At 55.9% G+C, this 67,415-nt stretch overlaps 4 protein-coding genes across 8 annotated transcripts in view; all 4 read right to left on the reverse strand.

Annotated features, from left to right (window-relative positions):
* PFKFB4 (6-phosphofructo-2-kinase/fructose-2,6-biphosphatase 4) overlaps nucleotides 1-22,745 on the reverse strand; it is a 28,858-nt gene extending 6,113 nt beyond the window's left edge. For 2 of the 4 annotated variants that reach the window (XM_077777131.1, XM_077777130.1), the window contains exons 1-10: nucleotides 22,601-22,745; nucleotides 17,106-17,222; nucleotides 16,861-16,957; nucleotides 13,325-13,391; nucleotides 10,728-10,802; nucleotides 10,299-10,355; nucleotides 9,511-9,632; nucleotides 7,174-7,381; nucleotides 6,417-6,563; nucleotides 991-1,095 (exon numbers count right to left, since the gene is read on the reverse strand). In XM_077777131.1, coding sequence (XP_077633257.1) covers nucleotides 991-1,095; nucleotides 6,417-6,563; nucleotides 7,174-7,381; nucleotides 9,511-9,632; nucleotides 10,299-10,355; nucleotides 10,728-10,802; nucleotides 13,325-13,391; nucleotides 16,861-16,957; nucleotides 17,106-17,222; nucleotides 22,601-22,697 — 1,092 coding nt within the window. In that variant the 5' untranslated portion in view covers nucleotides 22,698-22,745. Of the gene's footprint in view, nucleotides 1-990; nucleotides 1,096-6,416; nucleotides 6,564-7,173; nucleotides 7,382-9,510; nucleotides 9,633-10,298; nucleotides 10,356-10,727; nucleotides 10,803-13,324; nucleotides 13,392-16,860; nucleotides 16,958-17,105; nucleotides 17,223-20,550; nucleotides 20,913-22,600 lie in introns of those variants that run through there. The other 2 variants (XM_077777132.1, XM_077777133.1) reach the window with 2 other exon arrangements.
* Nucleotides 22,746-27,967: 5,222 nt separating this feature from the next.
* On the reverse strand, nucleotides 27,968-28,306 carry UCN2 (urocortin 2). Its single transcript, XM_077777192.1, has one exon. It carries the CDS (start codon nucleotides 28,304-28,306, stop codon nucleotides 27,968-27,970), a length of 339 nt encoding a protein of 112 aa, XP_077633318.1.
* A 1,050-nt stretch (nucleotides 28,307-29,356) lies between these two features.
* Nucleotides 29,357-60,237, reverse strand: COL7A1 (collagen type VII alpha 1 chain). The gene is made up of 118 exons (XM_077777099.1): nucleotides 60,153-60,237; nucleotides 59,469-59,649; nucleotides 58,690-58,855; nucleotides 58,521-58,614; nucleotides 58,268-58,429; nucleotides 57,869-58,032; nucleotides 57,654-57,783; nucleotides 57,440-57,556; nucleotides 57,192-57,338; nucleotides 56,990-57,106; nucleotides 56,766-56,915; nucleotides 56,554-56,682; nucleotides 55,827-55,970; nucleotides 55,612-55,737; nucleotides 55,363-55,506; nucleotides 54,649-54,768; nucleotides 54,362-54,505; nucleotides 53,912-54,037; nucleotides 53,666-53,812; nucleotides 53,353-53,475; nucleotides 52,884-53,030; nucleotides 52,493-52,627; nucleotides 52,023-52,169; nucleotides 51,805-51,941; nucleotides 51,388-51,514; nucleotides 51,155-51,301; nucleotides 50,895-51,067; nucleotides 50,758-50,793; nucleotides 50,647-50,673; nucleotides 50,510-50,554; nucleotides 50,373-50,435; nucleotides 49,862-49,933; nucleotides 49,735-49,770; nucleotides 49,567-49,602; nucleotides 49,330-49,401; nucleotides 49,141-49,218; nucleotides 48,872-48,898; nucleotides 48,736-48,789; nucleotides 48,532-48,594; nucleotides 48,388-48,447; nucleotides 48,245-48,280; nucleotides 48,001-48,045; nucleotides 47,886-47,921; nucleotides 47,291-47,335; nucleotides 47,172-47,207; nucleotides 47,007-47,039; nucleotides 46,614-46,646; nucleotides 46,383-46,436; nucleotides 46,248-46,307; nucleotides 46,124-46,159; nucleotides 45,936-46,016; nucleotides 45,798-45,833; nucleotides 45,563-45,607; nucleotides 45,335-45,406; nucleotides 45,077-45,121; nucleotides 44,802-44,828; nucleotides 44,580-44,609; nucleotides 44,381-44,461; nucleotides 44,269-44,304; nucleotides 44,157-44,192; nucleotides 43,988-44,068; nucleotides 43,701-43,736; nucleotides 43,235-43,297; nucleotides 42,962-43,006; nucleotides 41,960-41,995; nucleotides 41,850-41,885; nucleotides 41,645-41,740; nucleotides 41,490-41,525; nucleotides 41,359-41,394; nucleotides 41,203-41,250; nucleotides 40,839-40,874; nucleotides 40,583-40,705; nucleotides 40,300-40,500; nucleotides 40,170-40,205; nucleotides 40,035-40,088; nucleotides 39,783-39,851; nucleotides 39,663-39,707; nucleotides 39,481-39,543; nucleotides 39,288-39,332; nucleotides 38,944-38,979; nucleotides 38,779-38,814; nucleotides 38,595-38,639; nucleotides 38,339-38,371; nucleotides 38,198-38,260; nucleotides 38,072-38,107; nucleotides 37,911-37,991; nucleotides 37,723-37,791; nucleotides 37,568-37,603; nucleotides 37,452-37,493; nucleotides 37,254-37,298; nucleotides 37,121-37,165; nucleotides 36,460-36,495; nucleotides 36,318-36,377; nucleotides 36,073-36,180; nucleotides 35,825-35,896; nucleotides 35,647-35,682; nucleotides 35,433-35,492; nucleotides 35,291-35,335; nucleotides 35,031-35,066; nucleotides 34,884-34,919; nucleotides 34,748-34,804; nucleotides 34,527-34,598; nucleotides 33,982-34,053; nucleotides 33,739-33,774; nucleotides 33,343-33,423; nucleotides 33,064-33,117; nucleotides 32,935-32,988; nucleotides 32,800-32,862; nucleotides 32,283-32,345; nucleotides 32,078-32,194; nucleotides 31,825-31,902; nucleotides 31,674-31,727; nucleotides 31,469-31,517; nucleotides 30,792-30,824; nucleotides 30,558-30,644; nucleotides 30,283-30,372; nucleotides 29,955-30,152; nucleotides 29,357-29,670 (listed from the first exon to the last, which is right to left on the reverse strand). The coding sequence occupies exons 1-118, from the start codon at nucleotides 60,235-60,237 to the stop codon at nucleotides 29,654-29,656; spliced, it is 8,817 nt and encodes a 2,938-aa protein (XP_077633225.1). The 3' UTR covers nucleotides 29,357-29,653.
* Nucleotides 60,238-63,919: 3,682 nt separating this feature from the next.
* The window catches only part of UQCRC1 (ubiquinol-cytochrome c reductase core protein 1), an 8,835-nt gene continuing 5,339 nt past the window's right edge, over nucleotides 63,920-67,415 (reverse strand). For both annotated transcript variants that reach the window (XM_077777108.1, XM_077777107.1), the window contains exons 7-13: nucleotides 66,276-66,391; nucleotides 65,894-66,037; nucleotides 65,602-65,762; nucleotides 65,405-65,490; nucleotides 64,985-65,073; nucleotides 64,565-64,640; nucleotides 63,920-64,115 (exon numbers count right to left, since the gene is read on the reverse strand). In XM_077777108.1, coding sequence (XP_077633234.1) covers nucleotides 64,051-64,115; nucleotides 64,565-64,640; nucleotides 64,985-65,073; nucleotides 65,405-65,490; nucleotides 65,602-65,762; nucleotides 65,894-66,037; nucleotides 66,276-66,391 — 737 coding nt within the window. In that variant the 3' untranslated portion in view covers nucleotides 63,920-64,050. The remainder of the gene's footprint in view (nucleotides 64,116-64,564; nucleotides 64,641-64,984; nucleotides 65,074-65,404; nucleotides 65,491-65,601; nucleotides 65,763-65,893; nucleotides 66,038-66,275; nucleotides 66,392-67,415) is intronic.

A 67,415-nucleotide genomic window follows, 5' to 3' on the forward strand; every position in this document is an offset into this window, starting at 1 on the left:
GGAACAATGACCCTGGCAGTCAGCTGCCCTGTGCCTCCCCTGGGTGCCGGGAGGTAGCTAATGAGGAAAACCTTGGACCAATCCCTTGGCCCTAAGGTTTAGAGATCACCAGGAGACCGAGCCCTCCTGGCACATAACGAGAAAAACAAATGTCTCAAGCTGGGAGCTGAATGTGCCCCCACGCTCTGACTGAGAGCAATGCCCTGTAGTTCTGGAGGAATCCTAGATCAGCCCTTTTGGTAACTGTTGTTTCCCTGTTTTCTCAAGTCTGAACAGTCAGCTGCTTTCCTTCTTTTTACTGTTATCTGGGGTTAGTTTTAAATCTGAGCTCTGCCTTATAGTACGACGGAGGGAAAATAATGCTACCCAGAGCTGTGCTTTTCTTGAAGACAGTATAGCAGAGGGGCCAAGAATCTGGGATCTGGCAGGGGGGGGGGGGGGTTCTTCCACATGTGTACGTGTATGTGTGCATCCACTCGTGTGCCTGTAGTGGTATCTTTATTTGGCCGCTGCCCTGGGTCACCTCCTGGAAGCGGGAGATACTGGAGTATCTGGGAGTATCTATTTCTGACCTGGGGCCTCGGCTGTAGCAGGAGCCAGCCTGAGGGAAGGAGACCAGAGCACATGGCTTCCCGTGGGGAAGGTCTCCCTATGTCTGCAGTCAGGGGTCTGTGTCTGGAGCCACAGGGAGGACACAATCCCTGTGATACCCCGGGGAAGGGGAAAGGCGAAGGTGGAGAACACTGGGGAGTAGGGGTCCAGAGTCTCAGGGGTGGGAGTCCCATGCAGCACGGCCCATCCACCATCTAAGGAGGGCAGGGATTGTGTGGCCTGGGCCCCATGGCTGGGAGGTGATGGCAATGACACACACCCCCAGCCTGGCCAAGCTCTGAGGTCAGACCCCATCTATTGCCCAAGCAGCCTCCACAGAGCACCCCTCAGTGGTCCTGGGGCAGATGGCAGGTGGCTAAGCCCCCAAATCCCACCTACCTCCCCCTTGGGGTACCGGTACCGGTACTTGTCCTGGTCCCGCAGGGCAAACTCCAGTGGATAATGATCCTGAATTTCCTCATAGGTCATTTCCTCACAGACGCCCTAGGGAGACACCGCGGTTGTCACACCTCCCATGCCAGGCCCGGGGATCAGCCCTGTGTCCGGGGGTGGGGAGGGCAGGAAGAGGGGACCAGGTTTACAGGGCATTTCCTGGGTCATAGGGGCCCTCCCAGCCTGGAACTCAGAATCACCTGCAAAGAGCAGGCCCGCGGGAACACGGAGCAAGGGGGCAGCTTCTCCTTTGTAAAGAGCTACCAGAACAGTCTTTTCTATGCATCCATTGTCCATCCAGTTAATGCCATAAAAGTAAACATAGAGGGGCGCCTGGGTGGCTCAGTCGGCTGGACGTCCGACTTCTACTCAGGTCATGATCTCATGGCTAGTGAGCTTGAGCCCCACATCGGGCTCTGTGCTGACGGCCCAGAGCCTGGAGCCTGCTTCAGATTCTGTGTCTCTCTCTCTCTCTCTCTCTGCCCCTCCCCCACTCATGTTCTGTTTCTGTCTCTCTCAAAAATAAACATTAAAAAAATTTAAAATAAAAAAGAAACATTAAAAAAATAATAAACACAGAAGGTTAACTATGTGTCTTTTCTTGTGTCTTTTGTTTTCTATGCTATAGAAATACTCTGGGTATGGATTGTTGTATAAAGCAAGATTTCACTTGTGTTCCTTCAGGATACACACACACTCACACGTAGCATAGATTATCTTATACAAATGCTATTTTTTAAGGTTTATTTTTATTTCTAAGAGAGACAGAAACAGAGTGTGAGTGGGGGAGGGGCAGAGAGTGAAGGAAACAGAAGCAGGCTCCAGACTCCAAGCTATCAGCACAGAGCCTGACATGGGGCTAATCATGAGATCATAACCTGAGCTGAAGTCAGACGCTTAACTAACTGAGCCACCCAGGCGCCCCTACAAATGCAAAATCCAACAAAAAAGAACACTGGTCGAGAACACCAAAGTGTGATTTAAGGGTATTGAGAGAGGAAGAAGTAATAAAATGCTGTAATAAAAAGCTGCTGAGGGGTGCCTGAGTGGCTCAGTCAGTTCAGTGTCCAACTTCAGCTCAGGTCATGATCTCACTGTTTGTGGAATCAAGCCCCATGTTGCGCTCCAAGCTGACAGCACTGAGCCTGCTCAGGATTTTCTCTCACCCTCTCTCTCTCTGCCCCTCCCCTGCTCTCTTCTCTCTCTCTCTCAAAATTAACAAACATTTATTTATTTATTTATTTTATTATTATTTTTTAATGTTTTATTTATTTCTAGGAGAGAGAGAGACAGAGTGAGCAGGGCAGGGTCAGAGGGAGTCTGTAACAGGCTCCAGGCTCTGAGCTGGCAGTCAGCACAGAGTCCGATGCGGGGCTCGAACCCACGAACCGTGAGACCATGACCTAAGCGAAAGTCGGACGCTTAACTAACTAAGCCACCCAGGTGCCCCAACAAACTTTTTTTTAAAAAAGAAGAAAGATCTCAAATCAATAATCTGATCTTCCATCTAAAGATACTGGAAAAAGAAGAGCAAAGTAAACCCAAAGCAAGCAGAAGGAAGGAAGTAATAAAGATCAGAGCTGGAACTCATAGGCGGCTCAGTGAAATGTCCACTCCTGATTTCAGCTCAGGTCAGGACCTCACGGTTCATGAGTTCAAGCCCCACACTGGCAGGATGGAGCCTGCTTGGGATTCTTTCTCTCTCCCTCTCTCTCTGCCCCTCCTGTATTCTGGCTCTCTCTCTCTCTCTCTCTCTCTCTCACAAAAAATAAATAAAACATTTTATTTATTTAAAAATTTTTAATGTTTATTTATGAGGGAGAGACCACACATTGTACGATTCCATTTACATAAGATATCCCCACTAGGCCAGTCCACAGAGACACAAAATAGATTAGTGGTAGCCTAGGTCTGAAGGGAGGGCTTGGAAGGAAATGGGGGGATGGAGTCAGGGTTGCTTTTTGGAGTAATGAAATGTTCTGAAATTGATTGCAATTGGTGATGGTTGCACAACTCTGTGAATATACTAAAAATCGCTGAACTGTATGTATACTTTAGGTAGGTGAATAGGATGGTATGTGCATTATTTCTCTATAAAGCTGGTATTTTTAATTAATTAATTAATTTATTTATTCTTTTTTATTTATTTGGGAGAGAGAGAGAGAGAGAGCATGAGCAGGGGAGGGGCAGAGAGAAGGAGTAAGAGAACCCCAAGCAGGCTTCATGCTGTCAGCGTGGAGCCCAATGCGGGGACTGAAATCACTAACCATGAGACTGTGACCGGAACCAAAATCAGAAGTCGAACGCATAACTGACTGAGCCACCCAGGCACCTCTATAAAGCTGGTATTTGTTAAAAAGGAAAAATAAGGCCATGAATTGTGGCTTGAACTAAGAAAAAGATCCCAATGTTGAAAGAAAAGACTAGCCCAAGGCTGTTTACCAGAACCCAGGAAAAGAACAAAGATAAACATAGAAAGATAATGAATAGATCACAGAGATTAGAACAGTCTCCAAACGTGAAGGAGAAAGAAAAGAATGCTCCAGCATCTAGGAAAATAATCAGATGAGCTACAACGGAAAAAAACTGGGGTGGCCCAGGGCTTCTCTGCAAAATCCGGTGCTGGAGCCACATCTGTGTCCCTGGAGGGCAGACGCTGGCACCTAAGCTGCATCAGGGGGACAAAGAGAACGGTGGCTATGGGCCCCCCCGGGCTCCTGGCAGCCTCCACCGATGGAAGCCCCCACAAAATGGTTAAGGGAGCTCCCAGATGGGTTACAAAACGTGCTTACTCTTTTAAAGAGCTCACCAATTCTCCTCAAGCTTCCTCCTTTCACTCAGTGCATGTTTACTGAGCACCTCCCACGGGGTGAACAAAGTAAATACAATTCCTGCTCTCATGTGACTCAGAACTCTTCCCAGTGGCCAGGAACCTGGTATTGTCCTGGATGCCTGCCTTCTTCTCACCTCACCCCTCAGTTATCACTTTGGTGGTGGTGGTGTTAACAATGTTTATTTTTGAGAGAAAGAGAGTGGGCGGGGGAGGACCAGAGAGAGGGGGGCACAGAGGATCGAAGTGAGCTCTGTGCTGACAGCAGAGAGCCCGATGCGGAGCTCAAACCCACAAATTGTGAGATCACGACCTGAGCTGAGGTCAGACGCTCAACCGACTAAGCCACCCAGGCGCTCCATCAGTTATCACTTCTATCACTTCACCACAGGTGCGTCCCCAGCGCCTGGTCTAGTTCCTACCACAGGGTAGGCTCACAAAAATATGCAAGTAAATGAATAAACATCCTGCAAATCCATCCACTTCTCTCTCCTGCACTGCAGCCAGCCAAGTTCCACATGTCATCACCTTACCAGGTCGCGGCGAGCACCTATAACTGGTCTCGCTTCTCCAGCTTGTCCCCCTTACCTCATTCCAACAACAAAAGCATTCGCTACACCCGCTGGGGTGACCTTTCTACAATTCAAATCTGATCTCATTACCAACTTGCACTTCAGGCAATAGTGGACTAGCTTGTTTCAGACCAACTCTCCAGGGAGAGCAACTAGAAAACCCAGACAGAAAAAAATTTCTATCTCTTTGATATTATCATAGAGCTACAGGCAGAGAGGCCACGAGAGGCCAAGGTCTTGGAGAACAGGGAAGCCCAAAGAGGCAAACCTGCTATATGGCATCATTTTGTTTCTTTGAGAGTGGCAGTTAGGGGTGCCTGGGTGGCTTGGTTGGTTAAGCATCTGGCTTTGCCTCAGATCATTATCTCGTGGTTCGTGGGTTTGAGTTCTTCATCAGGCTCAGTGCTGACAGCTTAGAGCCTGGAGCCTGCTTCAGATTCGGTATCTCCCTCTCTCTCTCTGCCTCTCCCCTGCTCACACTCTGTCTCTCTCTCTCAAAAATAAATAATAAAACATCTTTAAAAATTAAATAAAAAAAGAAAGAGGCAGTTAAAAGGATGAGAAGCTGGAGGGTGGGGGAGATGGGTGAAGGTGGTCACAAGGTACAAACTTCCAGTGATAAGATAAATAAGTCTTGGGGATATAACATACATCAGGGTGACTATAGTTAACAACAGTCTATAGTCTCTTTGTAAGTTGCTGACAGATTAGATCTAAAAGTTCTCATCACAAGAAAAAAAATGTGTAACTATGGGAGGTGACAGATGTTAACTTATTTTAGTAATCATTTGTAATATATACATATATCAAATCATCATGTTGTACACCTAAAATTACTACATTGTTGCATGGCAATTNNGGCGCAGAGAGGGGGGGGGGGGGGGGGGGGGGGGGGGGAGGAGAAGCCAAGCAGGAAGTATAGGGACTGAGGGGACACAAGCCTGGCGGAGCTGGAAGCAATCTCAGGCTGAAAGGACATTAAAAAAAAAGAAGGTTGGGCCCATAAGTCTTTACATCAGAACCTTAAAGGCTATATTCTAGGAGAAGGAGGAAGACCTGGAAATTGAGTGGCCTCCACAAAGATCAAAATACAGCTTTGAGGGCACCTGGGTAGCTCGGTTAAGCATCCGACACTTGGTTTCAGCTCAGGTCATGATCTCACGGTTTGTGAGTTCAAGCCCCAGGATGGGTTCCATGCTGACAGCACAGAGCCTGCCTAGGATTCTCTACCTCTCCCTCTCTATCTGCCCTTCTCCTGCTCACAAACGCACACACACACACACACACACCTCCCTCTCTCTTTCAAAAATAAGTATATAAACTTTAAAAAAATGCAGCTTTGAAACTGCTCTATTTCTGAGCAGAATAAGGTAACCCACCCCACTGCCTGTTGAAAGTAAAAGTTTTTCCTCTAGAGAGAGATAACATTAACCTGAACCTAACTTATTTCCAACATTGTTCCTCCAAAATGTCCAGCTCCCAATCAAAAATTACCAGGTAGGCACTGTACCCAAAATACATGAGGAACTCCTAAGAGGCAATAAGAAAAATGTAGACAATCCCATAGGTGGAGAAAAAGAGCAGAAGACCTCACAAAAGTATCCAAGTGACCAAGAAACCTAGTAAAAATTGTCATAATTAAAATAGTGTGCTTTGTGCTATTGATACATGAACAGATATGTAAATCATACTTAATATAAAAGTAGGTGAAATAAATCAACAGGACAAGGACAGACAGATGGTTACAGGTAAGTGAAAACTGGGGAAAAATCAGATTTAAGGCTTATGTTAGAACATCAAAATAAATCCTAGTTGGTCTAGATAGTTAAATTAAAAGAGAAGGAAGGAAAGAGGGAGGGAGGAATCAAAACCCTAAGAAATGAAGACAGGTTAAGGAGAAAGCTCTCTCTAACTCTCAACACTGTCACCAGGGCCCCCAGGCAGCAGAGGAGGGGAGAGATGGGGATTACCGCATCGATCTCGTTGAGGACCTTCCACTGTTCATAAGGCACACCCAGGGCCTCGGCTGTCTGGATTGTCCTCTTCATCTGGCTCGTCCAGACCTTCAGGTCCTTGATGTTCTGGTCACGGATGAACTGGGCCAGACTCTTGGCAAACTGAAATGCATCATAAGCAAATTCAGACTCACAGATCCATGGCTCCGCCGGACCATGAAGCCACAGGGCACATGGCATCGTGCCCAGCCGCCAAGAACACAGAGAACTAACCTCTTGGGAATACCCACACCATCGAGTGCTGTTTTTATGCATTCTTTCCAGACCCTCCGTGTAGTTCCAGCTGTGGATCATTATGTCCCCTGCTACTGCCCACCTCCCATGTGTCCTAGTCCATGTAACCCCCCAACCGAGGCCTCAATATCTCCCCGAGACTGTGGTGCAGCCATCAGCTGCACTGTAGGGACTTGGGTTGCTCTCATAGTGGCTTGCCTCTCCAGAGAAAGGGGCTCAGCTGGTGACAGCTCACAAGGAAGCCACAGATCCAAACTTGGTGCTTGGTGACTTACCCTAAATGACAGGAACATTCCAGACTGAATGAAGGTCATCCACCTTGATGACACATTAGCTACAAGAGCTGGAGCCCAGGCCCATTAGACACACACATGAATGGATCTAGCTGCCCAGAGGTACCAACCCACAGCACCCACCATCACCCTAATATGTGAGCACATGTACACACGCACGTGCACACACGCACACACACACTGACCTCCCTGCCCCGAGGGGACAGTCCCGGGTCCCCGCCAATCCGGCCCTTGAGGTTGAGCTCACTCTCCCCATGCCGGCAGAGGTAGATGGAGCGGGGGGTCACATGGATGTTCATGAGGTAATACACGATACGGCTCTGGATGTGGTCAGCCACACGGTTCACCACATAGCTCTGTCCCACGTCCATGATTTTGATGTAGGACAGATCCCTTTCCAGAGAGAAGGTAGAGAGAGACCTCTGAGTGTTACTAGGGCCCTCGGGGGCCCATCCCGCCAGCCACAGGAACTGGCCGCAGAGCGGTGCCTTCCTGACCACCAGGCTTCAGATCACAACACCCAGTACCATCAGCTGGTGTGTAAGTGTCGGGGGTGAGGAGGGAGTAACACAACACATGTGACATTCAGACAAACCCCGTGAGAGGTGCTCAACACTTGTCGTGTTTCCAAAAGGTGACATCCAAAGCATAGGGTCAGTCATTCACATTGTGACTCTCACCACTGCTCTGTGTCCCCAGGACCCTGCTCACCTACCTCTGAGCTCTCAACGTACAGTCTGTAAGGTGAATAAGAGACAGTTTTTTCCAGGATTGACCTGAGAGAAGCTGGCAAATACTCCTCCTCCACTCCCCTGCCAGCCACCCCTGGACCTGCCTTTCCCTCCCCCAGTGAGCCCTCCCCCTGAAACCCAGCTCAGCCTCTTCCCTCACTCTGGCTGGGCGCCACTGCAGCTGGGAGAACATTCTCTGCTTACATTTTCCGGGTGTTGGGAGGCACCAGGAAGAAAGGTGCGGTTTCTCAGGCATCATGCTCTGGCCCAGGAGCCCCCTGCATGCTCTCATCTGAGCTCTCACTCTCTGGCCCAGGGGCCTGGCTGTAGGTTTAGGGTTGTTACACGGACACCAGCAGCAACGTCAGTTAAGCATCCAGCTTCAGCTCAGGCCATGATCTAACGGTTCATGGGTTCCAGCCCCGCATTGGGCTCTGTGCTGACAGCTCAGAGCCTGAAGCCTCCTTTGGATTCTGTGTCTCCCTCTCTCTCTGCCCCCTCCCCCACTTGCGCTCTGTCTCTCTCTCAAAAATAAACGTTAAAAAAATTTTTTAAAATCAAAAAAACCCACAAAAACCCCAGCAGCAACATTAACTGAGGAATCCAATAGGAGCTGCTCCAGTTAAGCATCTAGCGCGCGGTCACATCACAGAACCAGGAGGAACACCGCGGAGCTGGAGTGGCTGGAGAAACACGAGAAACCACAAAGGAGGCCCAGGCAGTGAGTGTTTAGTGCAACTGCCCTGGGCTGGCCAAGGAGTCTCAGCCAGTGCTCTGTGAAGACCCCTGGAAGCCATCCCTCTCACGGTCGCTTGTTCCCCTTAGTTCGTACACGTCAGATGTTCTCATGTGATTATAAGTGACCCGCACCCAAGTTTATATTCCAGTCTTTCACTTAATGCCGCATAACTTCCACTTTCCCATGCGTTGTCGGTATGATCTGTGATTATACAATGCTTTACCAAGGGCCACGCTGCCACTTACTTAACCACTGCCCCCACTTATGCTAGTATACAGAAGTTGGCCAACTATGGCCAACAAGTCAAATTCAGCCTACAGCCTGCTTTTGTAAATAAAGTTTTATTGGAACACATGCCCATTTATTGACACAATGTCTGTTTCCTTTGCACTACAATGGCAGGGTTAAATAGCTCAACAGACTGTATGCCCCCAAAGCCTAAAATATTTGCTATCTGACCCTTTACAGAAAAAGTTTGCTACTATAAGAACCTCAGCTGAATGCTCTTTGTGGGCCTAAAGGCTCCTCCTCATCCAACACTTATTATTCCTGGTTCTGGCTGGGTCTGCCATTCCCAAAGGAGGCAGTGGAGCTAACCAGCATGGGCCACTGCCAGTTGTCTGCAGGCAGGATCTGGGCACTCCTTCCTGCCTTCTCAAAATGCAGACCGCACATGTAATATTTGCAAATGCCTGGCAGGAAGACCCGCTGCATAGAAATTAGGCTTGATTTTATAACAGAATAGCAAAAATTCTGTTTTTTAAAAAATAAGCTCTACACCCAACACAGGGTTTGAACTTATGACCCTGAGATCAAGAATCATATGGAATAACAGAAAATTCTAACTTGCAGAGCTCCAGATAAGGTAACAGGGTTCTGCACGTCACCTCTGGCCCTCAATTCTGTCTGAAGCAAAGAAACAAGGCGAGGCCATCCCTGCCTGTTGGGGTGGCCCATCAGCCATCGCCATGGGGAGTCACAAGGAGGCAGCCGAGCGGGAACCCCACCACCCACCTAGCATAGCTGCAGGACACGGTGGTCTCCTCACTCACCTGTCTAGGTCCTCATCCAATGACTCGTACGAATTCTCATAGCACTCAATGCGCCTCATGAAATCCTCCGTGGCCTCATCACTATCATGGTTCACATAATCAGGGCTGCCGAGTTTTACTTGCTGCCGGACCAGGCACAGACATCACATCAGGGCTGGAGGCCAGGCAGGGCCAGAGACCAAGGAGAATGCTGGGCAGGGGGTGGGGGAAGGCAGGGCCAGAGGCCAAGGGCGAGGCTTCGGGCATAAGGCTGGAGGCCAATCCCAAGAGACTGGTCCCATTGGGAAGAGCTCAGCAGTTCCCTGGTCTTAGCTCCCATACCAGTGCCACAGAGTATTGCTGGGCACCCTAAGATCAGAGTCCCTCATTTTTGTGGCACCAGGGGAGGTGAGGCCACCTGAACCATCTTCCCAACCCCGGATATTCATTCCTTGGAAGACAGGGGGTAGGGGAGAGATCAAATCTCTTTCCCTTTTAAAATATAAACACCACCTCCTACCCCCACTCTCTACCTCCAGAGGCTGAAGCTCCTCTCCCACTGTCCAGGGAATTATGAGGGGGAAAGGGAGGGGAAGGAAAAGAAAGAGGAAGGAGCAGGAATGAATGCCCTCCGCGACACAGCCTTCCACACAAGTGGTCCTTGGGCATCTATGATCACCCCCCCACAATGTTCAAGAAGACCAAGTTAAGGCTGGCCCAGAATCCAGCCCAGACCTGGAAAGGGACTTCACTGTCCCATGCTACCTCAGTTGTATTACTGCCCCCACAAGGTCAGATACACCACTCACCACGATGTTGGCGGCTATGACCTCAGGATCCACACAGATGGACTCCACAAAAAAGGTCTGCAGCAAGGACCAGGGGAGGTAGGAGAAAAGGAACCAGAGACACTCTCAGGGCCCTGGGTCTGGCTCCAGGGAGCTCCCTACCCCACTGAGGGCCACGTTGACCCAAGGGCCTTCTTCTTGGGTTGAGGGCAGGGTCAAGAAGCCCCGGACCAAAGCAGGTGCCACCCTATCCAGGACTCTCCCATCAAGACACCCACCTTCCTGAAAAGAAAATTCCAGGTGAAGAGAAAATAGCAACCCCTCGGTCCCAGATCGACTTTGGAGCCCACCTGCCTGATGGCCAGCACATATCAGCAGGCCACAAAAGGGGCTTTGGAGGGTCCGAATGTGCCACAGCCCAACCAAGAAGGTGAACCAAAGAGGCCTCACCTTGTAGCCATTCTGTTCTCCAAAATTAAAGATGGTTGCTCTCCGTTCTCGGGTGGTATTCGTTGCATCGAAAACCTAGGACCAAACTAGGGTTAACCTGGCCTCTAGCCTGGAGAAGAGAGGAGGCCAGCCAACAGCTGTAGCACAGGGACCGGATTTCTCACAGGGACCTTCTGGTGCCCAGGCCACCCGCCTGGCCCATGTCCTTTAGACCTGCAAGGGCTGGGTTGGTCCTCCCCTTCCTTGAGGAATACGCCTCGAGGAAGCTGGAAGGAGTGGGTGGCTCTGCTCCTGGCAGGGCAGCAAACCCTTGGCAAGAAGGAAGTGCTCATCACTGCCCTGCATGCAGCAGGTACTCAGTTTATGCTTGACTTGGTTCATGCTTCCTGTAAAACCAGTTACACACGGAGAGCTGAAACCCTCTTTAGTTTCGCACCATCCTCAGACTCTACTAAAATGGGAAAAGAAGAATAAAGAGAACAGGAGAGGAGATGTTAACAAAATTTGGGTGAATGACTCAGAGAAATGGAGAAAATCAAACACAAGGCCTCGCCCACCAGAGCGCACCTACTTGCGCAGAACCAGGATAGCCGGAATCAGGACACAGGTGTCTCTGAGAAAAGGGACACGTGTGCAGAGGAAGAGGGAGGACTGCCTGGTGGTGCAGCAAAGCCCAGATTGAGTCTTAGGCCCTCTCCCCACTGCAACGAGCCAGGCTGACCCACCTGGAACTCCTCATGAACTGCCTGCGGCCTGTTCACACACCCTCAGGGGTAACCCACTCACGCGCATGTCCAAGCGGCTTTTGGAGCAGGACTTTAAAAAAAATTTTTTTTTTAACATTTATTTATTTTTAAGAGACAGAGAGAGACAGAGCATGAGCAGGGGAAGGGGTCAGAGAGAGGGAGACACAGAATCCAAAGCAGGCTCCAGCCTCCGAGCTGCCAGCACAGAGCCCGACACGGGGCTTGAACTTTTGAACTATGAGATCAAGACGTGAGTCGAAGTCAGATGCTTAACCGACTGAGCCACACAGGCGCCCCCAGAGCAGGATTTTTTTTTAAAAAGGGGATTCAACCAGGGCTCACTGGATGCTCCAGCAAAATCTCTAACATGAAAAACAAAGACTAGATAAAAAAAAGAATAAAAGGAACTTTTAGCAAAAGAAGACAGGGCATAGAATAGATAGGAATGTCAGAAAACTTAAAAAATTGTTATCTAAAGAGAGTTACAAAATACTATAGTAACCACAAAACAGAGTTCTAAAAACACTCAGAGAATAAGAAATTTAGAATTTAAAATATGAGCATATGACTTTTTAAAAATTCAACCCAATGCTCATAAGATAAAGTGCTTGTTGAGAAAGCCTCCCTGAAAATAGAGCAAAAATGACAGAGATAGAAAATAAGGAGAAAAAAGATAAAATTAGGGCTCAAGCCTAGCATGGAACCACCAGGAGTTCTAGAAAAAACAGCACAGAAAATGGGAGCAGATGGGCAAATCACTGGCAGAAAGCGGTGGGGATGGTTTATCAAAGTAATCAGTAGATGACACTTTCCCTGACCTGTTAGAGAAGAGTTTCCCATTGGAAAGGGTCACCCCAGCACCCAGCGTGGTGGTGAAGACCCACGGCAAGGCCCTAAAGTTCTCCCCAGAGAAAAGGGCATGAGCACCTCCAGTTCCCTCTAAGAGATGAAACTGTTAGGAAGATCAGCACATCAGAATGCCATCAGACTTTTCCACAGCCACTCTAGAAGCCGTAACACAACAGAGCACCGTTGTGGAAATTCTAAAGGAAAAATACTTCCCTCCTACACCCAACCATCAACTGTAAGGATAAAAAAAGACATCACCAGACATACAAGGTCTCATGCAATGTCCTTCCTAAGTACCTTTCTCAGGAAGCTGCTGGAGGATGTGCTCCAACAAAACAAGTTGGTAAACAAGGAGAAAGAAGACATGGGGTCCGAGAGCAGGGCATTCAACTCGGGAGTCAGGAGAGGGGAACTCCCAGGGTGCCACAGACTGAGAAGCCAACTGATCGAAATGGAGCTGGGGGACAAAGAGCTGCGTGAGGCTGCCTCCAAGAGGAAAGAGGAAGGAAAAAGCAACTCCTGTGTCTGACTATAGCTTTCAGGTAGGATCCTTTTCAACAGACACCCTTGCTCAACTGTGTCCCACCCATCCACCTGACAGAAGGGGCCAACGCACAGGGGGAGTTCCATTACCCAGGATTCAGCTGGCTCCGGGAACAGCCACTAAATATAGGCCAGGGTTCTCCGAACTCCAGGAGAAATCACATTTGCTAAAGACTTGGTAACTCGATCCACATGTGGTGACCAACAATGTGAGTATTCAGAAGGAAGTCTTACAGGATCAAATGCAACCACAAGCCCAGAGGGAAATTCCCAGCACATATCCAGCCTCTAGCTTCCTCTTATATGGTGGCTGTAGACTTCAGCCCAAGGGCTGGTGCCCAGGGGCAGCTGGGACCACTCACGACCCAGCTTCCCTTCCCCGTTCCTGATGAGCAAAGGGCTAGAGGTATATAGGTTGCCACATGTCACTCCCAGAAGTCAGCAGGGTCTTACACTCACCGCCACATGTCCCCCCTCCTCACTCAGGAACCGCCGGACATCACGGAGGGCCGCCAGGGCACACTGCCTTCAGAAGAGAAAACACAAGGTCAGCCCAGCACCCGACCCTGGCTGCAGGAGGGCAATAGGTCAGGGATACATTCTACCCCAGACCAGAGAGGGCACAGTCCCTGGGGCCCCTTCTCTTTTCAAGGTTTCTTTCCTTCAGGTAACTTTCAGCGCTTTTGCAAACTCTACTCCTGTAAGTGGAAGGCTATGTGTTTCCGGCCACTGGGAATTTTTTTTAAATATCACTTTTCTGTGCTTTCTCTTCTCATCTCATTGTGTACAAATCCAGGCTGCCATTTTGCCATATTCATGATTTCCAAAGGTCATGCATTTTCCCTGATTATCAAAACAAGCACTTTCAAAATCAGACATTCCTTGTGTGTGACTGTTAGGGGCTGGTGGTGGGGAGACAAAAGACACTATTGCTGCCCCCCAGGGCAACGTTACATTTAATATTCAATTTTCTTTCCTGGAAGAGAAAACACGTGAACTATCCTTTCTGGAGGAGGGTGCTGTGTCTTTGTCTCTTGCACCATGTCCACTGGCCTTCTGGAAGGTGAAACTTTCCCCATTGGTTACACTGCCTTGAGAAGATGTCAGCCTTTCTGTGGCAAAATACACCGCTATATATAAGGATCTTCCTGATTTTATCCATTTCTCCTATAAGGTCTGCAGCTAGATAAATCATTTTGACCTTTTCTGATGTAAGAATAAAATTAGATCTTCCATTTGTTTGATCTTCAGATTTTGTGCATAAAGGGCTGAGCTGCCGGGGCCTCCCCCAGGCCGGGCCGGGCCACCATGCCCATGCACGGAGGCACAGGCCAACCAGAGAAGGAGGGAGCCTGTTGGGATCACAGGGACATTGGTGGCAGAGCTGAGTCCAAGTCACTGGAAGGAGCTATACTCCTGTGCCTCCTTGTGACCTTTCTATGCCCCATGGGTCTTTCAATTAAAACTTCAAAGAGCTTTTGCATGCCAAAAAACCTGAATTCTGAGAGTCTGGGAAGTTGGCATTGCTGGAGCATTTCTGGCCACCTGCATTTAGAGTGCCATGCTCTGGGCTTAGATCTGTGGGCTGCTCTGGCTGAGGGAGCACCAGGTAAACCTCAGGACTCCAGGGGAGATGTGGGAGGAACAGCCTGGGAGCCTGAGCGGACGGGGGTGTGAGTGTGAAGTGGGGGCAGTCTTGTGGGACTGAGCCCTTAACCTGTGTAGGTTGATGCTAACTCCGGATAGATAGTATTAGAACTGAACTGAATTGTTAGACACACGTGCATGCGCCCATGGATGCCATATGGGCTCATGTGTAGTAGGAGACCACTGTGCCCAGTGTTAGGGACAGACATCAATGCTGTAGACTCCAGGGACCTCAACAATGCACAAGTACCTAGGCCTCTGGGAAATAAAGCCTTCTCTTCTCAGGCTTCCCACTTTAAAAAGTCTGAGTCTTGGGGCACCTGGTGGCTCAGTCGATTAAGCGTCTGACTTCAACTCAGGTCATGATCTCACAGTTCGAGGGTTCGAGCCCCACGTCGGGCTCTGTGCTGACAGCTAGCTCAGAGCCTGGAACCTGTTTCGGATTTTGCGTCTCCCTCTCTGGCCCTCCCCTGCTCTTGCTGTCTGTCTCTCTCAGGGGAAAAAAAAAAAAAAAAAGTCTGATTCTTCTATTTTGCCAGTTAGCTATGGGATGTTCGGGGCTGCTTATTGGGAAATGGTCCGGTAGCACAGACCCAGGCTTTAGATCCGGGAGGGAGGGCTTCTAGGAATAGGCAGAGCATGTGCCTGCAGAGAGGCACATGTGAACCTGCCCGCAGCTTCTACCGCTGGGGTCTCTGTTTCAGTTGGGTGACCCTGGACTAGCTCCCTGACCACTCCAAGGCCAGGTTTCCCTATCTCGGTTAATCCCAAACTCCTACCTTCGATGGGCAGCCTGAGCAGAATTACCGGTGAGCTCTAGGAATGCCAGTTCCCTTATTCTTCCTACAAACATTTTGGATTCAGACACGCCTGGCTTCAAATTCAAACTCTGTGTGATCCTACAAATACCATTACTTTCAGACCTGGTCCCCACATCTGGGAGAGTAAGGTGCCACTACCCACTGAAGGAAGATCAGACAAGCTAGTCAGTGCCCACGGCTTGAGGATGCTGTAGAATCTGCATTTGATACGATCTCTGACCTGCTAATTGGGTAGTACTAGAAAGATGGACACAACGGTTTTTAGTAGTATATAGGCTTAGATTCAAGTCTGGGCTCCGTGAAGTAACTTGTTATCTTATATGAGACTCCTGAACCTCAGTTTCCTCATCTGTAAAATGGGAAGGGGGAGTGATAGTGGGCAAAGCATGCACCCAACACACAGCAGGAGTTCAAACACCAGTCCCCTCCCTTTTGTCAGGGTCACCAAAGGGTCCAGTCTCAAGTTTTACCCACAAGTCAGCCACAGGCCTGAATGTCAGATTCCCCCACCTTCTTGGTGCGGCAGCCTGGCCCAGCCCCACAGCGAAGAGATCCTGCCCCCTGGTGGCCAGAGACAGAGCAGGCAGCCTAGAATCCAGGCCTGGGCAACAACCCAGTAGCTTCTGACCTGGAGCTGTACTTGATTTGGGGAGGTCACTAAAGCTGGGCCAACCTCTGCTAAATGCCCTACCACAATGGCTGGGCCCAGAGCAAGGCCAAGGAAGCTTCTTAAACCCTCAGCTGACATCTGTCAAAAAGAATGCAACATAGCTCCTTAGACCACCAGCTGGTGTTCCTGGTTCAAGTCTGAATGGGGCGGGGAGGGGAGGAAGTAGGATGTCATATGCAAATTCCCATCTCGTGAATAAGAGCAAGAGTGTGAAGTTTGAGCCACATGAAAGCAAAGCCACGGCCTATTCTAGACATGCGAAGAACATGCCAAGCACATGCCAACATCTTCCAAGTATACAGCTTATTCCGGGGCAAGGGAAGGAAGGCCACGGTTCTGGGCTGATCTTTCTGGCTTTGTGAAAGGTGCCTAGAGGCAGTCCCGCTTCCGCTCTGCCCCATCCCTAAGGCCTGTGTCTCTGCACCTCCCTCCCTACTAGAGGCCATCCCCATGGAGGGCCTGGGGTAAGCAAGTGGAGAGGTCTCTATGCCACAAGCCCCTGACCTGCCCTGGCTAAGCCCCTTCCATCTCCCTGGAGCCCCCCTTCTGCTCCCATAGGATGTCCTTATTAAGAGTTCATGAACCCCAGGGCAGAGCCAACCACCAAGAGGCCACACACCTCTCCCACTGTCCCCAAACCCAACACATCCCCAGCCCCCGCACATCCTGAGGCGTCAGGAGACCGGCCCTATCACAGCCCAGCAGGGCAGGACGAGGCCAGGGCTCAGGGGCAGCTTAGTCATGATGGGCACCTGGGCTCCAGGGCCTTCTCTGCCTTCTCTGTAAGCACACACAATCACACACACACATCACACACACATACACACATACATACATACATACATACATACACTCACTTCCTGATTTTCAGGCCCTCTTCGTTGTCTGGAAGGAAAAACTCAAAAGACTTGTATGTCTTGACCATGTCCCGGCGATACTGGCCAACGTTGAATTCTGAGGGAAAGAAAGGTTCATCTTTCACATAGCAGCAGCCCTCCCCAGCTCTTGACTTTGACCCACCACAGACCAGCCTTCTCTTTTCCTCTTCTCCCTTCCCCCACAAAGCCCCAAGGCCCCTGTGGAAGCCGAGGCCAAGTCTCACCGCGGGTGGGCACGCCGATCCAGTTCAGGTAGCGAGTCAGCTTCTTGGAGATGTAGGTCTTGCCCCTGGCGGGCAGGCCTACCATGACAATGAGCGTTGGGCAGTTGGTCATGCAAACTGAAAGGCAAGGAGCCGGCATCAGACAAGAGCTGGGACCCCTCCGAGTGGGTCCCTCCCTCTGCTCCTGGCACAGGACTTCAGATGTGCCCTCCAGGCCTCCTGGCCCCAGACCATGGTCTCAAGCCACCACTGGCATGGCCCCACTGCCCAGGCCTGTCTGGCTCCAGCGGATGCGGCAGAATCTCACCAGCCCCTGATCCAGATGTGCACTGTGGCTATAAAGCTGGATGTGCCACACCCCTGAATGAATGTGCAGGACAGAGCCAAAGCCCAGAGGGTATTCAACGTGCCACCTGTCACCCAGGAATTCGCACTCCAGCCTAGTAGTCATCCAGCATTCCTACTAGCGCAATACCATGGCTTACCCTCCCTGCCTGACTCATCCTACAAAGCCCAGCTCAAAAGCTGCTTCTTCAGTGAACCCTTCCTCTGAGGCAACTCCACACTGCCCTGGCACACTCTCTCCCTCAGCCCTGGTCACCTCACCTGCTGCACTTGAGTCTGCCCACTGCACTTGATCACTTGGAACAAGAGCGGCCATGCAGTGTCTGAGCCATTCAGGATTGTGGGGTCTGACACAGAGCTGGGGCTCAAAAATTATGGGCACAGGCTGGGGGGGGGGGCAGCTTCTCAAAACGCCCCAGGGTGAGCACCATGAGGGGCTGAGACCAATGTCCACAAGGACAGACCCTCTGATAGCCCATCCCCCACTATCCCACGTGCCACCAGGTCAGCGTGCCAGCTAGAGAAGTTGCCGAGACTGGAGGCGGGGACGGGTCTGGACACAGCGCTCCCAAACCCTGGCCCACTAGGACAGACACCAAGACAGAAGAACTGCCAGCCTCACGTGACTCGTCTCAGCTTTCAGTGTGGCCTCGCCTTGAAAACCTGAGGAAGCTTTCCTTTCATTGTCCTCAGCAGCTGGGCCATGTGAAAGCACAGCAGACAGACAGAGGGCCCACGTGAGGACCTGTCACTGTCCCTCTTTTGCCCACATGGCTCTGCATGTGCCTTCATCTGGTAGTCCTTGGAAAGACCACTGGGCCCTACCCCTCAAGTTGTCTCCCTCACTGGAGCTGGAGAACGGAGCCCCCAGGCGCGGCCCTGTCTACGGGTCAGGAGTCAGGCAGGTCTGGGTTCCTATCCTGACTCTGACAACCACTGGCAACTCAGACACTTGGTGTCCTCACCTGTAAAATGGGATGACAGTCCCTCACTGAGGTCTAGTACTACTACATATGAAAGCCGGAGCAGGTCTGGGAACCTGTGCCCTCGGCCCAGCCCCGGCGGAGCACCTGGCTAAGGACGCAGGGGCACCTCAGCACCGACTACCCTTTGGGCTTTGTGTGCATAGGCACCTGTCTGTCTCCAGGCAGGCCCTGCAGAGAAGTAAAGGGCCCAGCTTGCCAGTCGGGGCTCCATCGCTCCTGCACATCACCGATGGGCAAATGTGACCCAAACTGTGAGCCTCAGCTGAGGGAGAGAAGAAGAGGATCCCACGGAACACAGGCTGACAGTCAGCAAGAGTGAGCTTGCAGAAAAACCTCAGCATTGGCTAAAGAGACAGAAAAGCAAGTTAAGCAAGGCCCTGCAGCCCAAGGGCCAGTGACACGATGGCCTGTGCTGTTTGCACAATCGCCGGCCAGGGCTCTCCAGCAACCAGAGAGCAGTGAGTCAGCTACTCACTATGGGGGAAACCTGCACCCAGCCTGCTCCACTCCTTCCCGTTGCTCCTTGAAGGGCTCTCCCACAACCTCCAGGATCCCTCTTCACAGGAGATGTGAAGACACTCCTGGCCTCCTCCCCCAGTGTGGTAACAGCATCCCCTGGCCCCATGTACAGCCATGCTGGGCATGCAGGCCAGTAAACCAGGGCTGGGTGCAGAGCAAGAGCAATAAATCACCTGCCATCTCTGTTCCTCAAGATAAGCTCCCAAGGAAATGACCCAAAGAAAGATCAAAGTACAAGTGTATTCACAACAGCTCTGCTTACAGCAGCGAAACATAAGCAAGTGCTAGCAGCAGAGACTCTGCAGACTGGGGCCCATAAGAGGGAACACACGGTGACAACTTTCGGGTGGTGTCACCTCAGGGGCAGCCACAAGTCCTGGAGTGGGTTCCAGAACTGATTCCTGAATTACACCTGCTCCTACTTCCTTGAGGCAGGCTGGGCAAAGGAGTACCTTTCTTTGGGGGGTAGGGGCGAGAGAACTCTTTAAAATAACGTAATCTGGTGTCACTGTCCTATTCAGAGGGGATAGAAAATCATCTTTCCTATTGTCCTGTGCACACACCAGTCGTGTCCTTAGCCAAGAAGTCTTGCTACCTGGGGCACCTGGGTGGCTCAGTTGGTTAAGCAGCTGACTTCAGCTCAGCCCTGCATCAGGCTCTGTGCTGACAGCTTAGGGCTTGGAGCCTGCTTCAGATTCTGTGTCTCCCTCTCTCTCTGTTCCTCCGCTGCTTGTGCTCTCTCTCTCTCAAAAATAAAGATTTAAAAAAGAAGTCTTGCTACCTTTTTGCTGATAAAAGCTACCACAAGGGCACTTGGAAGGCTGAGTTGGTTAAGCATCCAACTCTTGATTCAGGCTCAGATCATGATCTCACAGTCCATGGGATCGAGCCCCTCTGCCCTATCCCAGTCAGGCTCTGTGCTGGGGCATGGAGCCTCCTTAAGATTCTCTCTCTCCTTCTGCCCCTCCCCCACCTGCACCTGCATATGCTCTCTCTCTCTCAAAAAATAAAAAATAGGGGCGTCTGGGTGGCTCAGTTGGTTAAGCGTCTGACTTCAGCTCAGGTCATGATCTCACAGTTCGTGGGTTCAAGCCCCGCGTCGGGCTCTGTGCTGACAGCTAGCTCAGAGCCTGGAGCCTGTCTTTGGATTCTGTGACTCCCTCTCTCTCTGACCCTCCCCTGCTCATGCTGTCTCTATCTCTCTCTCAAAAATAAATAAAACATTAAACAAATAAAATAAAATAACAGCTATCAAAAGCACTGTCCTTTTTGCCATGTTATGATTCCTTTCTTCATCCCCTGCCCCACCTGCTCGCAGAACTCCTCTAGGTCTGAGCTGAAGGGTCAATGACGAAGGTAACAACTTCCAGGCCTTCATGTGTAACTCTGAATTTTATTGAAGGAAGAATTGCTAATGGAGAGTGGGGGTAGAGGTAGCACAGCCAAGCAGCCTGTGGTGCCCTCGGGAGCCAGGGACTAGACACCAAAGCCAACCCACTACACAGCACAGACCAGCTGTGGGCCCCATATCCTCTTCTCTACAAAGCTCTGTGATCAAGTCAACTTCTACCCATCCCCCTCCCTCAGGTCCTCACCTGTCCTTGTGGTCTCCCGTCAAGTTAAGTCCACCATGTCAAGGGTAAAACGCTGCATGAACAATCTCTAGGGACTGGAGGTGCTGCCCAGACAGGTTCCATGTTCATTGCTGGCTTTCTCCCTGCTGTGAACTTGGGGACCCTTGCTTGGGGCGCAAACCACCACACAATCTGCAGGTCTCATCTTTGGCTTCTTGGGTGCTTCCTCCTCCAGGAAGCCCTCCTGTTCTGGACCAATCCAGAATCCCACCCACTGCAACACCCTGAGACAGTGCCAAGGCACAAATTCCTCTGCTCAGGCCAGAGCCATATTTTCATCACATCCTTGGAGCATAGAGAAACACAGGCCCCTTCCCAATGGGTCTCAGCATCTTGGCCACCTGGAATGGGGGCTGGCTCAGGGCTGATGCTTCAATTCCTGACTCGGACATACAGAGAAGCAAGGTGGTGATGAAATGGCAGCACCACCTGCTGCCTCCTATCAAGCGCCTCCTCCTGAGGGGGCTCCTGGCAGCTTCTGGGTGTAGAGAGATGGCTGCCTCCATCCCACAGAAGAGGAGCCCGTGGCCAAGAGGGTCAGCTCTGTGCCCAACGTCACACAGCTGAGCTACCATGTGGCTTGAGTATTCCTGCCTCCAGAGTCCAGGTTGTGACTCCTTCCCCTTTATGTAGTACTAGCCGCCTCCCCCCCCCCCCAATTGGGACAACGCAGCCTAATGCAGACTGGCTACAGACACAAGGGCCTTAGCCTCAGTCCCTCCATAAAAGTCTAAAAGGAGGGACAGCTAGGGTGTAGCCATAGACTTTCTGGACTGAGTACTGACTGGAAAGCCATGGCTCCGGGGCTGAGACTGACAGCCACCTCAATATCCTACCAGGACCTACATCATGGTCAGAGCCATGACCCACCAGAATGTCTGGTCAAAACCTTGACCGCCCCCGACCAGGACCCGGTACAGTAAGAGATACGCACAGCCCACCCACAGGACTCACATCTTGGTCAAAGCCAAGGCTCCCAGGCTGGCCCCAAAGCAAAACAAGCACGGAGCACTTGCCCCTCCCTTGTCATGCCCAAGCAGAGGTCAAGGTGTACAGGGAGATCCTAGCATATCACACAATCTCCTAACCTCCAGTCTCCTAATCTCCATTTCTATATCTGTACCACAAGTTGGACTAGATGTTCTCTGAGGTCCTTGCCAACTTGCAAATTCATTATAATGTTTTGGTTAATCCTAAAAAAAAAAAAAAAAACAAACCTTTGTTTTTCTTGGCAGTAAGAGGTTGCAGACTCATTTAAAGACAAGCAGAAAGTCAAGCAAAGTGGTTTAAACACCAGGATCCCAGGAAAGGCAAGCCTGCTAACAATTCATTAACAATTCCACGGATTTCAGCACGTCTCCTGGATGTTTTCCCTTCCAACTTTACCATTCACCCACGACCTCATCTGGATGCATATATAGCCATGAGCATAAAGACAGGTCCATATGGGACAGTGTTCTCACCTTCTCCATCCTCAACACAACTGCACTTCCCTGAAATTCCTCCCAAAGCTCAGTTTTAGGCGCAAAGGTGGGCAGTTAAGGCCAAGGAGCACCCTATCTCCCACTGGAGGACTGGCCCACCCCTGGGCCTTTGAAACGTCTGGACTCAGGCCAAATGATTTCCATAAGCCCAACACAGCTCAGAACCAGTCTACACTCTCTGGCCTGCAGAGAGGGCAGGAGGAAGCTCCGAATCCTCCCCGGGCCTGACCTAGTGAGTACAGAGTAGGGTGAGAAGGGGCGGGCGCCCTCCCCGAGGTGATGGCCGCCAGACCTAGCCCCTAGCGAGTGTGGACGCGGCTACATACCTGTCTCCTCCCCCTGCTCTGCCACACCTGTGCCCGGCTCCCGGTCTGTTCCTGCTCCCCTACCACCAGTCACAGGAGTCTCCTCTGTCCCTGGTTTCCCACCTGTCCCTGGCCCCCTCTCCATGGAAGACCACTGCCCAGGCCGCCCTATCCACGCATCCCGGTGCGCCGCCCTCCCCTTCCCCAAGGGCCCCGCCTCACCACCGCGCTGGCAGGCGTGCAGAGCGGGTCGCCCATTGCTGTAGGGCATCCAGATCTTCTTCAAGGGGTTCTGGGTCAATTCTCGTGGGGACGCCATACCCAGGACAGGATGAGTCGGACTGCGCGGATTGCGACCTGGCAGCCAGGCCACCTCGGGCCACTCCAGGCCCCGCCCCTCGGCCCCGCCCCTCCTCGAGCTGTTCAGACGCCAATCCAACTCCCGCAGGCCCCGCCCCAGAACGAGAAGGCCCTACCCCAACCGTAGAGGGCCTGGCCTCCGACCACGCATGCCCAACTCTACTGCCAACCCGTTTTGGACCTAGCAGGCTCGCCAGCTACGCCTTGAACGAGGACGCGCGCATGCCCAACACTCCACAGCTTGTAGTCCGGGAGAGTGCAGACCCTGCTGGGAAGGCACTAGCCCGGTACACCCAACCGTACGCTCAGATACGCATTGGCCTCACCCACAGCCTCGCCTGTATAGACTTGCCCCCCAGGCACCCGGGTTCTGCTCACTGCTACCCTTGACCTCAGGTCCCCTAGGAGGGGGGGATTTGCATGCTCAGAGGCAGGGCCTGCAAGACCTGCAGGTCTCAGTTGATCAGGACCTGTCTGGCGACCCCTGCTTAATCCCAGTTGTCAATCGCCTGCCAGCCCTGCGTCCGTCCTTTCTCAACTCTCTCTTGAGCCCCAGGACTCTTCCCTCGCCCACTGGAGCCACCGACTCAACCACGCGGTTAGTTTCTTGTCCCTCATGGACAGGGACACGGGACAAATCTCAAAATTGATTATGTTTCCTCTTTTTACCTTGGCTACGGGGAAGCTCAGGCTAAACTCCAGCCCACCTGGAGCACATGAGCAGGACCTTTTAACCAAGCTCCCTGGCAGTATCTTACTTCTCCTTCCAGGATTTCATTTCTACCAATTAAATTTTAAATTGTAAATCTGCATATTTTTAAAACAAATCTCTGTCTCTTTATCCGGAAAATAGAATGAGGGCATCATCAACCTTACAAGATTCTGGAATTTATTAAATATGTCAATGTCTGAGAAATTCATTTTAAAGCACATTAGTGATATAATTTATATTATTTATCTCCCTCCTGTCTCTAAGACTGCAGTGGAAGCAGAGGGCAAGGGATAAATCCAGAAGTCCAGGAACCCTGGATCACTTTCCTTTGTCTCCTCAGCCCAGTTTCTCAAAGTTTTGTATAGTTTCTGTCCTGGGGCCCCCACTGACACTGGGTCACACTTCCCTCTAGTGATGTCCTCCACAAAACCCCCAGACAGGATCATGGCACCCTCAGTTTCTCTCTACCCGAAGTGTGCCCAGCCAGGAACCAGGTGCTATGGGCATGGAGAACAAGACTCCGCCCAGCGCATCACAGGAGCAGCATCCCCTCCCTCTGACCTCCCTGCCACCCACTTGTCTCCATCCAGCACTTCAGAGCCTGGCAAGGGCCCTTAAGATGACTCTGATACAGATGTCTTACCCACTTCACAAGAGATGAAGGATGGGGAGGTGGAAGTCCACCTAGATCCTTCCTGAAACCAGCTCTAACTGCCTACCCCCAGGGGAATGCCCTGCCCCAGACAGTTGATCACTTCCTCCTTCATCCTCTCTCTGCAGTGTCCACCCCCCTCCTCCTTCTATCTCATGCCAGGGCAGCTCTGAACACACTCATGGGTGGCTCCTGATGCCCCTTGTGACCACCCACCTGCTTCCTACTTCTCCAAAGCCACTCACTGGTTCCTGGCACAGCCAGCCTTCCCATCTGTCTCCTAGCTATTGCCAAGGCCATTCTGGGGTCACCTTGAACTCAGAGACCCTGTCACCACCCGCCCACACCCTATCCAACCCCCAGCATTCACTGCAAAGGCTATGTGCTCTAGCATCAACAGACACCCAGCACGTCCTCTGGCTTGTCCATTCTCCTCCTTACCCCTCCTGGGATGCTAGTCAAAAGTCGAGGGTAGGGGGTAGCCAGAGCAGGGCAGGATGCCAGGGCCATTTTGAGGAAGCTGTCCCCAAGTCCAGTCTGAGCCTGACTTCCCAGGAAGACCAATGACTTCCCACTCTTCCCCAAACAGTCTGACCCAGGGCTGATCCAGACACACCTTCCCAAGTCCCAACATCCAGTGGGAGGCCAGAGGTCACCAGCAGGAGGAGCCTGGGGCCCCTCCCCAAGGTCAGAGTCTACTTCTGCTCTAAGAATCTAAGAATGCTCTCCATCTCCCTGCACGTTTCTCAGGTAGGAAACTGAGGGAGGGAAGCAGGGTCCAGGGTCACAGAGCCAGCCCACAGTGCATGACAGACTGAGATGAACTCCCAGCCCTTTAAAACTTCACCTCCTACACCTTCCACATCACCACATTTCCTACCCCTACACCTGGGCTCTGGCTTGTTCCCTCCATTGAAATGCTTTCTTGGCTTTCTGCTCCTCCAGCATCAGTAGATGCCCAAGAGAACAGCTGGCCTTCATGGCTTTTCTTTCCTTGGGGCCATCCCAAAGTGACGGGGTGGAAAGTGTGCTGGGATGTCGGCGTGCACACATGTGTGAATATGTCCTGCTCAGCCTCCCCCCTCCTCTATGAAACTGCCTGGCCTGACCCTAGCTGGCTCCCATGGTGTCCTCTGCATCGACCACTGGACCTCTCTCCAGTGTCCCAGGCTACAAGCTATAGTGTGGCTGAAGTCCTCGATCCTCAGTTCTTGCTGCTCAAACTTTTCCCCATCCCTGTAACTGCTGGTCAGTCCTGGCCAGACTGTCAGCCACCCTTTGCAGCAGAAAGGCCCAGGGAGCTCAGTGAATGCCACACAGCCCCACATGCCAGTGCACGGAAGTATGCACACAGAGCCACACGTGCACACACACTAGCAAGCCCTGCACCCAGGAGCCTGCACAGAGACAGGATGGCTGCAGCAGCCCGCTGCTCTCTACTGCCTCCTTTCCCCTTTATTTCCCTCCTCCTCTGGCCTCTGCACCACTGGGAGGCTCAAGGAGTTCCCAGGAATTACAGCTTCCTCTAGCCAGTTCAAGCCCAGGATCATCCCCAGTATCTCCTTGGGCCCAGAGCTCACAGAGGGTGTGAGGTCCCAGCTTGGGGGTACGGAGCCACGTGACCAAGCAGCCTGTGAACTGTGTGGTCTGCGCTTGCTGATTCCAGCTTGGCACAGGGCACACAGTAGGCACCCAGAGTGACTCAGAGCCAGCCAAGCCACACCATAAGGGCTTAGAGAGGTTCATGACCAGGATGGAGCACACAGTAGGTGCTTAGAGAAGCTCAGGACCCACACAGGGCACACAGTAGGTGCCCTAGAAATCCTCGCTTAAGGGCTAAAGCCACTTCATATGAAAAATTTCCCAAATGAGCTTCTGGGCCTCCCCAGACTGATGTGTGACCCCTGAGAGGAACTTGGACAAACCTAACCCCCTTGGAGGCCAGCAAAGGGCAGAGCAGGAGGGCCTCAGGCAGCTCCAGCTGGCTGTCCCTCTCCCTGGGCTGGAGGAAGAAGCTATTTATAGTTCCCCCTTGGCCCAGCACCCCCCCACTCCCCTGCACAGCAACAGGGTTCTCCCTCCTCCTTGCCACCGATGGGCTGATGCCCCCTCAGAGCACCCCTACACCTAGAGAGACACCCAACACTCTCGCACCCCTTCCAGCACCACCCCCACTGCGCCCTGGTCTTTCCCCAATCCCCCCACCCTCTCCCCGCCGCCGGTGCCTACCCCGCCTACTGCTCCCTGACCCGGGGTCCGTCAGGGCGCTGCCTCCCTCCGTGCCTCTGTCCATACTGCAAGGAACTGGCCCGGGCCGTGGCCCCCTGCAGCCTGAAGCCAAGCAGCCCCGCCCTCCGGGTTCGAGAGGGAGCCTCGGTGTGCCCCGTGGCCCCGCCTCCCCAGCCCCGCCTTGGGCCCGCCCCCCAGGGCTGCTCACAACTTGAGAGATCAACAGTGCCCCCACCCCAGGCAGCCATACTCCTGCCAGTGTGGCCTCCCTCGCCGGGCTGAGCAGTCCATGCTGCCCAGTGTCTGCCCTCGTCTCCAGCTGGAGCTGTCTACAGTACCCAGGGTATCTGCCCCATCTGGAGGCAAGCCTGTCCACACTGTTCCGAAGGTCAGTCCCATCTCCAGCCAGCAATGGAGCTGGGGGCTTGAGATTAGGCAAAACCTACTCCTTCTACACCAAGGAACCAGGTCGGTGAAATGGGGCAGGGGAGGAGGGGAGTGGGCAGAGGGGCATCATGGTCAGCTGTGACCAAACCCTTAACTGTCCTTGCCTGGGTGCACATGACTGTGATTCTCATTCATCCCATTCTCCAGTCACTATGTTTATTGAGCACTTCCTGCATGCCAGAACCTTCAAATGTACTGTCACTCAATGCTCACAAGAAGCTTGGTGGCATCACTCTGCTTTACAGTGGAAGAAACTGAGGCTTGGAAAAGCGAGCACGTTTTTGTTTGCTTGGGACAATTTAACAAAGGAGGTACGGGTACGGGGCTGGACCGGAGCCCCAGCAGCCTGAGCCTCCTCTCCCCTGAGCCATGTGTGTCCAAGGGCCAAGGCTGGGTGTACAGGGGTGTGGGGTAGGGCAGTGCCTGGCTGTGTGTTGAGTGCGCTTCATGCAGGTTTGGGGGACAAGCACCTGTTCTTCCCAGCCCCCGCGCATGCCCTCCCCTTGCCCACACACACTCATGGCTGTCAGATACGCAGAGATGCACCCACCCATCAAACATACATCTACCACAAGGCAAGGCTGTCACAACCACAGACTTCCCACATACGATCACCCATGCCTGGAGATGCCCCTAATGGCCCCATTCTTCTGGGGTGGGTGCTGCCTCATGAAGCACAAAACATGCATGTGACCCTCAGCATGCACTCCCCTGTGTGGTGACCCATTGGGGGCAGGGCAGACCTGTGGGTCTGGTCTTAGGTGGACGGGTCTGAGATGCAATATTGGGCTCCTATGTTGAGGTTCCTAAAAGTGGCACAAGAGTGACCGCATTGACAGTGTCCGGATTCTTGGCTCTTTGACTGTGGGGCACCCAGACATGGCAAGACTCCACACAGTAGTGACATTCCATGGTAGTGTCCAAGCTGTCCAGACATATTGTAAGTCTGTGGGGCTCCAGGTATGGCAAGACTCCATTTGGCAGTCACCCGATATAGTGATGTCCAGGCTGTCCAAACACACCGTGGCTCTGTGAGGCACTCAGCTGTGATATGACACCACGTGGCAGTGACCCCACAGGGTAGTGGCCAGGCACACTGTGCCCAGATGTAGTGCCATCCTGCTCTGCTGCTGCCTTCCAGGTCTCCTAATTCAGGGTGGCCCCATCACTGTGACCCCTGCCCTCAGGCTCAGCGGCGGCCAACATGGGTCAGGATGCGAGCATTGGCAGTGGCCTGCTCTCTCACAGCTTTGGCCCGGGCTTGCTCCAGTAAGATCCGCAGGAGGCCAATGGGGACATCCAGCGAGAGAGTGATGCGGGGGCCTGAGCGGGGGCCAGGGCTGGGGTGGCCCCAAGCAGTGGAGGGGCCCGTGGTGCTGGCTGAGGGGCTCTCTGAGGCCACAGGGCAGGGAGTAGCTTGGGGAGGGTTCTGAGGGAGGAGCTGGAAGGCTGGAATAGGGGTCGTGGGGACAAGCAGTGCCCTGCCCGACGTCAGGACCATCAGCACCAGCAGAGCCCACCTGGTCATCGCGTGGTCAGGCTGCGAGGAGAAAAGAGGCTCAGGGCAGGGGCTCTGGGCAGCCGTGGCTCATGGACAGATGCAGATGGGGAAAGTAGACAGACAGAGATGGAGAGCAAGGGAAAGAGACAGAGAAGTAGAGATTAGAGAGGCCAGGCAAGGGATGGAGAGAGATAAGAGAGACAGAGATGAAAGCACAAGACAGCCAGACAGAGCAGGGCCAGGGAGACCGAGAGAGCAAGGAGACAGGAGACAGAGAGCACAGCTAGGTCTAGATCTAGATGTAGAGATGGATACACTTGGGGAGGGGAGAAAGACGAAGGGGAGGACATGGAGACAGGGCAAAATAGGGGGAGACTGGAAGACAGAGAGGCTGGAGCCACCCCAGAAACAGACAGCATGATGAAAATAAGGATGCCAAGGCATGGCGAGAACACAGAGGGACAAGAGGGGAGCCTTGGGTCTGAGGGAGCTTGCAGCAGATCTCGGACAAAGAAGGGAAGAAATGGAGTCCTCAAGGTGGAGAGGGAGCAAGAGACTCCAGGGCCCCTCAGATCCAGAGACCTCCACTAACCCATACCCAGATCCATTCAGCCCCCAAGGCCCTGCCCAACCCACCCAGAGCCATCTCAGTCCTACCAGCAGCGGCAGCCTCCTCTGGGGCAAGGTGGGGCCACTGGGGCTGCCTGAGGCTGGGGCCAGGCGGTGCTGTGCTGTGGTCGGCCTCCGTCCCCTTCTGGGCCCATTTATCTCTCAGCCCCCTGAGGTAGGAGCTGGGCATGGCTCCGGCATGAAGCAGCCCCCCACCTCTGACTCATCCCCTCCTGGGGGGGGGCAGTGAGGACATGTCCTCAGCCCCCACTCTGTCTACTCCTTTTCGGGGACAAATTGGGAACTGAGGGTCACAGAACAGTGAGCAGGGCTGGACAGAGGGAGGGACTCTGCACCCATGCAGGATAGCAATGACCTCCCAGGGAAAACCTGACTCCTTGCCATCCCCATCTCCCCAAAGAGTCACAACAGGGGCCTTTTAAAACAGCAGCTTTAATGCCCCCACCCTACCCCCTCCCAGAATCAGCACCATGTCATCACAGGCTTGGGTCAAGGGGCACGTCAGATGCAGTCACATCCGCTCACTGCCCACAACCACCCCCACACTGAGTCATCTGCCAGGGAGGCAGGAACTACAATGGGGGTTTGTCCACAGGGGGGAAGGCTGGACCCACGGAACCAAGTCACTGAAATAACGGACACACTCATGCACGCTCACGTGCACACAGGCCTCTAGCCTCTAGCACCAAGGGGAGGGACAGGACTCCACCAGGGGACGCTGGACTTCAGCTCATCATCTGGGCCTCAGCGCCGGGCAGCACCTGGGTGGGGTAGTTGGGAACTGACTTCAGGCATCTGGCCTCACCCAGCATGTAGGCCACGCTGTGGGGCAGTGGGGCAGCCAGGGGCACAACAGGAGGGAGGCTCTGACCTCAGAGAGGTGGTCCTCACTCAGGTCCTTGAGGAGGGAGCATGGAGGGGACTCCACAGCTGGGGTTCTCCATTCAGCTGCTTGGTCTGAGGGAGGGTCTGTCCCAGGTCCCCCAGTCTGAGGGGGCTCCTGAACTGGGACACTGACCAGGACCTGATCTGGGTAGGCCCATACCTGTTCCCTGGTTCTGGACCACGCGGGGCAGGCAGCGGCGCTCACAGGCCTCACGGGTCCCAAAACGATTGGCATTCCCTCCACAGCCACCATAGACAAAGGGGTGACAGGCCTCTGTGCCACCTGCCACGGCCCGATGGTACCAGCGCAGGGTGTAGGCAGTGCAGGAGCCCTCGTCCAGCGGAAGCGAGCAGGGGTCTAGGGCCAATGGGGGTCATGAGGTCAGCAGGGGTGGCAGCGGTCAGAGAGGGACTGGGGGTCAGTGAGAGGTCAGCAGGGGTCACTACTGCCCCTCCCTGAGTCCCTCTGGGCCAGCCCCCATTCTCACCATCGCCATCCCAAGGAGCTTCAGGGTCCTGGTACTCCTCCACGGAATACTCGGAGTATTCGTATTCATCATCCTCAGGGGGCCTCTGACCTGCACGCAGGGTGGGGTGCTGTGAGCACGGCTGCTGCTGGGCCGCATTCATGCTGACGAACCCTGGCCCAGGGGTGGGGCGGGTAGTGCCGGTCTCCCACAGATGTGCCTTCCATGTAGCCCCTATGCAAGTGGCATGTGCCCTGCACCCCACCACACAGGCCCCATGAGTCCCCTGTCCTCACCTTCCTCCTCTGCATGAGAGACCCGGAGCACAGGCACAGGGTGGAGTTGGGGGCTGGCAGTGTCTGCAGCATAACTAGGGAGGGGTCCTGGAGCAAGGAGCAGGGGCACAGGGCCTTTGGGTCATGATGGCAGCCACCCCGGCCAAGCCCCTGCTGAGTAAACCCAGGTGATGTGCACAGTGGGGCCTGGGATGAGGACGTTCCAGGAGCAGAAAATATCAGAAAACTACTCACGTGATCCAGATGCAAGAAACTGGCCCTGGCAAGCTAGAGGGGGCAGAGAAGGACAGGGAGAGAGAAAAGAACAGAGAGAGCAAGAGACAACAATGGAAAGGGGCAGAGAAAAAGAGAGACGGAGAGACACACAGCGGGGCAGAGATGGACAGAGAAGGACAGCAGGGGAGAGTGACAGAGAGACCGACAGGAGAGAAAGGGTGGGAAGCAGAGAAAGAGGAAGGAAGAAAGGAAGAAAGGCAGAGGAGAAACAGACAAAGGATGAGAGAGAGAATTTGGGAACAGGCCAACAAAGGGCAAGAGAGGGAGGGTCAGAAACAGGCAGGCATGGAGAGGGAACGGAAGGAGAGGTAGGAGGAGACGGAGCTTCACTCTCTGACACCCCTCAGGGCCATCAGAGCCCCACTGAGCTGCTCCCGCCTCCACCCCTCCACACATGGCCACACTGGGCTTCTAGCAACACTGTGTGTCCACCCACATTTGTTGTGTGTCACCAAATGGGGAAAGTTCTCACAGCATGCCTGTCCTGAGCGCACGTGTCCTCCTGTGTATCTATCCATCTCCACCCATCTCTGGGACTGCTTGCCCCCCATCAGTTCTGGGGACCCCGCCCGCCCCTGTCCAGGGGAGTAGAGCGGGAATGAGACCCAAGAGGCTCTGGGCTGGGCCCCACTCACCACAATGCTGACTCATCTCCTGACGCACAAAGCCCCGAATGTCATCCTCCTGGGAACACAAGACCACAAGGATCATGAAGAACCCAGGGATCACAGGAGGGACAAAGGGCATATGATGCAGAGATCACAGGGGGACAGCACTGAGTCAGGGGCCCAGGCTCAGGGTGCAGGAGGTGGGGCGCAGTCTACCCAGGCGCACACTTACTGTTAATGCAGCTTCTCCCTTCTCCCCTCGGGGGCCGGCGGGCCCTGGCCGCCCCTGTGCGCAATGGATGGGACCAGACTGTGACCTCTGATCTTAGGGACACTAGAGGTCACCCCAGTCTCTGACCCCAACCCCAGGAATCCCCACTTACCTGCTCCCCTCTCTCTCCAGGGGCCCCAGGGGCCCCAGGGGCACCCACCACTCTCTCTCCAGGGGGACCTCGCTCACCCTGTCAGACACAAGGATGAGTGAGCAGTCAGAGAGGTCAGAAGGAGAGAAAGTTGAGATCAGAGGCTCAGAGATTTGGGCAGGGGTATTGGGGATGGGTTTCAGGGTCAGAGGTCAGTGATACTGGAAGGGTTAGGGAGGATCAGCAGTCAAGAGTCAGAGTCAGAGCTCTTTACCTTCTGGCCCTGAAGTCCTTCAGGGCCTTTGGGACCAACACTGCCAGGTGGCCCAGGGGGACCAGTAGAGCCATCATTGCCCCTAGGACCTGGGAAGCCCCCAATTCCTGGGGGCCCCTGTGGAGAGACAAGTAAGGCTCAGTCCAAAGATGGACCCACTTCCAGAAAGTACAATCCCTTTAGCTGGACCTTGGTCTCCACTTACCCGCTCCCCTTTCTCCCCCTGGTCACCCTTGGATCCTGGCTGCCCATCAAAGCCTCGATCACCCTGGGAACAGAAAGAAGCATGAGAGACTGTTTGTCTTGGCCTCCTCAGTTCAACTGCCATGAGCCCCTTGGTCCAATGGCCACAAGCTTCCATGACTCAAGCACCTGTGACCATACCATCTCAGGCCCCTCAATCTGCCATGATCCCCATGACCCTGACCCTACGGTAATACCCCTTGCCCTGCTTCCACCTATTTCTTTTATACTAACACTCCAACCTCCCCCACTGACCTCAGCCCTGATGCACATCTCCCCACTTCTCCACCTCTCATCCCTTAATCTGAAGTTCCCACTGTGACCCCCAACTCACCCTAAAACCCCAGAACCAACCCCACTCTACCCCCCAGTGTCCCAACCTTCCACAGCCTTCTTGACATGAAACCCCCATGGCCCTACCATGACCTTCACTGCCCCCATTCTGACCCCCTTTTGTCCACTGTCAAGAGGGCCCATACCTTGGGACCAATCAGGCCCTCCTTCCCAGGGGTCCCCGACTGGCCCGGCACACCTGGCTCCCCCTGGAGAAGAGAAAACATGAGCTTGGTCCTGGCCCACCCATCCTCTCCCCATTCTGGGTGCCCCATACTCACCACATCGCCCTTGCGTCCTGCCAGCCCAGGGCGGCCAGGGGGACCAGCTTCTCCCTGCAGGGATCAGGTAGAGGGGTCAGATTTACGCCCCAAGCCCCACAGATGCCCATGTCCCCATCACCTCTGTACCTTATCTCCCTTCTCTCCGTCAAGGCCACAGGCCCCCTTTATCCCTCGTTCACCCTGGGGGGAAAAAGCAGATGGAAAAGTGACTTCCAGACACTTAACCCCTTGACCAGACCATGTAACCACTCTCCAAACTGCCCTCAGACACTCTAACCTCTGACCTTCCAAACCCTAATCTAATGTCCCACATCCAACACCAGAAACCCCCACATCTGACCCCAGATACCTTGCCCTCCCACATCAGATCTTCCTGACCAGGCAGAAACCCGAACCCCTTCCCACCTTGAGGCCCCGGGGACCCATGAAGCCAATATCTCCTTTGTCGCCTCGGACACCTGGGGTTCCATCCTTTCCTGGTGATCCCTGGTGGAGAGAGGGGTCAATATGGAGTTAAGGGAGGTCAGGAGGGATCCAGGGGAATCACTCCGGGTGAAAGGAACAGGGAACACCACAGGGGTGAGAGTCAGTATTGGAGGCCAGAGCCACTGGAAGGGCTGGGTTTTCCATGGGCAGAGGTCACTGTGCAGGTGGAGCCATCATAGCAATCACTGTGAAGGTGGGGGTCCTGGGCAGCACGAGGGTGCCGTGAGACCACTGGGTCACTATAAGGTCAAAGACTACCACAGGGGGATGGGGTGTGTGGGGCAGGGGCTCTCTGTGGGATCAAGGGCTTCTTACCGGGTCACCTGGGATCCCTACAGCACCAGGCTCACCCTGTGGGAAACACAGATGGGGGAGGGCAGCCCTTCAGTGTGACTGTCCCTCATGCTATTCAGTGACTCCCAAGCTGCACACAGATCCCATGTAAGCACATAGCCACGTGGCCAGCAGTGAGGGAGTCTGGAAAGCCTCCAATGTTCGGAGAACACCCATGAGACAGATGCGTGTAATGGGTGGTTTTGGGTCTGTGCCAGGGCTGACCTTGGGTCCTGTGAGTCCACGAGCTCCTAGCAACCCAGCTGAGCCCTTGTCACCAGGCTCTCCCTTGGTGCCCTGTGGATGTGACCAAGAGAGGGACACAATCAGGACCACGCCAGGCTGGAGGCTTGAAGTATGAGGGGAACCTGCCAGGTGGGGCAGCACTGCTCCCACCATCACCCTCAGTGTGGCTCATTTCTCACCCTGGCCCTCAGATCCCTGCCCCTTCTTCCTACCATGGTGCTCCTGAACCTACCTGGAGTACCCATGACTCCTAAGAAGCCCCTTGTCTGTTCCCAGAGGGGCTCTCTTCGAGCTACATTCCATAGACCTCCTTGGCGACCTCACATGGAGGTCCTCGAGCCCACTGTAGAGCCCTCATCCTCTCAGCCACCCCACAGAGTCACCAGAGCCCACTGAACCCCCTCCTCCTGACCCCCAAAAAGCTTCCATCCTCCCTTCTCCTCACAGACCCTCAATAGGGCCCCCATAGCCTACAGAAACCCTCTTCTGACCCCATATAGAGTACCCCACCCTCTTCCCTGTACCTTCTCTCCAGGGTTCCCAATGTCTCCTCGAGGTCCTTTGTCACCATCTATGCCCCGAGGCCCTCGTTCGCCCTGTGTCAGGGGTCAGAAGTGAGGGTCAGGGGCTGGAGGTCCCTCACCATCTGAGGGTTTGAGCTCTCAGGTTCCCTGGCCCAGCCCCCGTGGGAGCTCCTCCCACACCCAAGAGAGACCCACTCTGTACATGAGCCAGACCTACTCACCATGTCCCCCTTGGCACCCCGTGGCCCTGGAGGCCCCACAGCCATGGCTGTGTCACCCTGAGTGGACAGGGGGCAGTCAGAGGACTCAAGAGTACCCTTAGCCCCTGCCTCTGCCCTCCCGCATGCCCACACTCACCTTGTCACCCTTTAGCCCTGCAGTTCCGGCATCACCCTATTGGGTGGAAGAGTGTGAATCTCTCCAAACTGAGGAGTCCCAAGTCCTGAATTACAAGATCTGGCCCCACCCCTTGCTCACCCTGGGGCCTTTTTCCCATGTCCTTACCTTCTCCCCACGTTCCCCCCGAATGCCCGGGGGCCCCTGTATGAGGAGAAGACAACAGTGAGCTAAATAAACTTGGGGGCATTAGTGGGGAGACTGCTCAGGAGGCAGGAGAGGACCAAGGGGTCAGGGGGGTGGGAGACATGAAGGCCCAGAGAGTACATAAAAAGAACCAGAAGACTACAGAGAGTGTCCCAACAGCACAGAGGTCACAGGCAGAGGACTGAAGTCACATCACTGGTGCTTTCCCCAAGGGGACCCACCGTGAGTCCTCGGGGTCCCTCCTGGCCAGGATGCCCATCTTCACCCTGGATGGCGACATGGAGTTCACTGAATTAGAAGCTGGAAATGAGAGGTGAGAGCTGTGATAAAGGGAGCCATGAATACAGAGCAGGACATACATACCCGGACACCAGGTTCCCCACGCTCGCCTCGGGCCCCGGGCAGCCCTGCACCAGGGTCTCCCTGGAGATCAACAGGACATCAGGGATATGCGAGGGGAATCAGTAGGGGGCAGAGGGTCAAGGGAGGTCAGTGGAGGTTGGAGGTGGCGACAGGGGTCAGTGGAGGTTAGAGGGAGTGATGGATACAGGAGAGCCAACAGCATTGTCCCATCTACCTTGTCTCCTTTGAGTCCAGAGGGCCCGGGCACTCCCTGTGGGCAGAGTAAGGTGAGCGCCCCATGCCCTCCAAAGCACACACACATACCCAGCCACACAGTGTGTCCCAGTTCCCACCTGGACAGACTCCAACACACAGGAATCAGATACCCGGGACATTGGAACACTTCTACTCACCGCTGACCCTGGTGGTCCCGGTGGCCCCAAGGGACCTGGGGCTCCCTCTCTCCCCGGGAGACCTGCCAAACCCTATGGGAACAATGAAACAAAAGAGGCAGAGGGTGACTTGGAGACCTTCCTCCCCTTTGGCTCCTCCAAGATTGGAGCCCCTGAGGCAGGGCCTGGGCCCCCTTCTCCTCCCCAAATACGAGATTCAGAAGTCCTGAAGTCACCAAGTCCCCACATGCTGCTTCCAGCGTGCTTACCCGCTCTCCACTGGGGCCTGGCTGACCCATCTCTCCACGAGGGCCTGTCTGACCAGGGAATCCGACAACACCAGGAGCACCGGGGGGCCCAGGGGGGCCCGCATCTCCCTGGAACAGAGATAGCAAAGGGAGGAGTGGTCTCAGGAGGACTCCTTCCCAGAACCAGGCCCAGAATGCCCTCTTCTTCCCACTTCCAGGCACCTCCCTGCCTGCTGCACACCACTGGTGATAGGGCATTGACTGACCTTCAGACCTGGAAGACCAGCTGGCCCAAGGGGGCCCTGGACCCCGACTCCTGGGTCACCCTTTAAGGGAAAGAGGAGTCAGATTAGCTCTCTGAGTCCCAGGAACATGACCCCCAGCAGGGATGCTTTAGGGTACACATACCTTATTACCCTTGAGTCCAGGAGCCCCTTTTTGACCCTGAAAAAGCAAAGTAAACAGTACTTGAGAGGGGAAGAAAATGAACCCAAAGCTTAGACATGGCCCAGGAATATTCCCAGGGTAGCTCAGATGTGGGTCTCAGACCTGTAAGCAAGGATTGGCTCACAGGAACTCAGAGGGGACCACAGATATGTGGGAGTTCAGGCATGGCTACAGACACGGGAGCCCACACAGGAGCACAGGCATAGGGACCTCAGTGTGAACACAGACAAGTGGGAGCTCCCAGGAGCACATTTGCGGGAACTCAGAGCCACCCCAATCCAGGGAGCTAAGACAGGCCCACAAGCACGCACTCAGATCCACGGAACGCAGAGGTGGTGGGGGAAAGGGGGACATTAACAGATCACCTAGGGCATCAGACAGGGACAAACACGTGTGTGCTCAGACACAGTGAGGAGCAGAAGCCCTAGGACAGGTACAAAGAAGCAAAGGCGCACCCCCTCCCCTCCATGCCGGGAGTGTGGAAGCCGAGAGGCTGGATCCCGGTGTACTCCCTGGAGCAGGATCCTGAATACTGGAGGGCGCACAGGCCCAGGAATGGTCCCTCATGTCCACAACTGCACTCCTCATACCCAGCTCAGACTTGCCCCAACCCCAGACTCACATCTTCCCCAGGGTCTCCAGGCTCCCCTGCACGGCCAGCTTCACCCTGCACAGAAGGAGTGGTAAGGGGATCTAGCCACCCTGCCTGGCCCCCTCTACCCAGTGCTTAGGCCTTTGGGCTAGGCCCACCTCACCTTCTCGCCCCGAGGCCCTGGCAGTCCTCGGTCACCTTTGGCTCCCTGTAGAGACAAGGGACAGGAAGCAACACGGGCATTAGGGTCACAGAAAGATGACACTCAGGGAAGGAGGCACAGGGTCCAATGTGATGCCTTTTATGAAAGCCAAGGGCCATGAGGATAGGTAAACTATGCTGTCAGAGGCTCCACACTCACCGGCTCTCCCACCAGGTCTCCAGCACGGCCTCCGGGGGCTCCCTGATGAGGGAGAAGGGTCAGTGGGATGCCCTGGGTCCCCTTAGTCCCTCCCCCCAGGCCTCCTGCACACTCACCTTCTCTCCCTTTGCTCCAGGGGGCCCGACCAGAGCCTGTGGGGAATGCCCAGTGAGTTACCTAGCCCCCCGCTGTATCTTCAGCCCCACCCCGCCATCCTGGATGGTGAGGCAGAGGAGCTGGTACAGAGGGTCGGGGTCAGGGTCAGGATCACCTGTCCAGGAGCCCCCATGGATCCAGTCTCTCCTTTAGGTCCAACGGGGCCGGGCAGACCTGGTGATCCCTGTGACAGAGCAATGTGAAGGACTCAGTGCCTCCCCACCACACTGCCGGCTGCCACAGCACAGGACCGGGCACATGGCCCCGTCACAGGCTGGAAGCAAGCTCTCCCAGAATACGCACCGGCACACCAGGAGCTCCTCTGTCTCCATCTTTTCCACTGGCACCATCACGACCTGGGGCTCCTGGCTTCCCTGTCTCCCCCTGAAAGGGAGAAGCTCTGTTAGGGGACTGCCCACTGACTCCTGACCCCTAGGAGCTCAGCCTTGACCCCCAGGACTCACCACTTGTCCAGGCAAGCCCGGTGCCCCCTGAGGACCCTGAAGGAGACAAGTCAGATGTGAGGGGAACATGGAAGAACACGGGACCCAGAGGGCAGGACACGGTGTCCCTGCAGGGACCTCACTTACCACGAGGCCTGAAGGGCCAGGAGGGCCAGGAAGTCCCACAGGCCCGGTGGGTCCGGGCAGGCCCTGGGGGAAGAAACAGTTGAGGGCAGCGCCAACCCCACCTGCTCCCTGTGACTCTAACCCCTGAACTGGGCCACTCACCCGTCCTGGCGGTCCTGTCTCTCCAGGCTCCCCCTGCCAAAAACCCAGAGACTTTGTGGCCCCACAAAAGGACAAGAGGCTCCTCAGCCCCCTGCCCACAAGCAAAGCCCACATGGGCGGGGCACCTTGGTGCTCAGCCCCATCGCCGGATGATGACATCCCAGGGGGGTGGCAGGTGCAATCCTGGTGTGGACGTGGCTGAGAGAAGCTCTGAGCTCTGCCTTTTAGCCACATGCCCACACACACTGATACTCACCTTCAGACCAGAAGGACCCTGGGGTCCTGTGGAGCCAGCAAGACCCTAGAAAAAAGTATCAATACAGGAGACAGGGGTCAGAGTCATCTGCCGGGGCTCGGGGATTCACACAAAAAGGTCTGGCTCATCAGTGGGGAATAGTGCTCATCCCACCCCCAGCAGGCAGTGCTTTCCTGTCACTCACCGGGGCACCAGGAGGTCCAGGGTCTCCATGGCCACCCTGTTGGAGAGAGAAGGAGTCGGGTGAGGCGGAGCCAGTCCCACCCCACCAGGGAAACTAAGGCAGTACTGCCCCTTGTGGCATGGGGCAGGGTGGGGGCAGGGGGGGTGAGAATTCTAAGATACTCACCACTGGGCCAGGGGTCCCCCTCGGACCTTGCAAACCCTGGGTAGAGAAGGGGGCTGCTGAGTCTCAATCTGGGCCTCACGTGGGCCTATTTCACCCTGCGGAGGCCTCTGTCTAGGGAACTAGCAGGCTGCCACCCCTCAGGCATAGATCACCCCATACCCAGGGACTGTCCCTCAAGGATATCACATACTGGTCTACATACACACACACACACACACGTCATGCATCTGCACTCACACCTGGGCACACACCCTTGTCACTGGTGACATGTGCATAGAGCAGCCAGCTCACAGCAGAAAGCAGCCATTCCCAGGAGCCTGGGCCAGGCAGTTCCTGCCACTTACCGGCTTCCCTTCAGGTCCGGCCACACCACGCTCTCCTGGTAGACCCTGGAGAGAATAGGTTTGAGGCCACATGGTCCCTCTTTGTTCCCACATCCCAGCCGCCCCCGGACAGTCCCAGGCAGTGCAGACTCCAGTCCAGACAGCACTGTAAGAGCGCTATGCGGGCACATGGGGGCCTGTGGCACAGACTCACCGGGCTGCCATCGAGACCCCTCTGGCCAGGTTCTCCCCGGTCTCCCTTGATGCCTGGCACACCCTGCAACCCATGCAAGAATGGCATGTCCTGTCCAGTCACTACTGTGTGCCCATATACACTACCACCCCTCATGTGCCCCCCTAAAGGAGAGGGAAGCATGGTGGGGTAGTAGGCCTCACCCTGTCTCCCTTGGGGCCTTGATCGCCGTCACTGCCTGGATCCCCCTGTACAGATGACACGTCAAGCTGGGCCTGGTGCCATGGCAGGAGGTGGCCCCCCGGCTGATTGCACACACTGACCTTAGTGCCCTTGAGTCCAGGGGGTCCTTGCACTCCAGAGAGTCCAGGACCTAGCTCATCCACAGCCACCTATAAATACAAGGTCATAGGGGAGAAATGTATCTATCACAGAGGCATGAAGGGGTCACCCCAGATCAAAGGATCCCACAGGATTATGGATTAGAGACACCACATGGAGTTTCTGAGGCCTAAGTTAATGGTGGCCCTCAGGTAACAACAGTCATAGGCCCAGGGCAGGGCTGGGCTGATCACCTTGGGGCCGGGGGGGCCAGGAGGTCCAGGGAGGCCAGGAGGGCCGTCTCTGCCCTGTGGAGAAGAAGGAAACGGTGTGGCTTCCCCAGCACAGCACCCAGGAAGTCCTACCCCCTGCAGCCCCTCTCAGCTCACCTGTTCCCCACGTTCTCCTTTCTCTCCTCGTTCTCCCTGAGGTGCAAATAACAGGATGGGGGCCATATCCACAGGGAGCCCAGCTCCTCCTAGCCCCACATCCCCAGCCCTCCCGGCTAGCCCAGCTCACCCTCTCTCCTGGCCTTCCTGCCTCTCCTGCGTCCCCAGCCCGGCCTGGGAGCCCAGGAATACCAGGCTTTCCAGGCTCCCCGGCAAGGCCGGGAGGTCCAGGGGGGCCCCTTTCCCCAAGGGCCAGGCCCGGTGGCCCCTGAGGGCCAGGGTCTCCACGATCTCCCTTCAGTCCACGTTCTCCAGAAAAGCCAATGGGGCCCTGGAGGAAAAGAAGAGTGAATATTGCTAGAGGTGTGATGACACTGTCCACAGGGTACCCCCACTGAGTGGCTGACGCTCACCTCCTTGCCTGGGGGGCCCCGCTCGCCTGGATCCCCCTTAGGGCCACGGCGCCGGTCAGGCAGGGGCAGGAAGCTGCCGGAGCTCTCATCCCAGGTCTCCACGATCTCCCGCAGGGAAGATGCCTGGGTGATAATGGAGGGGTTGGGGAAACAGGGCCGGTTCCCGCAGCCACCCAGGCCCCTGCTAGGCCATGGGGGCACTACTTGCCCCTTGGGGGCTCCATCTGCCCCTACTCCCAGCCCCCAAACAACCTACCTTGATGCCAACTGTTTCCAGCAACCGCTCCACATTCTGGGGACACAAGCTGGGTGAGGGGCTGCCCTCAGAGAAGCCCCACGCCGCTCCCAGAAACAGCTTCCATACTCTCTTCTCCAGGCCTCTTGCCCACAGGACCCTTTAGTGCTGGTTGAGGCAGCTAGAGGCCATGGAAGCCCTACCCCCACCCCAGCATGCTCCCACTGCCCGGTTCCCCCAGTGTAGGCTACAGGAACTCCATAGGACAGGGGACTGAACACACAGGACAGAACCCACGGGGCCACAGGGCAAGGGGGAGGGGATAGAGGTACCTCCTTTAGGCATGCCAGTAAGAGTCAAGGACCAGGTCCTAAGCTTCACTCACCCCCACACTCCCAGGTTCTCCTCTCAGGCCACGCTCTCCAGGGAGGCCCTGGAGACACCAAGGGACAAGTTGCTGGACCCAGTTTCTAGGGGAAGTGTGCATGCACCACGTGGGAGTTATGGCTACCTGGGCATGTGAAAAAGTTGGGGACCTCACCTGTTCCCCTTTGGGTCCAGTCTCTCCACGGTCACCCTGAGAACAAAGAGCGATCACAAAGAGAGGTGGGGGAAATGCGTCAACCCTGCTCAGCCCCTCACCGCACCCCTATCTGCCACATCCACACTCACCTTGGGGCCTGTGTTTCCTGGAACCCCAGGAAAACCCTGAGATACGATAAAACACAAAGGGGTCACATAGGATCATGGATCCCAGGATGGTATCCAGTGGGAACATAACAGCTCCCATGCCCCCAAGTCCTAGAACTACCCTCCTGGATACTCACCTGGCCAGAAGGGCCCACCTGTCCAGGGAGGCCTGGGGGACCCTGCAGTCCAGGGCTACCAGGAGTTCCACGCTCACCCTTGGGACCCTCATGGCCCTGTGGAGGATGCAGCCAGGATCAGCACCCTGAGACCCCAGAAAAGAGTGGAACCATATATCACAGAGTCAGGGTCAGAGGTCAGGTTGCAGAAGGCTCCAGCACTCACTTCTCTCCCAGGGGCGCCCGAGTCTCCCTTCTCTCCCTATGGAAGACAAAGGGTACTTTAGATAAGGCCCTATGCTGAGGGCAGACCAGACTCCAGGCAAGGGGCCTCACCTTCCTTCCATCTTCTCCAGGGTCCCCAGGTTCTCCCTGTGGGCAGAAGATTCACATCAGCTCAAAAATTCACTGGTTTCTGGCTGCAAGACCCTGGCTTGGCTGGTCTCAGATGACTGTATGTCTGTGCCTGTAGCTCCAAGTCCCTGTGTGTCTTGGAGCATGGCCTCTGACCATCTGAGTGAGCGGTGATACATCTGAGGGCATGCCTGTGTGGCTCTGCTCACTTCCACATGTAACTGCACATGTCCTCTACCTCTGGCTTTCTAGATGTAATGTCACATCTGTGTATCTCTGGATGTGTGTGCGTGTGTGTTAGCATGTGCATGCATGCATGGGTCTGTATTTCCTTGTAGGTGACACTTAGTAGGTGTCTCTGTCTGTACATCTTGACTCATGTCTACATGTGGGCAAATACATGTATACACAGGACAGACATGTGTCTACATGTCTCCAGTACCTTGAGAATTGTCTATGTGTCTCAGTATCTGTCTATAGGTCTTGTGTGTATCTCAACATGTGTGGCCCTATGTATGTGTCACAAGCCAGAGCCTTGGATGTTTGTCTCCTTATGTTTCAGCACAGGTCCACATGTGGCCCTGGGTCCATATCTTAGCACATATCTGGTCTGGGTGGAGGTGTCTGTGTCAACACGTCTCCAAATATCCCTGAATATGGCTTCATGCCAGTATGTCTGCCCCCCTCAATCTGCATCTGTGGCTCTGCGCCTGTGGCTATGGCTGTGGGTTATTTTAGCAGGTGTCAGTCCATCTGGGTGCAAGCCACCATGCCCATATAACTCACTGTCTGCAAGGCGGCCTGATGTGCACATGGAGATGGATTTCAGGATGCACCTGTATGTAGGTCTGGGCTAGGTACATGGGTGTTGACACGTCTCAGCAAGTGTCTGCATGTGTGTCCCATGTGCAGCTACATATCTGGGCTGTGTACATGTGCTGGCATTTCTCAGTAGGTGTCTCTGTGTCTGCTCTGGAAACTCACATTTTTCCCATTCAGGCCAGGCTTGCCATCATCTCCTGGCTTTCCCTGTGGGAATAGATCATTGATCAGAAGTCAGAGCTCAGATGAAGGCAGTAACAGGGGAAAAGGATACCATGAGGGGGACCTGGAGCTCAGTTGGTAGAGCATGAGGCTCTTGATCTCAGGATCATGAGTTTGAGCCCCACGTTGGGTGTAGAGATTATATGCATACACACATATGTGAATAAACTTAAAAAAAAAAACAAAACGGGTACCATGAAAACTCAATCTCACCTGGGCTCCAGAGGGGCCAGGTGGGCCAGGGGGGCCGTGTTCTCCTCGGAGGCCTGGAAGCCCCTGGAAAAAGCCTTTGCTAGGATTGAGAGAGCCACTGAAAGAGCCCCTGGAGCACACCCATGGACTGGAGAGGACCCCCATTCAGATCCTCCTTGAGTGTAGAGACCCCCAAAATTTGTAGGTTTCACTGAAATCCCCTGAGGCAGAGACTCCATTGGTTAGGGGTCCCCTGCTAAAACTCCCAAGGAAGAACCCACAGGACTTGGGGGACCTAATAAGACCCCCAAGGCTGAGAAGGTCAGAAAGCTGGACCCTGCTCATACCTGCCTGCCAGGGACTGAAACCCCTCCCAAGGACAGGGATGGACCAATTGCCCCTATTCCTAGTGATGCTGTGAAATGACAACCCCGGGCATTTATGCTGGACCCCTGAGCCACCCTCCGGCCTAAGATCTCTCACTTACGTCTCTCCCTGGGTCTCCAGCTTTGCCTGTAGCACCCTGAGGAGAGACTCAAAGTCAGGAGGTCTGCAGTGATCACAGGGTCAGGAGCACCACCCATTGACAGCACCCCTAGTTCCTCTGAACTCAGGCCTACAAGATACTAACACCTCCCACCCAGGAAGGTTCTAGAAGACATAGATATGGCACCCAGCTCCCGAGCTCATCAAGACCAAGAAGACCCAGGTGAGGCTGGGGTCATGTGAAGAGGGAAGGGAAAGGGTGACTAGACCGTGACCATCATTACTCACATGCAGCCCAGGGGGGCCAGGGGCTCCTGGTTTACCATCCAGCCCACCGCGGCCATCCAGGCCAGGTGGACCCCGGTCACCCTGAGGAAAACAGAGAAGTAAGAGGCCTCAAAGGGTAAGATGGACCTAAGAGCCTGGCTCACGGCTGGAAACCTACATGCCCTCTTACCTTCTCTCCTGCTGGGCCTCGGACACCTGGATCCCCCTAGTGGGAACAAGGTCAGATAAGAGGTGAGAGCGAGAGGAGGATTGAGGCTGCTGGGGCAAAGAGCATCACTCACCTGAGGGCCTGGGGGCCCTCGGAGTCCACTGATGCCCTGAGGATAGGAGGAGGAAGAAATCAGAGCAGGCTTTCCCAGATCCACACCTCCTCATGGGACCAACCACACTCACCCTCTCTCCAGTGGCTCCGGGGGGACCCGGATCACCCTTGGGTCCTCGAGGACCCTCCTGTCCACGATCCCCAGGCTCTCCCTGTCGCAGAGACAAGCTTGTTGAAGAAATGGCCCAAGGGCTGCAGGTATGCCAATCACAGAGGCACCAGAAGGCTCCCCTGTGCTCAGAGCTTCACTCCACCCACAGACCCTGATACCTTCTCTCCGGCTCCAAGTCCTGTGTCTACCTGTGGGGGGGAATAGCCAGTGAATGGTTCAACAAGGAGAAGTGGGGCCAGTGAGGGGATATAGGATCAATGGAGCTATCAGGAGGCCAAGGGGGGAACAGGGGGCAGTGGAAGGGATGAAAGGATACCACGTGGTGCCAACAGGGGCAGGTGAGGGAGATGACAGAGGACCAGACCCAGATAAGCCCTTACCAGACGTGCAGGGGGTCCTGGGAGACCCTGGGAAAGGAAATGATTATGGTCAATAGGAGCCCTAAGGTCCCAGGGCATGGCTGTTTGTCCCAGGCTCAACTCTGCTCCCTAATTCCTTGAAGCACCCCAATGCCAACACCCAGAAGGCAGGTCAGGCTTGGAGGTGGCCATCAATATTCCCCACCTTGACCTCCAGGCTCCTTATGTGCACACTGACCAGATCAAGCACTGGAAACCCCCATTCCTCCCAAGCCCAGAACACTGGCATTACTCACTGGCTCCCCACGGTCACCCTTGGGTCCAGATGGTCCAGGGCTGCCCTGTAGAAAGTCAGGGGGTCACTCAAGATAGCAGTTTCAGGAAGCTTTGAAGGCAAACTAAAGACTCATGGGGCACCTGGTGGCCTTTGGGGGTTGTGATGAAGGGGTCACAGGGCATTGTGAGCATTTAGCATTGCAGGGTTGGGATGGCAGGAGCGGGGGCTGGGAAGTGGACGGCTGAAGTTGGGGTTAGGGGTCAGGGTTGGGACTCACATTTCGTCCATCCTCTCCAGGATCTCCTTGGTCTCCTTTCTCACCCACAGGCCCCCGAGCTCCAGGTGTCCCCTGGGAAGAGCAGGTGGTCTGAGACAGGCCCTCCTGGTATTCTGCAGGTTTCCCATGACCTCCCATACTGCCCAGGTTCCCAATCACCTCCAAAACCATGCCTGAGTTTCCCATCATGCCACGCACCACCCCCTTACTTCTCCCTGCCAGCCTCACCCGAAGGCCACGCTCGCCAGCTTTTCCAGGCAAACCTGGTTCACCCTGGTGATGGAGAAAAAGCCACACTGAGCAGGTGGCTTGAGCCCAAACTGATTCAAGGAGCAGGGGCAGAGAAGGGTCTGGGCACCAGATAGACAGTAGGCAAGGGAATAGACCGGAGGACCTAGTGGAGCCCCTAGTCCAGTGGGATCACAGTGCAAAGGTCAGAAATCACAGTGGGAAGGAATCTTACCGGGGGACCCTCATCACCTTTCTCTCCAACTTCACCCTGAAAGACATGAGAATAAGTCCTGGTCCCAAGATCCCCCGCGATGATGGCAACACGCTACTCCCCTACCTCCCAAGACTTCCCCAACTCCAGCTTTCTTACATCTCGTCCTCGGGGGCCAACGAGTCCTGGGGGACCAGGCCGCCCAGGGTCTCCCTTCTCCCCAGGAGGCCCTGAGTCACCCTGTGGGGGAGGCAAAAGTGGGGTGATGCAGGATGCACATAGTAGCCTGTCCTTGAGGGGTGGTAACCCCAGAAACCTTGAGGTTACCCAAGGTCACAGGTACTCACCGGGGGTCCTGCTCTGCCAGTCAGGCCAATGGGACCCTGTAGGGTGTAGAGGGGGTACAAGACTTAGTTGGGGCTCCTGGGTACTACCTAATCTGCCACACTCCCCAGCCCCACATATATTTACTCGGTCTCCAGGGTCTCCTTTGGGGCCAGGGTCTCCTTGAAGAACCAAGCCGGGTGGGCCCTGTGGTGAAAGGATCAGAAGTCAGAGCACAACCTTCACCTGCCCTCCCCGCTTAGACACTTTCCCTTCACTCACCCGCTCTCCTTTGACTCCTGTAGCTCCTCTAGGCCCCGTGGGCCCCACATCTCCCTGGAGGTAACAAAGACCATCAACCATCAGCATCAGCCCCAGGTTCCATGATCCCACAATCCAGCAATCATGACACAACCCTATGACTTCCAGGGGCCTCCAGGAAAGCCAAAAGGCAGACTCGTGACCTTGACCTCAACCCTGGATCAGCCTCCCTCTCACTCTCGCCAGAATTACCTTCTCTCCTTTGGCTCCAGCACCATCAGGTCCCTGAAAACAAACAGGACAGACACATTTGGCCCTGCCGGGGGATTACAGCACTACGTGATTGACTGGGGATGGGGTAATACAGAACTGGAACTCGTAGAGCTCAGTCTCTGTCCAGAGGTCATAGAGTCACCGCTGGGAGCAGGGCAGGGGTTACACAGAGTTCATGACCTATATAATGGTCATGGGGTCACAGGTTACAGCCAAGAGTCAGGAGATGCATTATGGCATCAGGAGAGTCACAGAACTCGTAGCCTGCCCAGGGTCCCAAGGTCATGGGGTCTCAGCCTGGAATACTGGTCTCCATAGGCCAGTGCTCAAGGAGCCACGGTGTGCTCAGAGCCCCATCTTCCTTTTGCTCACCACTGCAGGGTCCCCAGGGAGACCAGGCTCCCCCTGTGGAAAAAAGATAGAGGGAGGGATGGGTCAGAGTCCCATCTGGGAACTCCAGGTCCCGGTGTCCCACCTGCCACAATCCCAAGTGCAGGGAGTGGGAGGGACAGGCCCCCAGGGTTAGCAATGACTCACCTTCTCTCCTCGGCGGCCGGTGGGTCCTGGCGGTCCCTGCATGTGGAAAAGGCGTGAAACCAGAACAGGAGGAACGCCTGAATACCCCCCTCCCTGCCCTACCATAGTCACAGACTCACTTCAGGCCCCTCAGTTCCCGGACGTCCAGCCACTCCAGGCAGCCCCTGGGGAAGAAGAACAGAAATGCTGATCCAGGGCAGTGCACAGGGAGATAGTAGGAAGCCAGGGCTAGAGACTGTGGGAGTGCTGAAGAGAGGGCACGAAAGGTCAGGATTTAGGCGGCAGGGGACGAACTCAGTGGAATGACAGAGACCAGGTCAGTGGAAGTCAAGGTCAGTTCAGCAGGGTCAGGAAGTAAAAAGCAGGTCCCAGGGTTGAGGGTTGGAGACTGCATCAGCAAGAGTCACGTGAGGAGAGGGGCGCCTGGGTGGCTCAGTCGGTTAAGCGTCCGACTTCGGCTCAGGTCATGATCTCAGTTCTTGGGTTCAAGCCCCGCATCAGGGGCCTGTTTTGGATTCTGTGTCTCCCTCTCTCTCTGACCCTCCGCTGCTCATGCTCTCTCTCTCAAATAAATAAAACATTTAAAAAGAAAAAGAGTCACGTGAGGAGACCTGGCGGGCCAGGGGCAGGGGGTGTCAAGGTTGAGAAGTCACAACCAGGTAGGGGCACAGAGTGCAGGTCAGCTCCGCACTGGCATGGGGTCAGAGGGCTCACCTGGGGTCCCACTGGGCCAGGGGGTCCACGTTCACCCTGATGGAACAGAATGGGTCAGAGTTGAGTCTGGCCACAGACCCTCTGGAGCCCTGAGAGACCCCTAGGCTGCTCTTACCTTCTCTCCAGTCTCACCCACAGCCCCTTTCAGTCCTCTGTCACCCTAAGGGGAGAGAGATACAAGAGGCACCTTGACTGTCAAACCCTAGAGGAGGCTTCTCAAACTCTAGCCATCCTGCCTCCAAAACCACAACCTCTGACCTGGTGAGAGCCCTCATCTCCTGGTCCCCCCACATGCCCCCAGCCCTATAGTGTTCCCAGTGTGTCACATGCCACACCTGACCCCCCAAAGTGGCACTTACTTTGGGGCCAATGTCTCCAGGAGGTCCTCGTGGGCCCTAGAAGGGGTTCGGAGACTTAGGTTTGGGCATAAGGACAGGATAGAGGATGGGAAGCTGAGGGAGGTGTGCCCCCCTCCCCCCAGAACCCTTATCCCTACACTCACCCGCTCACCCGGGCTCCCAGGTTGTCCTGGGAGGCCTGGAGCTCCATCCTCACAGTCGCCCTGAAGGAGAAACAGATGAGTAGAAGACCCTCCCTCCCTCAGCCCCTGCCTCAGAACAGGCAACCAAGAGATCAGACTTCCCACCTTTTCTCCTTTCTCTCCAGAAGGGCCAACTGGGCCTTGGGGTCCAGGGCCTCCAGGAAGACCCTAAGAGAAAGTGAGTGAAAACATGAGCCCCAAACTGCGAGGCCCAGCACCCACCCACTGCCCCAGAAGAGCCTCAGCCTCAGTAACCACATCCCCGAGATAGCCCCCAAGTTCCCCAGCAGAGCCTCAAGGCTCCCTCACCGGCAGCCCAGGCTCCCCTGGAACAGTGCCGCCATCACCTGGTCCTGGGGGCCCCTGAGAGAGGACAGCAGGTCAGGCGCTGGCCAGCAGGAATTAGACTCCAAGCCACCCCCAAAACACCTTGTCCCTCACTTACCCGCTCCCCACGATCGCCTTTGTCACCCTGGAAGACAGATCATGACCCCATGACCCTGGACCACACCTCTGCTCCCCAGTGTACCAGGAAAAATGAAGGTCATGGGACAAATTGGATTATAAAGGTCATGGAGAAACTGAGGAGTCATGGGAGGCTGAGGGGTCATACGGGGTCAGAGCAACCAGTAAGGGTTGTATGGGTTCAAATGGGGTCACCAGGTCACTGGAGCATATTGAGGTCATGAGACCCCAAGGGGGTCATGTTGTCACCTTCACAGCCGTTCCAGGAAGTCCTGGGGGACCACGGGGTCCTGGGTCCCCCAGTGGGCCACGGGATCCAGGAAGGCCCTGATGGAGGGGACAAAGTATAAAGTACAACCTCACTGACCCTTATTCCCACACTGCCTCCTGCTGGTCCCCCACCACACATCTCTTGCCTCTTCACATCCTAGAACTTACTGGAGGTCCAGGGTCCCCTTTCTGCCCAGGAAGTCCTGGGCCCCCGCCTCCAGTGACTCGTCCAGGTTCTCCCTGCAGAACAGAAAGCAATGGACAGGATTCAGGGCATGGGAGCTTTGAGGCAGGAGAAGCTTCTAGGAGTGCCCAAGTATTCCTTATCATGCCGCCGGCTCTGCATAGCATCCAGCCTGTTCCTCCTGGGGACACCTTGGCTCCCTCCCTTCCTCCTTCACCTACCGGCTCCCCCTTTGGGCCTCGAGGTCCTCGCTCTCCCTGAGGACAAAACAGAGCAAAGGGTGATGCTTGGGCTCAAGCTCATCCACACTGCCCACCCCCACACGTCCCCACCCTACAGAAAGAACTTTGGGAAGACGCTGGGTGAGCAAAGAAGGGAAAGCAACTTACTGGATCTCCGCGAGGCCCAGGCCACCCTGGGGAGCCCTGTAAATGGAAGCAGTCGGACAGTCAGACCACCCACTCACCCACTCAAGCAGAGTCCTACCATAGGACCTTCAAGGGCAAGCTTGCTCACCTTGGAGCCAGGAGTCCCAGGAGTCCCAGGGCGGCCAGGGATGCCCGGAGGCCCATCTGCCCCAGGAAAGCCCTAAGGAGGAGGCAAAGAGGTCAGGGTAGGAAGGGACCCTCCCTCCATACCCTTTGTCTGCTGGAAGAGACCAGACTCTTCTTTATCTGGACTCCACCCCACAGGCTCAAGTGTTGCTGGGGTGGAGCAGTGGGGCAGAGAAGAAGCCCTTCTGAGCTAAACGGGGCCTCATCCCAGGCACCAGGGCAATGATGAGGCAGAGGGCCTTCCCCACCTCTGGGATTTAGAACTTACACCCAAGGTCTCTGGGGGAGTCTCAAAGCCCCACTGGCTGCTCTATTTTAGGCCCTGCCCCAGAGTCTCTGGTGTGGTTTAAAATGTCCACGTACACTTCTAGGAATACCCTGTGGTTCTAGCCCTGCTCTTTCCTTCTGTCTTCTAAAAACCCTGAGAACACTTGGAGGAGTGTCTTCAGGGGACCCCAATGGTTTCCACTCACCCTTTCACCCTTTGCAACGGTACTTCCAGGGGGGCCTGGGGGGCCAGGAGCACCAGTCCTGCCCTGAGAGGAGAGAGCAGATTAAGGAGGCAGTACGCCAGGCAGGGGGCGGAGGACAGGCATGGGGAGGCACTCACCGGGAGGCCGGGGGGGCCGGGAGGCCCGGCTTGTCCTTTCAGGCCCTAGGAAGGGTGATCAGTGAGCCCTGTGCCACCAACTTCCCTCAGCCACACTGACCCCCAACCATTCTCTGCCTCCAACTCGGGCCACTCACCATCTCTCCAGGTTCCCCCTTCTGACCCTAGGGAAAGATATGTCATATGAGGGTCAGAGTGGCTAGCCCCAGGTGTGGCCCTTGCCTACCCTTTCAACCCTGGACACTTACCTTTGGACAAGGCACTGTGCAAGGCTCTGGCTGTGGCTGTGGACATAAGGTCTCCTTGAGGCTAGGCAGCTCTCCCAAGAGTCCTCAGACCCCCTCTCCCCTGCCAGTTACCCCTCCCCCAGAGGCCCCTTGCAAACCTGGGTTGCCAAGGCTATCTGACACAGGGATGTTGCCAAACTACTGACTGCTCGGTCCAAGCTTGGACCATCATCCACAGCAAAGAAAGTCTGGACAGGGTCCATGCCTGGTACCAAGCGACGTAACTGTTCCGGGTCAGCTCCGGCCTGGCCCAGTATCATCACTCTGAGCCCTAAGGAGGGGTCCAGAAGCCTGGATGACAACCCTGCTACCACCAGCCTGACTCCCAGGTCCCATCCCCACCAGCCCTACTCCTCACCAGCAGCCTGGGCCTCACGGATAGGGTTGAAGATGTCACCTCTCAAGGGCTCATCTACTAGCAAAACCATTACCCCTGGTACAAGCTGGCGGCGCCCGGGGGCATCTGGTGCTAATAGGTGTCTGTGGGCAGTAACCACAGCTGTGCCTGGGAGAAAGAACATGTCAGAACCCAGGGGCACCCCAGCTCCCAACAGCTAGGCCCCAAGAGCCCATGTCCAATGCAGTCCTTACCCAGGTTGTTCCCACTTGGGTCCATGTAAGGGATGCTGCGGATCTTCTGCAGGATAACGTTAGGATCATAGGAGCTATTCAGCGGGAACAGAGGGGAGGGCCGATGACTGTAGGACAGGAGGCCAACCTGCGGTGGGGGAACACAGGGACTGGGGAAGATGACAGAGCAAGGATGACAGAGCCTGTCGGGGGCCAGGGAAGATATAGACCTCAGGGAACAGGACTAAACCTGAACACTAGGGGGTCAGCAGCGATGGTAGTCTAGGCAGCCACCCAGCAGAAGGGGAGATCTGGAGCCTGGAAAGGGCAGGGAGACAGACTGGACCAGTGGCTAAGTAGGGAAATGGTAGCTGCTGTGAAGCGTGGGATGGAGAGGGGCCGGGATAGGAAGGGGTCTGTCTGCTTCTGGGCCCAAACCTGGACTGCCTGTGGCCCAAGAGGCCCAAGTGCAGACACCAGACGTTCCAGGGCTCGCTTTACAGCCTCTGCACGATGAGCATTGTCCTGAGTGGTGTGCAGCAGGAACACCACATCCATCTGGCCATGGGGACACGCTGAAGGGAAGGGGCTGAGTTACTGAAGCAGCTGGCCCATCCAGCTACCCCCTTCGGCCCCTCCCACTGTGCCCACCTTACCTGGGTTCTGTGTGACAGAGGCCTCAGGACCTCGTACACCCTCCCGGATAGGTGTCAAGGAGAAGGTGTAGGAGATGCCAGGTTCTAGCCCTGTCACCTGCTGGGAGCTTGAGATCCCTGGAAGTGTCTGTGAGGCCCCCGGGATGTCTGCAAAAGATAAAACCTGTTTTTTATTTTTTTATTTTTTTAATGTTTTGTTTATTTTTGAGAGAGAGAGAGACAGTATGAGCAGGGGGCGGTCAGGGAGAGAGGGAGACCTAGATTCCAAAACAGGCTCCAGGCTCTGAGCTAGCTGTCAGCATAGAGCCTGACGCGGGGCTCAAACCCACAAACCATGAGATCATGATCTGAGCCGAAGTCGGATGCTTAACCAACTGAGCCACCAGGCACCCCAATAAAACCTGTTTAAACAGCAGGCCTTCCACAGAGCCCCAACTGCCAACCCACCCCAATCCTGGCCACCCCTTCACCTTGGCCAGGGTGTCTGAGTGGCTCCCAGGAGAGGATGTAGCTGGATACTCCAGACACTGGGGTCCAGGCCAGAGTCACTGAATCAATTGAAGTGTCTACCACTCGCAGTTCAGTGCTGGGGACACGGGGTGACTCTGAAGAAGGAATCAAAGACCAGGGATCAGAGTCTATGTCCTGAGAACCCAGAGGGGAGAGATCATCTGAGGAGGTTCTGGGATAGGATGATATTAGTCAAGGAAGTGTTATGGGAGATCATGCTGGGGTCACTCCAGGGACAGGAGGGGTAAGGGGCTACAGGAGGGGTCACTCAGAGTCATGGGGTGTAGGAAGCCAGTGAGGGTTATCAGCGGGGGAAAGATCACACCAGGGAAGAGTGGATTCTGGGCTCACCAGTGCGAGCAATCACTTCTGTGGGGGTCCCTTCTCCAGCTGACCCCAAAACGCTCAGCCACACTCGGTATGGGGTTGCTGATTCCAGCCCATCCAGTTCATAGCTGCTGATATCGGGACCCAAGACCCGGGACTGTTCCTGGCCACCTGGGGCAGTCACGAAAGTGGGGACCCAAGGCATGTGGGAAGATGCTACAGAGTGGCATTAATGAACTCACCCACCTCACTGACTGACCCTGTTAACTAGGTCCACCCTCCTAATTGATCTTCCTCAGTCTCGGTGACCTTGTTCACTTTACTGATCCTGCGCGACTAACCCTTATTGATCCCACCCACCTGGTTGACTGATCCCGGCGCTCAGCACACCGCCCGCTGACGGACGTTGCCCACTCACTGACTTACCTCTCCAACCCCGCCTTCAGTCCCGCCCCCATCAGTCCCTGACCCCCTACCGAGGGGAACCTCTCACCCTCAGGTCGCCAACGCAGGCGGAAGCCGTGTGCCCCAGGCACTGGCTGCCAGCTCAGCCTCAGCGAGTGCTCGCCTCGCTGCACTACGCGAAGGGTCTCCAGGGAGGGCGGAGCCTCAGGCGCTACGGAGAAAACAAGGGTCTCAGGGAGGCTCCGCCCCCATCTGGCTCCTAAGCCAATCCCAACCCCAACCGACTCCTTTGCCTATCCCAGGCTTCATCCTTCCTTCCCCCTTCTACCCGCAGAGCACAAGCCCCGCCCCCAAACCGTGAAGGCCAATCCAAGACTCGCCCCAGCCCAAGCTCCGCCTACGCGTGGTGACGACAATGGAGACCGGTGCTCCCTCACGATCCCCCACGAGAGCAGTCACTCGCACTGAGTAGCTGACTCCGCCTTCTAGGCCCCGTATTTCTGCGGAGTCCGTGTTTCCTGGGAGTATCTGCTGTCTTGTGGGGCCACCTGGCCAGGCAAGCATGGGGCAACGGTCGGGGTGGGGGTGGTTTACCAGAAAGGGCAGTCCCAGCCAGGAAGGATAAGGGCAGGGGCAGGGAACCATACCCTCGGTCCGGCCCCAGGCCAGTCTGTAGGCTGTGGCTCCAGTGACCCCGACCCAGGTGACTCGCAGAACATCACTGGAAGCATTGAGGATCTGCAGCTTCGACACACTGCCCACGGGTGCAGGGTCTGAGGGGAGAGGCAGGGTGAGGGGTCAGGGGCCACTGGATGGATGAACAGTGTGGCAGTGCAAACCTGGTCAATGCAGGGAAGTCTGAAGGTCAATGTGAGGTTAGTACGGTCCAGTTAGTGTAGCCAACCTCTGAGAGGGAGGACGCCAGTGCCCCAGAGTGGGCAGTGTGAAGCAGCCAGGAGGTCACTGAGGGCGATCACTTAGTCAATGTGGAGAAGTCAGTGAGTAGTGATGGAGTGGTCCACTGGAGCAGTCAGGAATACACAGTGGGGTGGGGTAGCCAATGAGATGTGATTGTGAGCTGGCCAGGGCCCACTCACCTGTCCTCACAACCACAGAGGCGGGCGTCCCATCCACCCCAGCCACATGAGGCCACACGTGTACTGTGTACTTGGTATCTGGCTCCAGCCCATCCAGCTCAGCCACTGTGGCCTCTCCAGAAACCAACTGGGATTTCTCTGGGCCTGGGAGTGAGGATGGAGGCAGCTTCAGGGCTAGCTAGAATCTGCCCACCCCCCCAATGCTCCACCTGGACCCTTAATAAACTCCCAGCCCCCATTCCTCCCAGACCTGCCCCCCATGACCCTCCAAAACCTCTGGTTCCCACCATAGCCTGAGTGCCAGGAGACCCTGTATCCTGTGGCACCAGGAACCCTATTCCAGGAGATGGTGACAGATGAGCTGCTGGTCTGCGTCACATGGATACTCCTCACTGGGCCCAGTGGGTCTGGGGGGAGAAGCAATGAGGAGTCCAATGGAGGAGGCAGTGGAGGGTCTGATGGAGGAGGGGGACTATCTAATAGAAGGCTGTGAGAGTCTCACAGGAGGCAGGGATCCGATGGAGGAGGTAGTTAATGGGCCAGATGGGGGAAAACCTGGGGGTTCTGACAGAGGAGATAGTGGGAATCTGAGGTGGCAGGTGATGGGAATCTGAGAGAGAAGAGGGTCTGACAGAGAACATACTAGGGTTCCGATGGAGGTCTGAGGAGGCAGTGAGGGGCTCTGACAAAGGGAAAAGTTTAAGTCTAAGAGGAGAGCAAGGTGGAGCAGAAAAGGCAGCGGGAGCCTGAGCGATGAGGTGATAAAAATCTGAGGGCAAAGAGAGTGAGATCTTTGAGGAGAGGCAGAGGAATCTGAATAAGGTGGGGGCTTAAGAGGAGGAAAGGGAGACCAAAGGAGAAAGCAGGACTCTGAGGGAGAAGGCAGTGGGAATCTGAAGAGGGAGACTGTTGTGGGGTGAAGCAAGGATCTGCGAGGGGAGGCAGGGGGGTCTAACGGGGCACTGGAGATAGCTAGTCAAGGGGCTGGGTCAGGCCCTGACCAGTTCGAGCCACGATGACCATAGAGGGTCCCTCCTCTCTCCCTCGAAGTGCTGACACAGCCACCTGGTAGGAGGTTCCAGGCCGTAGCCCCATGAGATCTGTGGCAGTGGATTCTGGGGGCAATGTCTGGCTGGACTCCGGACCTAGGGTCAGAGGGAAGTGTTGGCATGGCTCTTGCCTGTCCCCTCAATCCCCCAAACCCTGGTTGTTCCTCTCCATAGCCCCCCACATGCACACCCCACACTGACCACTGTCTGTCCTCCAGCTAATCCGAAATCCACTGGCTCCAGGAACAGGTCCCCAGGCCACCCTCACCCGTGTTGCATCTGATGCCACAACTCGTAGCCCTGGGATGGCAAGTGGGGTTTCCGGTTCTGGGGGTTAAAGACAGAGGTCAGGGTCAAGACCAGGACTGGAGTGAATCAGGCAGCTGTTCCCCCCACAATCCCCCTGCAGTGCTCACCCTGGCGGATAGTGAGGGTGCTGGCACTGCCCTCACGGCTGCCCACTCGAGCAGACACCCGCACAGTGTAGCTTAGCCCAGCCCGGACATCATCCAAGTCAAAGGCTGTCTGACTCCCAGGAAGCACCAGGGTCCGCTCAACCCCTAAGAGAGAAGGCAGGATAGGTGGGCCGGGGTCTGTGAGACACAGGGATGTGGGATGATGGCGGTCAGTGATGCACAGTGACACAGGATAATGGACCAGTGAGGAATGGAGACACAGGATGATAGGGGTAGGTGGACAGAGACATGGAATGTAGGACAACAGAAATCAGTGGATAGTGCTGTGAGTTGACAGGTCATCCACAGACAGTGATGTGGAGTGATGGGGGTCAGTACTGGATGGGGACAGGGGATGAGAGGTCAGCGTGGACAGTGGTTCCAGCTAGAGCAACAGAAGGGTAGGGCTTGAGCTTGTGATTGCGGAGAAGGGCCAAAGCTGCAGACAGGGATGCGGGCAGTGAGTGGAGATGATCTGGGTGAGAAGATGGGCTGAGGCAGGGCTGGGAGCGGAAAGACTCTGACAGGCCTGGGCTCCGTTGCCACCTTGGGGGATAGTTGGACAAGGAGACAGGAGGAGGCTGTAGGAACCCAGGAGTGCAAAGTGTTGGGGTGAAGATGGAGTCAGACCCCAAAAGCTGGAACTTTAATGTGTGGCTGTGTCCCGGCGTGGCTGTGTCCACCTCACCCTGGGTGCTGCGCACAGTGATGCGGTACTCGGTGGCACCGGGGACTGGGCTCCAGGATACTCGCACCTGCTGCCCAGGCAGCTCAGTCACCTTCAGGTCTGTCACAGGGCCCACAGGCAGCTCTGGCCCTGTTGGAGAGCACGGCATGAAGGGCTGCCCCTGGGCCCCTGTACCTTCCCCTCTCGCTTGGCAAGGCCCACGGAGCCCTCACCTGTGGGGACCACAGTTGCAGGCGTGGCTACCTCGCGGCCCTCCAGCAGAGTATAGAGCGTGAGGCGATACTCAGTGCCTGGTTGCAGCCCATCCAGCTGGTAGCGGGTCACATCAGAGGGCAACACCACCTTCTGTGGCACCCCCAAGCCTGCAAGACGACAGTGTCAGTCTGGCTGAAGCCGAGCCTGACCCTGCCTGCCCACCCCTCTCCCCTGCACTGACCACTCTCACGCCGCCATTCCAGCCGGTAGCCACGGGCCTCAGGCACCAAGTTCCAGGAAAGGAGAATGGAGGTGGGGCCCAGGATGACTGGGCGCAGGGTCTGCTCCACAGAAGCGTCTGCCCAGGGCACATGGGATGTGAGCGGCCTGTGTGCCCTGCCTGCGTGCCCACCCACTGCGAAGAAAGCACCCAGCCTTCTCACCAGTGCGGGCAGTCAGGGAGGTGGCAGATCCTTCGCTACGGCCAAGCAGGGTGCTCACAGTCACCTCGTAATCCGTGCTAGGCTCCAGGTCACGCAGCAACAGTGACCCCTGCCCGGGGCCCAGCTCCTGCTGCTGTGTGACACCACCTGCATGGGGGGCACCAAGGGATCAGTGCACTTTGCAGACTCAGGACCCTACAATCCTGTGTGAGGTGCTGGGATCCCCTCAGCCCACACTTCTCACTCACCTCTGAGGACCCGCCATGTCACACGGTAGCCAGTGGCACCTGGCACACTCCGCCAGGCCACCAGGAGGCTGTGGGCTGTGGTATTCTGGATGGTCAGCTCTGGCCCCTCCAGGGCAGCTGGGGGAAGGTCCAGCAGGGATTAGTGGAGTCAGGAGTGGGGAGGGGGGACTAGGCGGTTAGGTGAGTGGGGTCAGAGGTTAGCAGAATTGCTCACTGGTCCGTGCTGTTCCGCTCACAGCCTCCCCGATGCTGTTGGCGTAGAGGGCGACCACAATCACTTGGTACTCGGTCAGTGGCCGGAGCCCCTGCAGCTGTGTGCTGGTCTCACCAGCTGGGATGCTTACCTGTCCAGGGTTAGAGGTCACTCTGCGTTGCCCTGCCAAGTCCCCAGCCCTCCACCTACCTGACACCTACTCCTGACATCCTTACCTCCCGCCGCTCGCCCGGCAGTGGCTGTCCCAGCCCTGTCAGAGGAGTGTACTGGACCTTGTAGCCAGTCACCGGGCCACTGGCCGCTGTCCACTGTACTCTCAAGGATTGACTGCCTGCTTCAGACAGCACCAGGTCTCGTGGCCCCGACGTCAAGTCATCAGCTGGGAAGGGTGAGAGTCAGGCAATCAGGCAGGAGGATCAGGGGTCAGACGTAAAGTGTAGCATTGAGGTCAAGGGTCAGGAGCACATGAGGTCAGGTCAGCACCTCTAGGGCAGGATCAGAGGACAGAACCTCCAGCTCGGTGTCAGGAGCACACGGAATGGAATCAGCACTCCCAGGTTTGGGGAGGGAGGTCAGAGGTCTAGGTCAGGGCACAAGCGGGGGCAGGAACTCACTGGGCAGGGTCACAGGCACACCACCAGCAGTTGTGCACACTCTCCGGGAAACAAGGGGCAGCAGTGTCCTCAAGATACTGAAGTCGTTGACGAAGAAGAAGAAATCACTAGTCGGCTGTGAGGCAACTCGCTTCAGCTCCTCAGGGTCGGCATTCTTGATCCCTGAGGTGATGTCCAATCAGAGCTCAGCTGTCCACGTGCCCTCTGACTGGCCCCTGCCACAGCCCACTTGTCTCCCCAGAGTGGTACTCACCCACAGCAAACAGCTTGACCCCCTGCCCCTTCAGCCGCTGGGCAGCCGTGTCCACCAGGTCCTGGGATTTCCCATCTGTGATGAGGATGCAGACCTGGGCAGGTGCAGGGGTTAAATCAGTGCTGCCTCAGACAGCTAACATGGGGGGCATGGCAGGGTGGGAGATTACCTTGGGGACACCAGGTCGGGCCAGCTCGGGCAGAAAGACATGGTCAGCCACGTGGAGAATTGCAGCCCCAGTGCGCGTGTTGCCCCCCTTGTAGCTCAGCTCACGGATGGCTCGGATCACCTCGCCCCCGGAGCCTGAGCCAAGTGCATCGAGGCCAAACTCCGTCCTGCGCAGGGAGGGGAAGGTGACAACAGGCTAGGGACCAGGACCTTCTCTGGCCATGGCCTTTAGGAGGCCCATGGGGTGAGGTCTGTGAATGTCAGGCCCCCTTGAGGGTCCCCTTGGTTCTGCGACTCCACCTCTGAAGCCATTAAGTTAACAAACTCCTCTGGTACCCCTCTGTGCTCTGCTGGTGGCTGGAGCTCTTGGGGCTTCCTACCTCGGGGGGCAGGATGTCTGGTTAATTAATTGTGGGAGGAAGGGTCCGGTTGTAGGGAGCTGGATGTTGGCCAGACAGGGAGACCCTGTGTGAGGGGAGAGGCCGAGGGCTGGAACATGGAGAGTTCAGTAGACAGGGGGCATCTGAGGCCCCTGGGCTCTCCATCTCCAGATGAGAAAAGACAGTCCTGTCTTTGACAGGACAATAGCCTGGAGGTGTCTCAGGTGTGAGGACTCTACCTGGGAGATCCCTGCCTCTGTCTCCAGAGGAGGTCCTGGCTGGGGGGAGGAGGGTCTCTGGGTTCCCCAAAGCCTGGCCTAGGGGTTTCTGGGCTCTGCTTCTGGGGGGGAAGAGTCCTGGACAGATCTCTGGGTCCCCCGCTCCAGGGGCTACCACTCACCGTGGATCGTCGCTGTACTGCACGGCAGCAAAGCGCACACCTTGTGCACTGGCTGCCCCAGAGAAAGGAAGCACCAGTCCCTCCAGGAAACTGCGCACTTCACGGAAGTTGCCTCGGCCGATAGATGAAGAGCCATCAAGTAGGAACACGATGTCAGCAGCATAAAGGCGAGTGCAGGTCACTGGGACGGGGAGGAGACATCATGCTCTTGTCTTGGAGCCCACCCACCCCTCCCTGCACTGTGGTCCCTCGGTACTAGGGGCTGGAGAGGTTGGAGTAGGCCTCATCAGCTAAGCGAACTGCCCGGGCCGCCTTGGGCCTGGGAAACTTGGAGGGTGGCACGGAGGGGCCCAGAGCAGACTTTCCTTGGAGGACTGGTGTGTGCAGAGAAGGGAGAGCCACGGACGCGGGTGTGGATCTGGGGCTGGGGTTGGCCTTAGGGGCCAGGGTGGAGTGACAGAGAGTAGGCGACCCAGTGCGCATCTGGGGAGACCCAGAGTTTGAGACCCATTAGAATAGGGTGAGGTTTGGGAGAGCCAGCACGGAGCTGCAGCGGAAGGTTTGGGGAGTCGGGGGAGAGTTAGTAGGGGTGACGGTGGGGTCGTGGAGGTGGGGGATCCCAGACGAAAGCCACAGGTGACTGGGTACAGCGCCTTGGACGGCGTCCTTCCCAGCGGTGCCCACCTCTCTCCCTCTGCTGGGCCCGCACTCGGAGCGCCCCTGCCAGGATCCCCGCGCAGAGCGCGGCCACCAGGAGCGGCGGCCTCATCCTGGGTGGGGGAGACAGTCAGCCAGGCCCCCAGCCTCTGTGCCCCGGCCCGCGGCTNCCGACAGAGGATCTGAGTCCACTTAGGTGTAAAGTCCCCCCGCCTCCTGTGGCTTCCAGGACTCCCCTAGAAGGGTCTTGACAAATGCTGAGGGGAAACCTCTCCAACTCTGTCTAGGGTCAGAAGTCTTGGCTGCTTTAAGGTCAGAGTGACTGGTGACGTGACTGCTGGAGGCTGGAATTCAAATAGGTTCCTGGGGACAGAGGAGACAGCAGGATGGTGGTTGGGGGAGGCTGCAGCTGGAGATGACTCACCCCCCAACCCTATGGGGGTGCCCAGACAAGCCTTCAGGCCATGAGTCCCGCCGGCCACTCCTGTGATTCAGCCATCCCTCTGTCTGTTGGATCTCCTGTGCCCCACCCCAACCCCCTTGACAGCCAGAGCAGCCCCCAGCAAATGAGGTGCTCTGGGCTTATCCCAGGGAAACCAAAGCACCATTGGGCTGCATCTGAAAAATGCCTACCTCCCACCTTGGGAAGGGGAAGCCAGGAGGAATCTGTGTCATGCATATGCATACGTGTCTACCCCAGTACCCCGCACCCCCTACCATGCCCTAAACCAGTCCCAGGCAGATGCCATCCAGCTGTGCCTGTAGGGACCGGGATTGTCCATATGTGCAGGGTGGGACCACCCACAGTGACAGCTCAGCTCTCAGGAATCCACCCCTTCCTGCCTACACCCCCACTGGTGGCCCTGTCCTGCTTAGTCCCCCTAAGTACACGTCCTCATTCTGGCCGGCCAGAGTCTCCTCCTTCACTCTGTTCTTCTCAAAGACCTTCTTCCACCCATTATCCCCACCAGGCTCAGAGGTCATCGTGCGCCTTCCCTCCTTTCCTCACTGCTCTCAGGGGCCACCTGTAGCTGCCACCTTCATAACTACCCTTGCCCCTCAGCTCTTCCCTTAACCAGCCTGACTTCCCATCCATCTCCCTCAACTGGCTTCTGTGAATGTAGACTGTCCCCTTGAACGCATCTCCGGGTCACAAATACTACCCAGAGGAGGTGTCTTCGTACATGCATGTCTTCATTATAGGGGAGTGATGCCAAGGTAGAGATAGTCCCAAGAACAGTAGGTCCCCCCCCTTTTTTTTTCCTGCCAGTCCTAGAGAATTCTGAGAAGCCCACAAAGTATGTCGATATTCATCACTGCCCCCGGGCCCCTTCTGACATGCCTGACCCTAGTCCTCTCCTGGGGATCAACAAAATGAGTGGGGAGAGATGCGGACAGCACCTCTTCATCTCCCCTGGGCTCCTTCACAGCCTGGGGGCTCTGTTATGGCCAGAGCTGGAGGCAATGAAGACCACCCATGCTGCCCGTTTTCCTACTGCCCAGAAGGCTGAAGTTACAGAATGACCCCTTTTATCACTGAACCCACCCCCTCTCATAGGATACAGTGCTGTGACCCATGGGGCCCAGAACCTTTTTCCAAGGTCATGGTCTCCTCACCCATGTCCCAGGACCCCCACCCCTTGAAGCTATCTGGTAGGTGAGAGCAGCAGAGAACCAGACACAACCTCCTTATAGTCCCCAAGACCCTTAGCCCCTCTTGCACATCAGAGGGGCACATACTGTATGGACACACACACACACACAGGTCTAGCCTTTAGGGGAGACTGGACACCCTGCTGAGAGGGCATCAGGACCATGATGTGCCCTTGAAAGGAAGGAGTGCCTACTATGTGGGGGTCACTCAAAGGGTGCTGAGAGAGGCTGTTAGGAGATTTGATCACAGGTGGGGAGGGGTGTGAAACGAGCTCCCAAGAGGCCCATGGGCAGGTGTGACTCTCTGAGGCCACTGGCTCCAGCCTCCAGGCAGGCATGCACACTAGGGCACAGCTCTAGAGTTCACCTCCTTCCATCCGGGTAGCGGGGCCCCAGAGTTCTGTCTTCTTCCCACACTCCCCCAGACATTCCTTTCTTTGGCTTCTGTTACTACCTCTGCCGGGTGGCACCACATCTCTAACTGGGGCTTCTTTTCAGGTTTTCAGCCCCACACATCCTGGACACCTCCAAATGTCTCACCAGAACCATGAAAGAAGCTAGGCAGCTCACCATCTTCCAGCCTACCCCTGCTCTGGGGTACCCTGGCCCCGTCGGGGCTGCTGTCCTGCTTGTCCCCTGCAGCTCACCCCAGCTCTTCCCTCAGCTGTGACCGCTGCTCCGCCATACTGCAGCTCACTAGGGTGCCACAGAAACCTGGCCTGAGAGTCCTCGTGCTGTCTCAGGCTGCCCGAGTCACTGCTCTTCCCAGTAACCTCCAGTGCGCCTCCCCCGACACACCTCCAGAGTAAAGACCAAATCCCCTGGCTTGGTGTGCAGGATCCATGAGGATCGCTTCCAGGCGCTTGGGCTCTCTTGTGTGCCCAGCACACCTGGAGCCTTGAGGACCATGCCTGGACTTAGAAATCAAGCCCTGCATTCCAGGAGCTCAAACTTAGGACAAAGATTTGGCACTTGCTGTTCCCCAGACCCAGTATGCTGCACCTAGAAGCACCCATGGTAGGTCTGTCAGGGTTCTGCACTGTCCAGCAGGTTCTCTCGAGCTGATCACAAAGTAGGAGATGACCTGAATCCTGGATCCAGCTCTGGGCTCTAGAAGGCACTTGATAGTTATTTCCTCGTTAACAACTGGTGGCAACAAAGAGATGCAGGAGTGGAGGGGAGGAGGAAGCACTGGGGCAGGGCAGGAGTGGTTCAAGGGTTGCTTTGGCCACTGCAGGGCTGGGAGGCTCGGTGACTTCTGAAGAGCCCACTTCTCAAAAACTGTTGTCCCAGGACCCTACTCCCGACTGCCTGCCAGCAGCACTTCTCACAGGAGAATCCAGCCTCTCATTTCCACTTCCCTCTTGGGCTCCCAGAGAACCTGACTGCAGAAGGGCTGGGGACACAGGAAGAAAGGCCTTGTGCGACCAGGGCCTGAAGGTGGTGGGTGGGGGAACTAGATAGCTAAGAGCTCCACCAGGTCCTGGCTGCCTCAGGGACATGGGAAGGGGATCATCAGGCCAGCAGCTCAGGACTTGCCTGGGACAGATCTAGTCAAGGGAGGGGGCTCAGGCCCCACTGAGCTCAGGGCTATTCTCGGAGCCTGAGTCAGCAGCAAATCGAGGCAAAAGATTCTTGCCCTGCCTGTGCAGGCAACAGTTAGAAATCGAATAGGAACACTATGCCCCAGGCTATCCTCCTCCCAGAATCCAGAGTAAACCTATGAAGGAGACTTCCTCAGGGAGAGTCCTTAGCCCTTCCTGGTCCATCCAGGGGACCAGGGACTGCCAGAAGGCAATTGCACAAGGGCCACATCAAAGTGCTTCCCTCCTGAGCCACCCGAGTTCCCAAGCTGGGACCTCTACCAGGGCAAAAGCATGGGTTCCCACACCCCACTCTTGGGACAGACTAGCCAGGAGCATACCCCATGTGGCTAAGTGGAAACATCTGGCTTCAACTCCCTGCAGGGATCAAAGGCTTCCGGCCTCCGTGCTGCGGCCCCCACGCTTGCCCCTGGCTGAGGATACATCAGCATGTGGGAAGACAGAAGGATCTGGGGGATATACACTGGAGGGAAGTCCCTGCTCCCCCGTCCACTGCCCAGTGGACTCTGTGGCAATGTGAAGAGAAAAACAATGCAGTTCTCAACAAAGGACTTTATTGGAGGTAAGGTAATCCACACGCAGGTCTGAAGAGCTGAGGTGTATGTTAGGGGGCGGGGGGGTAGACCATGAACCCCGGCCCCGCCCTCTTGCCTTCACAGCCTTCCAGCCTAGAAACGCAGCCAGAACATGCCGCTACGGATCCGGTTGTAGTCTGGGAGCTGCTCAATGGGGCCTGTGGGGATAGGGTGGGGTGTTAGGGTGGGGTGCCTGGCCTGCACAGGGACACCTGGCCCTGTGCCGCACCCGATCCAGGGCTGCCCAGAGCAGCGCAAGACACGCTCTGAATGGAAAACAAGGAAAAGCACATTCCCTCAGGGGTGCTGAGCCTGTCCCTTCATGCTCCCTGGCTCTTGGAGCCCCACCCTATACATGGAGGTGTCCGTTACCTGGCGGGTGTGGGGTATTGATGGAGGCACCTTGGCAGGGAGTCAAGGAGCTGCTGGGACAGGTTTTCTGAGCAAGAACTCCCTGGCAACCAGGCTATTGGGCAGAGCCTCTCAGGGGGCCTCAGTTGCTGCTGCCAGTATAGGCTGGGCGGGGGGAGAGGGGGAGCAGAGGCAGAAGGAGCCTAAAAGGAGACCTGAGGAAAAGGATAAAGAACGGGCCCTCCAGGCAACTCACCAAATCCAGCCACCGCTGGACACTGGTCATAGAAGTACTTGGAGCAGACCTCACGTACCACACTGGCATCCACTTCCTGCAGGGTGAGGCAGAGCACACCAACTGACAGGCAGGCTCCTGGGACTACCTCAGCCAGTCAACACTACTGAGATGGTCCATATGGACCATGGCACTGCCCCCTCACCTAAGGGCGAAAGGCAGCAGGGCCCTCTCTCCTGTAGACCACCACAGGCCCCGCCCATTCCCTCAGCCATCAGTGCCTCTGCCCTGTCCTCCAATTATACCACCCCTGCTGGTGACGCTGCCTAGGACATCAGGAATGCCTACAGGAGCTGTCTACGCTGTCAGGCCTCAACTCCCCGCCCTCTGGGGAGCCTGCCAGGTCTAGAGTCCAGAACCTCTCCCAGGGGCCCATGTTACCGCAATCCGGCTTTCCCACTCGGCCAGGGGGATGCGACGGCCATAGGTCAGGAGACTACGTCCGATGTCCTCACACACAGGAGTGGTGCCTGCAAGGTCAGGGAGGTTTCCAGGTCCAACCGGTCCGGTCCCGGAGCACAGGCAAACACTGAAGCTCTGGCTCCGGGCGGACACCTGGACGGTGCTTGGACTCCAGATCCCAGCCCTCACTTCTACAACCACCTGCTACTGTAGCAATGGGCTGTTGTTGACCTGGCCTGCCCACGCAGCATCTGACATGCCAAGCCCCTGGGGGTGGGAGTGGGGGTATGGCATGGCCTTCAAAGTTTGCCTTCCCATCTTGGTTGGGCATGGTGGCTACACTGGGGCTTCTCTGCCAGGATGTGCTCCACCCCCTCTCCAAAGGGCTGCAGCACTCACCGTCCAGATGAGACACCAGGGCATTTCGGAGGATGTTTTTGCCCCGGAGGACCTCACTCTCTGTGGCACTGGTGCACAGGCGCATCCTAAAACGGTAGGGGATGGGATGGTCATCCCCCAGAGACCGTGCTGTCTGCAAGCCCCCTACTGTCCTCAAAGGCACCTCCTGCACCCAGCAGTACTGGGCTGCCACTCACCACTGGCCTTGCAGGAAGAACATCATGTCATCGATTTTCATGCGATCACAGACAAAGTGCGCACCCAGCAACCCAGTGTCTGCATAGCAGATATTGAAGGTCTGGAAACTCTGGCACAGCTTGTTGGCCACGGAGACTGCAGCCAGTGGGCTGGACAGGTGCTACCGGGGCAAGGAGCGTTAGCACCCACCCTCCTGCCTGTGGTCCACACCCTGCCCCCACAGCAGGGGAGCCCACACCTGACACCCTCTGTTCCCGGAGGGCAAAGTCCCGTGCCTGCCCCGGCACTCACCTTGCCACCACCATAAGTGCAGTCATAGTGGCCAATGATGGCATTGGCTACTTGGAGGGCCACATTGTCCGGGTTGGCCCAGCCAGGCCCCTCTACTGCAATAGCCACATGGGCCAAGGGCAGAGCATCATCGCGGTGGCGGATCTGAAATGGTACATGGCAAGACTGAGGGACAGCCACAATGTCCAGGCGACAAGAAAGTTAGAGGGTGTGGGTGAGGCATGCACACGCGTGCATGAACATGTGTGCTTGTGAAGCAGTGGCTATAGGACCTGTTCCCAACTCCTGAGGTACCTCTGGAGTCCTGAAGATAACCGTGTACGCAAGCACCCCTCCAGAGGCCCCAGCTGAGAATACTACCCCTGCCCACAAGGCCGCCCACCTCGCTGCCAGTAAAGCGACATGGAGCGAGAGTGGGCACGGTGTCCTCCGTGTATGTCTCAGAGACGCTGCTGAAGTGCTTCTGGGCGAGATCTAGCAGCTGCCGGTGCTCCACCCCTGCCGAGACAAGAGCGCGGTCACCAGTCAGGGGACTTGCACACAGGTGGAGGCCCCCCGTCCCATCTCAGTGGGAGACGGCAGAAGGAAAACAGGGTATCAGGACAGGGTGAGGGAAGAGAATCCTCCATAGACAGACTCTGCCTCACGGGGAGGGAAGGCACCTCAGGGTCGAACAGCACCCATCACCTCAACCACAGGGAAGCAAGCGGCGTGCTGTGCCTGAAGATGGGTCCCCATGTGATGCGTTCTCACCCACATCAAGGACAAGATGGGGCTCCCTGGACACAAGGCCACCTGCTTTGCCCCTCTGGTCTTTCCTCAAGCAGGCAGATGTGGGCCGCTGCCCTATGGGCACTGGCGAATGAGAAGGTAGTGACCAGCTCTGAGTACTTTTACAAACGACACTGTAAACTCAGGCCCTCTGAACCGCCATAGACTTCACATCCTCGCCTTGACTAGAGGAAGCCTCTGCTGCTCTAGCATCTTGACCAGTAGGTGCCCAGACCCCACTGGACTCAACGCAGTCTTACGTGTCACTAGCTTACACTGCTCTTGGTCCCCAGGTTCACAGCCCTCGAAGCCACCAATCATGCTCTTTTCATCAGTCCGTTTCACCCACCCAGCTGCCAAGGCCACAGCTGGAGAAGCATCCTTAATCCCACGCCCGTCCCTCCTGCAGAGTTCCATCGATAGAACCATCCTGAGTCTATCCCCTCCCTCACTCGCTCCTGCCACCTCCCACCAGACACCTGCTACAGCCCCCCACTGGCCGGCCTGCCTTTGCTTTGGCCCACACATGGCAACCAAGCATCCGGCTGTGACACTGCCCTGCCCCCCGCTCGGGTTCTCCACTCCCCACCCAACTGACCCCCCCCATTCTTTAGACCTCGGTTCCAGCAACGATATGCTCCAAGAGCACCCCCTAACCTCCAACTCTGAGTCCTCCATTTCAGTCCCCTGCCACTGGCGCCTCCCCTTAAAGGCACTTCCCAGTCTGTCACTGAATGTGTGTTGTCACACC

This window comes from Crocuta crocuta, unplaced genomic scaffold (assembly GCF_008692635.1).
Source record: "Crocuta crocuta isolate KB4526 unplaced genomic scaffold, BGI_CrCroc_1.0 scaffold77, whole genome shotgun sequence".
NCBI lineage: Eukaryota > Metazoa > Chordata > Mammalia > Carnivora > Hyaenidae > Crocuta > Crocuta crocuta.

Coding starts and splice junctions, on each gene's coding strand:
- COL7A1 (XM_077777099.1), bottom strand. CDS start 60,237: ATGAGGCCGCCGCTCCTGGTGGCCGCGCTCTGCGCGGGGATCCTGGCA. Junction 55,971..56,553: donor CACTGTGCGCAGCACCCAGG/GTGAGGTGGACA, acceptor CTTCTCTCTTAG/GGGTTGAGCGGACCCTGGTG. Junction 41,886..41,959: donor CTGGAGAAGATGGAAGGAAG/GTGAGGCCCCTT, acceptor TGTCTTCCATAG/GGAGAGAAGGGAGACTCGGG.
- UCN2 (XM_077777192.1), bottom strand. CDS start 28,306: ATGACCAGGTGGGCTCTGCTGGTGCTGATGGTCCTGACGTCGGGCAGG.